Source organism: Anastrepha obliqua, chromosome 5, assembly GCF_027943255.1.
Source record: "Anastrepha obliqua isolate idAnaObli1 chromosome 5, idAnaObli1_1.0, whole genome shotgun sequence".
Taxonomy (NCBI): Eukaryota; Metazoa; Arthropoda; class Insecta; order Diptera; family Tephritidae; genus Anastrepha; species Anastrepha obliqua.
The window spans coordinates 6,847,224-6,908,171 of NC_072896.1; the positions used below are offsets into that span (position 1 = coordinate 6,847,224).

Here is a 60,948-nt window from a genome sequence, read left to right on the forward strand (position 1 = left end):
GAATAAACAAATAAAAGGAAGGGCAATGACTTATTTATGAACAAGAAGTATAGACGAGAGCAATGGAAACAACCAAACTCAAGAAATTATACGCACACACACACAATTTCTTGCCACTTCGATTTCATTAGCTTGTTTTGTAAAATAAACAGAAAGTATCTGTTTTGGCAAAGCGTCACCTATAGTAGACAATTCGCCTTGGCTTTAAAAAATCTGTATATCGATACATCGACCACTTATAAATATTTTGATGCACTAAAACATTCCTAGAAGGCAGAAATATTTAGAAATAAAACTTTGGAGTTTAGGAACATTATTCTTTTGACTGCTATTCACATTGTTTTGTGAAAATACTTAGGTTCCAAAAGAGTGGAATGTGTACCACTGATGCCACAATGAGAGAATGGGAGCGTTGGTGTCGTCTCTGCGCGAAACATGATGGTTGTTACTTAGATATATTTCTGGAGCAATCCCCACAGGCTCTTGATTCGGATGCAAATCTTCATTCGATTATAGAGGAATTCTTCCATATTAAGGTATGGTTTCTTTTTATATTAGTGAGTATTTTTTAATACATTATTATTTGAACAGATAAAGCCTAGAGATGGACTCCCAATATCACTGTGTACTGAATGTTGTTCTGCAATAGCATCTTTGGAAAAATATGCGGAACATATAAAGAAAGTTCAAAAAATGTACAAAGATTTAAAAAACACAGCAGAGTTCGCCGATATAAACCTCAAAGATTTATATCAAAAATACGGTTTATTTAAATGTGAATCAAATCTGCCCCAGTCAACAACATCTGCAATCGAACAAATATTTGTTCCTGTAAACCCAAATACAGTCGTTAAAGTTGAAGAAATGGAAATAACGGAATCAAAGGAAGTAAAACACGAAACTGAAATCGATGTGGATTTCCACGATCCTTTCGCAAACGATAACCAGAATTTTGAGGAGAGCACTCATATAAGTGAAGATAGTGAAAGTAGTAACAATAAAACTGACCCTGACTCTGACTCTGACGAACTTTCAGAACAAAAATTGGGATATAATAAAAATGTTAACGAAGACAAAGAGGGAGGCAGTTATTCTTGTAATATCTGTCAACTGAGTTTTATGCAAAGCAGAAAGTATATGTATCACATGAAAAGTAAGCACGGCACAGAAAATCCTTTCTGGAATTGCTCTCACTGTAGTAGTTCTTTCAAATATAAAAAGGAGCTGGAACGTCATACAAGGAAAATTCACGCACCGAGTGTTTATCCGTGTCCACATTGTGATCGAAAATTTAAAAGAGCCAAAGATGCTGAAAATCACATTAAAGCTGAGCACGAAGGTGCATATTCCCTAGTTTGTGAAGAATGCGGTGAAAGTGTGCGTACAAAACAGAAACTTTTCGAACATATGGCCGTACACACAGGCCGTGGGGCCTATGAATGCGAAGAGTGCGGTAGACATTTTTTACGAAAACAATCCCTAAAGGTAAGTCAGAACATATCAAATGTTGAAATAAATTAATATTTATTAATCAAAGAATTGGATACATTTTAGAGGCACTTAGAAATCCATGGAGATAAACATACTTGTGGAGAATGCCTTTTAGAGTTCAGTACATCCAAAGCCTTAAAGAATCATACGAAAGTGCATTCCGATGAAATGCCATACAAATGCAATTATTGTGGTCGTAGATTTAAGCGTACAAAAAATTTGAAGAATCATCTTATTACGCATACTGGTCTCAAACCCTATTCGTGTGACTTCTGTGATAAAACATTTTCGACTGGATCAAGTTGCCGTTATCACAAAAAACATTTACATCCAAAGGAACTGGCCGAACAAGAAGCAGCGGGCGTAAAATCCTATACAAAAAATATACCCACATTGAATGTGTTAAAAGCGATGTAAGTAAAAAGTAGAACCTTTTAATGTTGATGGGATACTTAAAGTAAAAAATCTATTTCGTTTTTGTTTACAGAACGCAAGTTGCTGGAAAAATTGAAAATGATGATGGTTACATAGGCGATAAGAGAATCAAAGTTCCAAAACTAGATGCTGAGTTACCTGATGATTGAAATGCAAAATAAAATTAACTTAAATAAATAAAACCTAAATTGTCATCTAATTAAAGTATTCGAAAGGTTCATAACTTACAGGGTAATTGCATTTTCTAACAATGTGTTTTTAGATTCACAGTAACTCATGCTTCTTTCTTATATTAGCAATGAATTGTGTACAAAATGTAAATGTAAAGTGCTGACTCTTATTTATTCCACCATCAGCTCAATCACAAATATTCCCGAGGAATTTAATATTTACTATCAGTATATGGGCGTATTCGTTGTACTCAATAAAAGTAACAGGGCCATCAAAAAAAGGTGTCATACCGTCGAAAGGTGTTTGCTGAAATTCCAAAGCCGGATGATACTGTAATGTCACGTTCTGTTTACTGCCGCACTTGCTATAATGTCCTGAGGTACACCAGAAGAGTAACATTTAATTCGAATCGCCACAAGTGCTGCAAAAACCTTAACGATAACCACTGTCATGACCCATGTGACGTTAGTCAATCAGTTGATTATTTTAAAATCCACCACTACCACTACTGACATCATTTCTCCATGGAATTCTGCCTAGTTATTTCACACGCATTCAGTCGCTGTTCAGATCAAAGATGACATAGATAATAAGATGCGAAACTATTTCATTTTGAGAGAGAGCGCGCCCATGAGCCCGTTTCAAAACTTGCCAGCATTCACACATTATGGGATTTTAAACAGCTGATTGGCTGAATGGCGGGCTGCCAGAGAAAACGCGCCCATGGGTATAGATAATCCCATGGCGCGCTCTAACTCAAAATGAAAGAGTTTCGCAACCTATTATCCATGGTTCAGATGACAGTGAAATAACATCTCCGTTTTTTTAAACAAACCGTCATAGCTTATCAATCATGACCTCGGTTCATCATCATCAATCATCAGCCGACTCTTTCAAATTCGCAGAGAGCCGGTTAACGGCCTTATACGTGTTACACCTCTGAAATCTTTTCACCATCGAACAAAATGCTTTTCTTTTATATATATTAACCCTCTAACCGTTTAGACCGTCTGTAGACGGTCAATAATTTTTTGCCAACAACTGCGCCTTAAATATTATTTTAGAATAAAAAACCGTTACTCCGCACTGTTGTGAGTATGCTTTTTATGAAGTGAAGCTAACAATCTCAGTTTTCTCTCTATTTTGAGCGTAAACGCTAGTGGAGTGCCGCAGGTCAGTGTGATAAGTGAAATAAATTATTTTGAAAACTGGTGAAGTTACGATTCGAAAGAAATTGCAATTTTTACTTATGCTGATGCTTTAAAATTTTATGGTAAGCTTAAAGTAATATATATTTTGATAATTTATCATGTTCCTTTGAGTAAGCCGAAGGTTATATGTAATATTCTAGCATTTTCTGATGACCGTCTGTAGACGGTCATAACGGTTAATGCGAAATTTTACATATTCATACCAAATATGATTTTCATTTATATATCGGCTATTTTGTAACGTATTTTTTCAAGTAATGGACAAAATGAGAAAATGTACATAAGTTGTCTACGATGTCGGATGAGAAGATAGAAGCATATATGATGTCAGTTGATGAGCAACTCAACGATGATGGCTTCGATAGTGACGACGATATTTCTGAACCTGACTTTCAACCTGATGATTTCATTGAGGAGAGTACCGATAGGGCAATATTGGAGTGCTTAGATGAAATGGAGGAAGCTAACACAAGTTCTGCATTTTTGAATGTTTTGGATTTGTCTTTGAATGTCAGCTCTGTTGAACAAGGTATATCTGAGAACTCTGTACTTTCCTTTACATTGAATTTCGATTTAATTTTTAAGAGAAACTAGGCCCTACCACCTCGGCAGCAACATCTTTTAAACCATCAAAGCGATCACGATCTCCACTTCCTGTGATTGAAATCGAGTGACCTCTGTCAATTCCACCTAACGAAGGATTTAGCTGCAAAAATGTGGGGGAAATCGATATCAGATCGAAAGAATTTCAAAAAATTTGTTGGAAGAAAAAGTCATTACAACTTCACGTTAACGACATCGCATTTCGAGGCAATACATCTTTGCCAGCAATCATTAATAATTTAGAAACGCCATTCCAATTCTTCAAATACTTTTTTTCTTCAGAAATTGTCGACCTAATTGTTATGGAAACAAATCGTTCTGCACATCAGGAAAATGTCAATACTTCGTTTTCAGCTACAGAAGCAGATATTCACAAATTTGTAGGAATTTTGTTGTATATATGGAGCAAAAACGCATTTGAGCCAATACGAAAAGCAATGTCTTGCAGGCAGTTTGAAAATATAAAGCGTTACTTATCATTTGCTGACAAAGAGCAACGCGCTGAAAGAGGAACTGCTGGTTATGATCCGTTGTATCGTGTCAGACGTATTGCGGAAATGTTTAATGAAAGGTTGGCTCTGTGCCAAAAACAGCACGCCTTTGTGTTGACGAACAAATGTGTGCAACTAAAACTAAGCATCATCTACGTCAATATATGCCGAATAAGCCACACAAGTGGGGTATAAAATTGTTTGTTTTATGCGATACTTCTGGATATGCGTATAGGTTTGAAGTATTTATCGGAGCGGGCGATAACACTTTTTTGCCAGGAGAACCGGACCTCGGTCCCACAGCAAACGTAGTAGTTCGCCTAAGCCAATCGATCCCTGAATTTCAAAATCACATTTTGTATTTTGACAATTTTTATACCTCATTGCCTCTTTTAGTTTATCTGCGTGCAAAAGGAATTTTTTCTTTGGGAACTATTCGCTCTAATCGAATTCCAAACTCAAAGTTTCCAAGTGAGAAAGACGAAGAATATTCAGTTTCGAGCAGGGGATATTCCGTTGAGTATGTTGGTGCAGCATATGGTGTGGACATTTCAACAGTGACATGGAAGGATAACAGAGCAGTTCGACTTGCATCGACATATGTAGGGGTGATGCCGTTTTTGAAGACCCACCCCACAGCAGTCTCAACGAAATTACCACGTTACGATCGTAAAAAAAAAATCGTATATCGAAGTAGACTGCCCACAAATAATAAAAGAGTACAATACCCACATGGGAGGGGTGGATTTGATGGATGGACTGATGGGACGATACCACATCCGACTTAAGACACGCAACCCAATAAATCGAATATTTTACCATTTCCTCGATATGGCCGTAACAAATGCATATATACTCTACCGTCGCGTCAATCCAAGCGATAAAATTAATCTTCCAGACTTCCGCGAGAAAAACGCTTGTGGCCTTTGTTCTTTTTCGCTTCCAAAGAAAGTAGGGAGACCATCAACAACCTCCTGTCAGCCAACTATAAGCCAGGGAAAAAGGTGTGTCAGAGCTATAGATGACATCAGATTTGATAACACTGGACACATTCCCGCTTTGTTTGATAAATCAGGAAAAAGGAGATGCAAATATTGCAAACAGTCCGATACTCAAATATATTCCTCGAAATGTGAGATAAACTTGTGTTTGACGCCTAACAAAAATTGCTTTAAGGAATTCCACTAGAAATAAATTTCATTAATAATCTTTTAATATGATTTGCATTTTAAACCATTGCAATGTAGTATATTTTAACTTTAATTAAATTATTAAAATACATTGCTTACCAGATTTCATATTTGATTTGTTTTGTCTCAAACCGTTTTGACCGTCTATAGACGGTCAAACTTTTTTCCTCTCTAATTTCCTCATTTCGGGAATTTTATTGATCTGCAGTATTACAACATTATTCAGACTGCTAAATTCACCGGAAAATGAAATTCGTATGCATTTTAAATCGTTATATAAAAAAACGGTTAGAGGGTTAAGGTGTGCCTTCATTACGAAAACAATTTAGAAGGCGTCAATTAAAGTTTGTCTTAGTTTTGGTAAAGCTATATGAGTCTATAGTTCTCCATTTTAATTATAATTAAGAAAATAAACACTTCAATTCGCGAAGTTTACAAAATACGTGCAAAAGTTTTAGAACCAGTGAATTATCACAAACGCGCTCAAAATGTTCGAATTAACCTACTTTTCGAAAATTATAGAGCCGCTGATTCGCCGTTTCATAAAACCCATTGGACTTTTCGGCAAGATTGATAATAATATCTTATTTGTCTTGACTTTTTGGTTTTATTTCGGTTAAAATCGCCATGTTACATTTTTAAAGGCTCCTGCAGGTGTACCGAAAGAAACTAGCTTTAAATAATCTGTATATCGATACATCGACCACTTATATTTTATTTCGATGCATTAAGATACATCGATATTTTCATTGATGTTTTCACGGCATTCCTATAAGACAGAATATTTAGAAATAAAATAACGGAGTTTGGGAACATTATTGTTATAACTGCTATTCACATTGTTTTGTGGAAATAATTAGGTTGCCAAAGGGTGTAATGTGTACCACAATGTATGCCACAATGAGAGAATGGGAGCGTTGGTGTCGTCTCTGCGCGAAACATGATGGTTGTTACTTTGATATATTTCTTGAGCAATACCCACAGTCTCTGGGCTCGGATGTAAATCTTCATTCGATTATAGAGGAATTCTTCCATATTAAGGTATGGTTTCTCTTTATATTAGTGAGTATTTTTTAATACATTATTATTTGAACAGATAAAGCCTAGAGATGGACTCCCAATATCACTGTGTACTGAATGTTGTTCTGCAATAGCATCTTTGGAAAAATATGCGGAACATATAAAGAAAGTTCAAAAAATGTACAAAGATTTAAAAAACACAGCAGAGTTCGCCGATATAAACCTCAAAGATTTATATCAAAAATACGGTTTATTTAAATGTGAATCAAATCTGCCCCAGTCAACAACATCTGCAATCGAACAAATATTTGTTCCTGTAAACCCAAATACAGTCGTTAAAGTTGAAGAAATGGAAATAACGGAATCAAAGGATGTAAAACACGAAACTGAAATCGATGTGGATTTCCACGATCCTTTCGCAAACAATAACCAGAATGTGGAGGAGGGCACTCACATAAGCGAAGATAGTGAAATCAGTAACGGTAAAACTGACTCTGACTCTGACGATTTTGTACAACAAAAATTGGAATATATTAAAAATGTCAACGAAGACAAAGAGGGAGGCAGTTATTCTTGTAATATCTGCCAACTGAGTTTTATGCAAAGTAGAAAGTATATGTATCACATGAAAAGTAATCACGGCACAGAAACTCCTTTCTGGAATTGCTTGCACTGTAGTAGTTCTTTCAAATATAAAAGGGAGCTGGAACGTCATACAAGGAAAATTCACGCACCGAGTGTTTATCCGTGTCCACATTGTCATCGAAAATTTAAAAGAGCCAAAGATGCTGAAAATCACATTAAAGCTGAGCACGAAGGTGCATATACCCTAATTTGTGAAGAATGCGGTGAAAGTGTGCGTACAAAACAGAAACTTTTCGAACATATGGCCATACACACAGGCCGTGGGGCCTATGAATGCGAAGTGTGCGGCAGACATTTTTTGCAAAAACAAGCCTTAAAGGTAAGTTTGAACGCATTAAATGTAAAAATAAATTATAATTAAAAAAAAAATTGGTTACAATTTAGAGGCATTCAGAAATCCATGGAGATACACATATTTGTGGAGAATGTCTTTTAGAGTTCAAAACATCCAAAGCACTTAAGAGGCATATGAAAGTGCATTCCGATGAAATGCCATACAAATGCAATTATTGCGGGCGTAGATTTAAGCGTGCAAAAAATTTGAAGTATCATCTTATTACGCATACTGGTCTCAAACCCTATTCGTGCGGCTTCTGTGATAAAACATTTTCAACTGGATCAAGTTGCCGTTATCACAAAAAACATTTACATCCAAAGGAACTGGCCGAACAAGAAGCGGCGGGCGTAAAAACGTATACAAAAAATATACCCACATTGAATGTGTTAAGAGCGATGTAAGTAAAAACTGGGACGAACGATTTAATGTTGATGGTATATTAAAAATAAAAAATCTATTTCGTTTTTTTTTTTCAGAACGCAAGTTGCTGGAAAAATGGAAAAAGGTGATGGTTGTATAGGCGATAAGAGAATCAAAGTTCCAAAACTAGATGCTGAGTTACCTGATGGCTAAAATGCATAATAAAATTAAGTTAGAAGTATAAGTACCCAACTGTAGATTTTATAATAATTTGATAATTAAGTATGTATGGATATAGTTGAAATTTTCACTTACTCAAAGCAACTTAAGATATCGTATAAACAATTAAATAATTTGGAGTCGAAAAGGCGCATAACTTACGAGCTAGTCGTATTTTGAAGTACTGCTTTTTGGACAGTAGGCACGCCTGTTTCTTTTATTAACGATGCAAACATTGTAACTATGTACACAAATTGTGTTATAGAAAGAGGAAATGAAATATAAGTCTTCTATTAAAACACAAAAACATCTTGGTTTGGTGTGTTTGTGTGAACAAATTATGTATTTATATTTTAAAGTGAATAATCAATGTTTCAGATTTGCACAATTCGAGTAAGCTAGATTACTTTGCCGACCAAAATCTCTGGTTTTATGACTTTCTAAAGAAGCAGTGTTAGCTTTGGAACAAAAAAATTGATTGTTACAATGTTTCTCATCCACTTAACTTTTGTTATTTTTGTAGCAGCATAAACATTTCCCATACATGTATGGGGAACGCTGCTGGAGTGACAGTCCGCGGCCGTTGTTGTTGTTGTTGTAGCAGTATCTTCGCCCTGTCAGTGTAGTGTAATTATCCGTCTATAAATCCGGGTAGTTCCGGTAACGTAGAACCGACTGTCGTGGTTGCGTGCTCCTTAATCGATTATGAATTTTGGTAGGACTGGGAGAGACCCAATTTAATCTATGCTATTTAGATATTTTCATAAAAAATATAAATACTGCTTCTTGCGAAAGTTACATTAAGCAGTGTATAAAAAAGTTGTTCAATAAAAAGTGGAGTTTGTATTTACAGAAGTCAAAATCCAATGCTAAGGTCAACGAACTTCAGATCTTTATGACATTATTTGCATGTGAGGTGGTAATCAATCTCCATCGTTTTGATTGCGTGCAGCACAAGCACGACAGTTTGTGACAAACACAACAACAACAGAACCACATGCAACAAGCAAGTACGCATACCGAGTAATCCGCTTAATGTATGTAATTGAATAACAGTTTTCATGTGGATTTGTGATTTGTGAGCAAGAAGAATTTCTTAGGAACCTGTTATCAACAGTAAAGAAAGAAAGTAAGTACATATTAAAGATATACACAGAGAAATATAATATTGTGTATATTGAAGTTTTTCGCAAATTTTTTAAGAAAATTACAAAAGCTCATTATTAGGTCTGTCCATGAAGCAAATAATAATGTAACAATTGTTACAAATTATCACGTTTGTTCATGTATCCAAGAAACTTGCAAGTAGGGGAAAATGAGAGAGCAAAATGGCATTTCATTTTGAGGGGAACTTGGAAGTTTTTACTGGATACATTCTTACTTTTAAGAATTTGCAAATAAGAAAAACAGCTGGTCGCAAAGTAAAAAGAACATGAATTAAAATTTGCGAATGGAGTAAAAAATCTAAATTTAAATAAAAATGGTGATTTAATTGGAGAATATGAGTAAAATATTAAGGGGTTAGGGGTAGTCAGAGGTCCGAAAAAATGATAATTTTCAATAATTTTTTTTTATTCAATTGATTTATTTTACAAAAATAAAAACATAGCATTAATGCATCATGTTTCGACTTGACTTTAGCAAATTAAAAAAATATATATTAATTGTAAAAGTTATCGCTGTTTGTGTGGAGCACGTTTCTCCAGAAGTCACTTGCGGTGATCATCACAAGTCCTTCGAAATTCATCTAAAATCAATCGGACAAGAGAAATTAGTTTTATTAATAAATAGTCTTGTGCCTGGTCGATGCTTTTTTTTCAAAATTAACAATATGGCGGTCTCAGGAAATTTTTTTCAGATTTTCGAGAAAAAAACCGAGAATTAATTGTTTAAAAAAATCGAAATTTATGAAAAAAAAAATCCTTGGATCATGCACGAGTTTTTTATGTTTTTCAAAAGTAGTATACATTTTATTGAAATCTACCAAGCGGTTTTTAAGTTACAGGGATCACCAGTTCAAAAAACATAATTTGGAGAAAAACGCATTTAAAGTTTAGCTATCGATTATGGAGCGTCCGAGCGCCCTTTGTTAATTGTTCAATAATTCGAAAAGTATTTGCCGGATTCACTTAAAATTTTAATACAATATTTTTAAGATATTATACTCTAAGAAAATGTAAAAAAAAAATCAAATTTTTGGGCATCCAGTCAGTATTGCTGCAGTTTCCGAAATACAAATCGAAAGAATACAATTGATAAATGTTCTTCGTCTGACAGAGATGATGAATTGGAACAAATTATCGTGGACAAAATAAAATTATGTAATTTTGCATTTCATTTGCTTTTTTTTTTAATATCATACTTTTTGTGATTTTCCCCCGCCAACAATTTCAGCTGCTCAAAAAACTTTCAAATTTTTACTGGTTTTTTACTTTTTTGATATTTTTCTCTTTGAGAGCCAATTCTCGGAAATTAAATTACTGGATACATTTTACGCGAACAAACCTATTACGTACAAGCAGTTCTTATGTATTTATGATACTTGGATTGAATGCTTCAGATAAATTTCTTTATTAACTCTATGCAAATACGAGAAATAAAATTGGCGCATTTGAATTTATTATATTGTAAAAGCATCATTTAAAAAGTAAACCTCTGCAGAAATGCGTCAGCTGGTCGAAAACCATTTAAAGAAAATACTCTGGACACGAATATTTCTATTGCTGCGTGAATATTGTTAATTTATAAATCAGTAAATCTTTTGCCTTATCAATTGGAACCAATTCTAATTATACAAAAACTAACAAATGACAAAATAAGACACGAAACGTGTCGATGATAGTTAATTAGTATCAAAGCACGATTTTCTATACGCCTGGCAATTATTCAAACATAGAAACCACTTAAGGTGCTGACAGTTTGCTGAGAAGCGAAATGACGAAGAGGGTACAAAAACAAACAAAAAAAGTTCGTGTAGCGTAGTACAAATAACAGAAGTGAAACTTTCAAGGCAGACAGAGAAAGAGGGAGAGAGAAAGAGAGAGAGAGAGAGAGAGAGAAAGAGAGAGAGAGAGAGAGAGAGAGAAAGAGAGAGAGAGAGAGAGAGAGAATATATATCTAAATAAATTCACAACATTTGCAGAGAATACAAATAGACAAAATTTGCAAAAAACGAAGGGTTGACCGGTAAAGGTAAATGTCGGACACAAACCGTGGCAACAACGCGCACTACTTTGAGCGTTTATCGCCCGCACAAACGCAGCGATTCCAGGACCGCAGCAACGGCACAAATTACCGCTAGGCAATACCAATAAATCCGACGCCGGAATGGATAGCCCTTTATAGTACGCACAAGCACTAGCCAAGAAACGGAAACAAGCGCAAAAAAGTAGGCACAAAAAAAAACACCAAAAAAATGAGGACCAAAAAACGCACCAAACAGTAGGCACCAAAAATATATTTCCTACAAGTTTGCACCAACAAACAAGTGCCAAAAAGTAGGCAGTGTTATTTCTCACTAGAAATTAGCAACCACACTAAGAAGTTTCATTTCAAAAAGAGTAATAAAGAGCGAAAGGTAGATCACAAATTGCGCAAGAGCAAGCAAAGGTCGACAACTCTATACCAAGTAGCTGGAAAAAGAGGGTATAGCCATTACAATTCCTAAATAAGGTAACTGTCGTAATTGGAGGGGCATAACGCTTTTAAATGCACTACATAAAATGCGAGCGTTTGTTATAATTGATAGAAAGCACCAGTCCTGAACATTCAACTTCGACAGTAACAAAATGGGTTCAGACCTGCTAGGTCTTCTGTTGACCATATTAACACGTTACGTATAGTAGTAGAATAATCTGCAGAATGGAGATCCCTTTTGAAATGCCCTTCTTTGAGGAATGAATTTTTGAGTAAAAAATCTGTTTCGCACTTTTTGTTTTTTGCAAAATAAAAAAATTTCAACTACTTTTTAGCTATTGTTTGTACATGAAGTCGCTCGTGCAAGAAATGACAATCATTTTGAGCCCAGAATCATTAAAACCGGTTAATTTTAAAAAAAATTCTTATATAAAGAAAAAAATCGATTTTGAGCCGAAAAACAAAAGTGCCGATAAATCTTGAAAAACATTTTTTCGGGCGAACAAAAAATACGTGTCTCATTATTTTGACCAGAGAGCCACATATTTGAGTTACATCGAAATCGAAGAACATGTCCCGAATAGCCCGGTTGCATTGAAATGGAAAGAATCTGGAGATATATTTTTTAATATGATGTGGATTTTTTTTATTATGTACAAACATAGAATTTTTTATTTTGGATTGCATTTGTAAATAGTTAAATTTATTTTGAATAAAGTCACGTTTAATTTAAACTTATAATGCTATATATATTTTTTTTTTTAATTTCAATATCAGTAACAGAAAATCAAAATGCAAAAAACACGAGGAGGACAGTTTACGTCGATGCAAACACGAGGGCAGCGAGTTATTCGATCTAATCACCTTCTAAACAAAATTAAACACACTGCAGCCTCTGAAAACACCGAACTTATGACCGCCTAACACCCCAGTTCTTGATCCTTGGATTACGTATGGAGCCTTTTTGAGCGAGAAATCGGCAATTAATAACGTTATGGTCAATATGAACAAGGAACTTTTTTTTGGCGCATGCATTCTTTTTCGGACTCGGATGATCAGCATTTTATTTGTATACATAGATCTGCGGTTCCAGAGCTTTAGGGATGGTACCTGTGTGGAATGGCGTTCATTCTATGGATTGTCTATCTAATACGCAATTTTCTGGAATGCTTAAATTGCAGGCTTTTGAAAGTAGCAATGCATTCACATTACTCGTATTTATAGCAATTATTTGCCGAGAGTAAATCTGCGTGTGGCCACCGTAGTCGAATAGGTTGGTGCGTGACTACCATTCGGAAGTGTGTAGGTGCGAATCGTGGAGCACGAAACACCTAAGTTATAGAAAAAGTTGTTTCTAACAGCTCGGCAAGTATTGGCAAACCTCCGAGTGTACTTCTGCCATGAAAAAGCTTCTCATAAAAAATGTTTGCCGTTCGGAGTCGGCTTAAAACTGCAAAGGCTGAAGAAAACAAATCATTAAAAAAATTAATAACAATCACGCAGACACATTCCTTTACTATAGAAAATGCCTTATTGTTGGCCTGAATCATCGGCTTTTTTTGTGTACTAAATGATACTTTGATTCAGATTTTCAGAAACGGAAAGTATAGGAAAAAATGAAAAAAAAAAAAAATATATATATGTATAAATTATTTTTGTTTTTTTCTTTTCTTTCAGGATTGTTGCAACAATTAATGATGTGCACTGCAGTTGCAGTGATTAACTTGTTAAAATCAATTAGTATTATAAAGATGAATGACAGGTGGATTCTGATGGTAGTTTCAAGTGAGTAAGTGACAGGCAAAAATGTGAATTTCATTTAATTTAAAAAGGAAAAAAATGTATTAAATACTTGTAATCCTATATATACACATACATATATCAAAAAATGTATGTACAAGGTGGCGCAAAATTAATAATCAGTTTTGTTTTTGAATAATATTTTTGTAAATAAAAGAATTATTTCGAGTGATGGAAATCCTTACTTTGATTTTTACGCGCTCACAGCAGTCTAGTTCACAAATGTGAAATATAGTTGACGTATGACCCCATTTGCAAAAATTATAAACCTTCCGATGGGATAATTAATATTGCGCCGCTCTCACCCCACATGCAGTGAACCCACTGCCCCATATATGTACACCTAAAGCACTACTAATAATGAATTCTAAGAAAAGAAGCTCAATCTAACAGAAACTTAATCCTTTGGTTGGAGTTGATGTCTCCCTATTCCTTGCTGGACCCATTAGCATCGGAGCCTATTAAGAGAGGTAGTCTTTTCCAGTTGCATTGGCTGGTCAACTTCTGAGGGAACGGTGTTGTTATCTCCCGCAAAGTTTGCTAATGCGAAGACAACACATCTCCGAGGCTGATCGACGCGCTATGACGGCCGGGGCCGTTATCGTGCGCTGTAGGCTAACCAGAATCTGGGCCACTGTCAAGTAGTATCGCGTCATTCGCTTCTGTTAACTAGCTCGAGTTTCCTAAGGTAAAGTCCATGCATAATTCCCCCATTGGGGAATAAATGCCATCCCAGTGACTTGCCTGGGTACCCCTTCTAGAGAGAATGCTTCCGCGGTGAGAATGGTTGGAACTGTGCTCATTTACACTGCGTTTAGACTTCCGGCTGTATATACTTATTGTTGACAGCCTTTTGTCCCTGCCTATGTTAGGCTGATCATAGCCTTTTCCTTTTCTGGTGGTTAAAGGACTCCGCTTTTATTTTTTAATTGAATTATTTTGCAGGTACTGAGGTTATACGAACCGTATTAACACCGATAATAATGTTAGCTTTCAAATTTAACGGAGAATATCTCTTGCCAACAAGTGAAATCTAAAGATTCTAGAGGAAGCAAGTCCAACATCCTATAAATACCACGTACAAAGTGCTTTTGATTCCCCTCTCGGCTGCGTACAAGAAAACACACACAAGTAAGTTATTTATGTGCATAGCAAAGTAAAAGGAAAAAAAAAACAGTGATAAAACCACCGGCCGGTAAAGAAAAAAAAAAAAACAAACAAACAAAAAAACGAGTTGTCTCTCTAAGCCCATGAAAAGTGAGACGCTTAAGCTCTCGGTGACTTTCCGTCGGGCCTGTCTCCTGCTGCTAAGATGCGCATCTACTCGGTGTATGCTACACACACACACACAGTCGCAAAGTAATCGCTGCATTTGCAGATGCTAAGTCGTTTTTTGTTGTTGTTTTAGTAGCCTGCATAAATGATCTGATCGTCATTAATTTCTAGTACAACACTATTTCACATTTTTTTGCTACTCTCTTGAGAATTCTTAAAAAAACTTATTTTGTGTTTGTTATTTAAGTTTGTTGCTTTTTATGTGACTGTTACAATTACGCACGCGCTATTCTTGTTTTCAATTCAGCATCCTCAGCAGAGACAACAGCGCCAGCAGGCACCGATCGAAGCCGTTATTGCTGCTGCTCCAGCTGTTTTTCTCTTTTTTTGTTACTCTTGCTGTGTTCTCAAGTTATTCCTACAACAACTGCCTTTGTATTTATTTACATGTTGCCGTTGTCGTTTTTGCTACCATCATTGCTGTTGTTGTCGTTGTCGTTGTCATTATCGATTGACTTCTTTGACTCCAACTACTCTCTTTTTTTTGTCATTCCTTAACCTTAACTTTTTCTCAGCATTTCTTTTTTCTTTGTGTCTTCTTTTTTGCATGTTCCACAACACCAGTTGCCTTTTTTGTTTTTGGCGCTCGCGCACCCAGTCGCTTATTGTATAAATAGCCACCATCGCGTCCAGCTCAGAATCAGTTGGATTCTTACGCGCGCTTACTTTGTTACGCTGCTCGTTTACTGACGCTTCAGTTGCCAACTTTTTGACTTTGACATATTTTTATTCAAATTTCTTAATTGGAAAGAGTTGTATTCTTCCGTCTACATGGACTCTATGGACTACTGCGCGTACTAGCGAGTACGCTGCCTAATTGCCGTCTGCATAAGTGCTGTGAATTTCAATTAATCAGCTGCGCGCTTGCCAGTTTTTGTTGTAGCGCGTTGTTGAAAATACAAATTACACACTTCGCACATTTCGTTTGCTAAGCGGCTTGGCTGTATGAAAATGTGTCAGTAGTAAAGTGTGGCCAATTATAGGTGCAAGCCGTGGCCGGGTAAAATAAGTCTATTCATTTGCTTAGAAATGTGGAAAGTGTGACAAAACTGCGAAGGGAATAATAGAAACAAAAACAAAAACAAAGAAACGTTACAAATAATTGTTGGTGTTGAAGAAAAAACATTTATTTCTTAAATGGTACAAACTTTTTCTAAATCTTGCTTGGTGAATGCAAATAAAGTGTGCTTGGCGTAAAAACAGGAAGAGTTTTCAAAGTGAGTGAAAAAAATATATTTTTATTGCTTTTTTTTAATCTAAATTTGCTCAAAATGCTCCAAGGAAATGCAAATGTTTTAAAATGTACTCCAAATCTTTTTAAATTGCAGAAAAATATTCAAGTTTTTTATTAAATTTTAAATTTCTTAAATATTAAATTATTTTTTTTTTTGAATTCGGATTGGCTTGAAACGCTCCAAGGAAATGCAAATGTTAGAAAATGTACTCCAAATATTTTTAAATTGCAGAAAAATATTCCAGTTTTTTATTAAATTTTAAACTTCTCAATTATTAATTTTTTTTTTTAATCTAAATTTGCTTAAAACGCTCCAAGGAAATACAAATGTTTTAAAATGTACTCCAAATATTTTTAAATTGCAGAAAAATATTCAAGTTTTTTATTAAATTTTAAATTTCTTAAATATTAATTTTTTTTTTTTGAATTCGGATTGGCTTACAACGCTCCAAGCAAATAGAAATGTTAGAAAATGTTCTCCAAATCTTTTTGAATCTATATAAAGGCATAATAGGTACATACACATATTTTATTGTAGTTTATTGGATTATATCATACAATAAGTTCACTTATAAAAAGTTTTTTTTTAATTCTTTTGAAGTTGAATTATTAATCTCAACTTTAATTTTTTTTTGTTTTTGAGTAATGTGAATATATTTACAAATTTTGCTATTGATAAAAATGGAAGTGCAATTTATTTTTGTTTTGAAAATTTCTAAATTCTTGACATAAACATTTTTTTATTCTTTATTTTTCTTTAATTGGAAAATATGCATAAAAAAATCTTGTATATCAAAGTTTCAAACCTTGCACGAAATTCATAAAAATTTAAGAAATGTAAGAAAGTTTGCTCATCAAAATTTTCTATCTTTTAATTAAAATCTCTAGGAAACTTCTGAATACGCAGTTTTAGTTTGTAAGTTTTAAATCGCTTAAAAATCGAATTGATTTATTGTAGTTTAAATTTTTTTGTATGCGTTGTTGAGAATTTTATTTCATATACATACCTACATGCTTACGTTTTTTATATTAAAATCCCTTAAAACGATCATACAAATTTTCAATTAATTTTTGTGTATAATATAATTAATTAAAAAAAATATGTAAGATTTATTGGTCCACTACGAGAGAGATCAAAAGTGCGAGAGATTTATATAATTGGGCCATCCGTAAACACCAATTTTGAATGACGCTGTAGGATTTTGGTCGGTATCTCGTGAATAACTTTGTTTCACGAGGTGTATGGCTGTATGGCAAGTAGCGCGGTCTTGTTGGAACCAAATGTTGTGAAGGCCATGGGCTTCAATTTCGTTTATCATGGCGCGATAGCGTTCCCTATTCACTGCTACATTGGCGCCAGCCTCGTCTTTGAAGAAATATTGGCCGATGATTTCTCCTTCTCAATGGAAGTAAAGGCTGTTCTTGAATGGCGTCGTGTTGCTCTTCAGCCCAAATACGGCAAGTTTGCTTTCTGAGATTCACTAGCAGCCTGAATACATCAAAAACAATTACGTGCTTCCTGAAAAGGTCTGACAAAAGATAGGGGAAATAAGGGATGCAGAGATAGGATTCCTGGCAAGACCAATTGTGATACAAAATACATGAATGCAAACATATGGGTACACTTTTTCTTCTTCTTATTTGGCGCGAAAACCGCTTACGCGATTTTTGCTGATTTTAACAAAGCGCGCCAGTCGTATCTTTCTCGTGTTAACCGGCGTCAGTTGGACACACCAAGTGAAGCCAAGTCCTTCTCCACCTGATCTTTCCAACGCAGGGATGCCTTCCTCTTTCTCTGCTACCACCAGCTGGTACCGCATAGAATACTTTCAGAGTATGTATCCATTCGAACGACATGACCCAGCCAACATAGCCGCTGGATCTTTATTCGCTGCGCTTTGTTTATGCCATCGTAAAGCCCATACAGCTCATCGTTCCATCGCCTGCGATATTCGTCGTCGCCAACGTGAAAAGGTCCAAAAATCTTCCGCAGAATCTTTCTCTCAAATACTCCAAGCAACGCTTCATCGGATGTTGTCATCGTCCAAGCTTCTGCGCCATACGTTAGGACGAGCATGATGAGAGTCTTGTAGAGAGTTGGTTTTGTTCGTCGAGAGAGGACTTTACTGCTCAGTTGCCTACTTAGTCCAAAGTAGCACTTGTTGGCAAGAGAGATTCTACGTTGGATTTCAAGGCTGACATTGTTATCGGTGTTAATGCTGGTTCCTAAATAAACGAAGTCAACTGTGACGTGGGTGCTGGACGCGAGTGCGCCGACTGTTTGTTTGAAGACAAGATGTACTTCATTTTGTCCTCGTTCACCACCAGACCCATTCGCCTTGCCTCTTTATCCAGTTTGGAGAAGGTAGAACTAACAGCGCGGTTGTTAAGGCCGATGATGTCAATATCATCGGCATCATCGGCAGGATGGTTCCATGTGTAGAAGTCCACGCAAGTGGGGAAAGTTACTGATCGCCATTCACTTGGAAGTGGCCAGGACGATTCTTCTGCATATGGTTTAAGCAGCACACAGCGTCCGGGATTAGCCCATCCTCTGGGTAGCTTCCGAACACCCGTTCGCGAGTGAGCTAACGTGAGAAGGCGAAGCATTCCAGGATAGCTGGTTGTGCGCTGGGTTTGGGACCCGCCACTTAAAAATGCCCCCAATGAAAAGACTTACAAAGCCTCGGAAGAGAACTCTCGTTACTGATGACGACCCCTCTCCTAGTTTTGTTAGAATACAAAGGCGACTGCTAACGTTTAGAAAAGGAGTGAGGACGATTTGGAAGAAAGAAAGTAAACTAAATATATTTCCTTACAGGTTCTCCATAAATTCATAACCATTTTTAAGTCTCACATATAATGGGCTTTGAAAATCTCCTCTGTTTACTGGTCTACCCAAATCCATTCATCCGCTCAACAGTTTCGGGACAGCGAAGGCCATACGTAGAAAAAAATTGAGGCGAGCATAATTTATGTACTTAGCAAAGCTGGCGTGATAAATTCTACAAGCACAGTTAAGCTCTGAAAATGTTTCCATTTCTTCAAAAATTGTGCAGAAGTGTACATTGAAGTCTTGATGCCTAGACACTGTGGTTTTTAGAGTAATAAACACACCGATAAACCGCGTTTCTGCGTATCACCCAGCAGCTGGCACTCCTTTAGTACTTAAGTATATTATTTTGACTAAATATATTAAATAAACAGGCTTTTTGCGGACAGCTGCTGCGATCTCAAAATCTGTAAAATAAAAAGGCTGACAGGAAACTCAGAAGAAATTAAGATATTTGGTAGTACTCGTCACTGGATCTTCTATGCTTTCCTGGTGGGTTTTAACGTCAAAAAGTCCAAGCAAATTAATTTACCTGATATCTGAAATTTGATGATATTTAAGCAAAATTATTCTCCAGGTCTATATTTAGAAATATAGTTTTAATATTTTACTTGCCTTTTTAGGGGTTTCTTCTTTGTTAAGCTCATTTTATACTCGTTAAGAATTTATGATTTTTTTTCGGAAAAAGTTTTTTTCCCACTAAGAGGCATCTATGAAAGTCTAGCCGCATCTAATTGGGCACAAAGAAATCAAATTAGTGATAATAAAATATTAATCCCATTAATATTTATGCATGAATTAGGCATATTTTTACTGACTAACTAAAATAATTCTATACACAGCCATTAAAAATAAAAAGCTTTACAACAATAAACCACGAAACCAAAGATCAAAGATATTGTTGCGAAAGTTCAATGTCCCTTTAGAGTGCAGCCACAAGATCAAGAGCAAGAATGCCAACTCGAATGCAAATGTGCGCTGCGAAAGTTCAACCACACCTACAAACGATTCGAAAAACAACTGCACGCACATACACATACACATACATGCATCCATATATAGATAGGACGCAAGCAACCACACGTCACTTTGCCGCTGAAGGTGTTGTGCCGTTTTCGCTTCTGCTCGTAACTTTTTCTGCGCCGCTCTTGAACTTATTCATATATCGATTTTAAGCCAATTGCGGAATTCAAAAATCAATTTAATTCAAGTCAAAAGGCAAACACACATAATTTAGGAACAAATAAAATGTTAATTTGCATAAAAGTCGAAAGAGTTCTGAATGAGCGCATCAAAAGAGCGGAGGGGAAGTGATGCTACGAGTATTTGTTTTGGCCATTCTCCTCCATTCTGTTCGAATATGTTAACCTAATTTTTGTTTGTTCTTTTGGGTGCATGAATTGTAGATTTGTCATAAATATAAGATTTTAATCGATTTAAATACTTATTTTCACGTATTGTTCTGTGTTTTTTTTTACTAAAAGGCAAGTTGCGGTTGTGGTTTAATGAGTATATATGTTTGAAGAAGAAGAATTGCGCACTAAATGGTCAGCCGTGAAGGTGTTAATGTAAACAGAAATCAATAACGGAATTTGTGAAGAAGTAAACAAATGAGAAGTTGAAATTTGTTAGCAAAGTGGCCAGGACTCATTAGTATCAAAATGATGCCAAAATATGTTTATTAAATAGTGTTAAGAAGCGTTACTAAAGATGTTATTGCATGTATGTGTAGGGGTATGGGTAAGCACACTAGCAGGCGATACCTTTGAATGGATTGATATTTTGTTTCGATAATAATATCGGTTGTTTTCTAAGAGCTTGAGAACTTTAAAAAAATATTAACTAAAGAACTTGAACAAATCATAAATATTGTTGGAATGCATTTTTGAAGTGAAAACTTCTTTAGAATCGTTGGGAGTGATTTGAGAAAAAGTGAAACGAAAAAAGCGACACTCTTGGCTACGAATATTACATATACACGTAGCGACGAACTAAATAACTTTTAGGCCAGCGCCGACAGCATGGTGCGATAGCCGAGCGGCTAGCAATGTGAGCTTCCGATCCAAAATCCTTGGTTCGAATCACAAGAAAAACATTTTTTTTATACAGTTATTTTATTTTATTTTATGATATGTTTATGAGGAGCTTTTTTTCATGGCAGAAATACACTCGGTGTTTTGCCATTGCCTGCTGAGGGGTGAGCGCTATTAGAAAAATAGTTTTCCTTAATTTTGGTGTTTTCACCGAGATTCGAACTCACGTTCTCTCTGTGAATTCTGAATAGTAGTCACGCACCAACCCATTCGGCTACGGCGTTTGTTTAATTTTACTGATGCAAAAATGAGGAAAAATATATGAATAAAGTTTGCTTACTGTTTACACATTTTCCAAAGGTGACGGAGAACCAAAAAAAAAGTCGATTTTCAAACAAATACGAGTGCATATGTGTAATTGTGTTAGAGTTTCGGTCACACCCCAGCAAAACCTGCGTGCATATGTGTTTGTAACATTCAAAAAAATTTAATTGTGTTAGAGTTTCGGTCACGCAAGTTTTGCTGGGGACGCTCATAATAGCAACCGCGTGTGTATTTTTATATTCGTAAATATTTTCATTTTTAAATATTTACCGCAATTATGCCGAAAAATAATGCAGAAAAGTGTCGTGAATCAGTCAGAAAAAAAAAATCAATAAATAGCATCACGGAATTCATTCACGAAAATTTAATAAAGTATACACCAGAAGTATCGCGGATACTTAGAAAAGATTACGATAAAGTTCCAATGATTTTAAGTGGCGATTTTAATGTAAATTTTGCATTGGACACAGCGGTTCCTTTAATTGACTTTCTCAATACAACATTCAATTTAAAAATGTGTAACAATCGCACTGAATCGACAACACGATCAAAAACAACCATTGACGCGGTATTTCAAAGATATGTTGACAACATCGAAACCAAAGCATTTGTATCATATTTTAGCTATCATAAGCCACTCGTATCATTTGTTGAAATTGAAAACATTGAGGATGAATAATAATAAAATGAAGAAAATAAAATATGAACTTTATAGCAATATTATAATGAACCTATAATTATCCCGCCCCTAATGCTGCTTTCGTCTCATTCTCTCTCAGTTTGTTTTACGGAAGGTTTCACTTCTATCGCGTCTAACCGTTAGACTGGTGTTTTTTTTTGTTATAATCTGGTAGATAATTTCATGGCATTTATTTTTTGATTATGATATCCGACATACTATATGCCCGGCCACGACTACGAGTTACATGATCAATTCGATCAGTTCAGGTATGTAGTATTTTGTCCAATAAATCTAACCTATGGCGTCAATGGTGGCTTGAATATTGCAGTAAATCGATTGTTGGGAGCTCTGTATGGCAAGTTGGCCATCTTGTTGCAACCAAATGTCGTCGATATTTAGCTGATTAATTTTTGAATTGGCTAATTAAGATGAAAAATTCAGTTAGCATACCTCGATAGCGCTCGCCATTCACCGTAACGGCAGCCTCTTTCTCATTTTGAAAGAAATGAGGACCGATGATGGCGCCAGTGGTTTATGAACTTCGCGTACAGATTTATTTTTTTCCAAGTAAATTTCCACAATTTGGAACCGTTGTTCTGGTGTTACACGATTCATGATGACTTGCCAAACCTTAGTTGATTGGTTGGTTAAAGTTTGTGGTGATTCATCTAGAATCCAACTAGCGCTTCCATTCCATTTTGTTGTCACATCCTCGTTACCAATTTGTTTATTGCTTATTTACAGCGTGAAATGTCAACACAGTTTGGCATTCACAGCTATCAAACCATAGTTATCGATATCGATAGTTCTCATGTAACTAAAAAACACCCTATATATTTAAGTCTTCAGATCTCATGAAAAAGTATCAAACATACTTTCTGTTTTTTATAGTGTCGACGATACAAGTTTCAAAAGTTCCCATTTCTCTGGACACCTCAACATTCTCTCAGTCGACAGGTCTGGCTGACTGGTTAGTTAACTTAAGACAAACCTCATATCTGTCCCTCCTAATAACGTGTTGTCATTTTTGCTAAAAGGCTAAAGACACTACCTCTGAGATTTCCTGCACATTTACTAGTCTTTTAATGCAATGAAATGGCTCCGAATCCTTGAGTAAAGTTGATGAACCTCCTTTAGCCAGGACGTTGGCAACTTCTTTTGCATAGTATAGCACCATAAGGTCCTAAGCATAAAACTTAGGTTAGGTTAGGCTGAAGCAGTTGTCCACTATGGCACTACGACACACTCAGACTAATAGTCTATTATGATGCCGCGTGGGGAACTTGTCCTAAAACCAGTGTTTTATATGATGCCTGATTTCTAAAGCACTGAGATCTTCCAATTAATTAAGAAATTGTCTGGTAGATGGTAAATCTACGTCTGGATAGAGCAGGGCAATGACATAGAAGGTGCGGGATCGTCTGTTCTTCCTCCTCATTTAGACAGCTGCTGCAGAAGCTGCGTCTTTGCACACCCATCCTTTAGGTGTGTCTGCCTATTAGTCTAAGACTCCGCTTATTTTACCTTTTTTCAAAAACAATCCGTCCTCCTCTTCTGGGAAGACTCCCTTCCCATTAAATGGACCAATACTAGTCACCCACGTCTGGGTTCACCATATTTGTAGCCAGTTTCAGGCTATAGGCTCGTCTTCTAATGTCTCTGTGCCGGCATACCATACCAGTGGCGTCTTTTAGCTTAACAGAGATTCTGTGCGTTTAGCATTGAGAGTCGGCCATAATTGCTCGGCGATTTTGTAGGTGGTTTCACTACGCCATCTTTCATTCACTGTTTTTATAATTTTCTCAAAAACAAGTAGCTCATTGGCTGTATACTCAACAGCCATAAGCTTAAAACTTATTGTGAATAAAAGAAACCAATAAAGAACTGTTTCTTGAATGGCTTTCGACCCTCACACAGTGCTGGCAAAATTGCGCGTGCATTTCTCTCATGAAAAGGCTGCTAATCAAAACTATCATTCCATGACTTATAACTGTAGGTTTCTGAATTCATAAGACAACTTCAAATTAGTGGGAAATTTTACCCAAATATTTGTCAAAGATGCACAGAACTTCTTTCAAACTGAAAATATAAGCGCCTGCATAGGGCCGCAAAAAAGTCATTTTTTCCACTGACGACCTCTGCATTCAACTCAAATCTCTTACCGCTGAGCTATTCTTTCATATTTGGGAGCAGTAGGTAGGCGCAGAGGGCTAAATATGCACAAAATGCAGATTGAAGGAGGACTTCGAAGCTGTGAAGTTATGTGCCGGCGCATTGTCCTGAGGGAGGAGAACTTTCCCTCTCATCCAATGCGATAATTTTTGCTTCAAGTTGGTGTTCAAGTTATCTGCATAATATGCGCCGGCCATTGTTTTACTCTTTTCAAGGTAATCGATGTGAGTATCAGCGCTCACAAAAAATGTTCGGCATGACATTGTTGGTCGACAGACGCACATTTTTCTTTTTTTGTGTTTGATTCGCAATGAAGAAGTGTTCCTACTACTCGTATACTTTTGTATTTGGTTTGTTATGATGACTGCTTTCTTCACATTTTTACGTAAATGCTCGTAAGCATTTCCTTCAATTATCTAGCCGTCACAACACAAATAAATACACCTGTCAAAAAGTTAGATTACGCACTCTTGAAAGTTACTTCTTGACTAACGAAATGCTGAATTTAAGGTGGCAACGCAAACTGCTCTGATTTTCAGAGACTAATTGGCTTACTTTGGTATTAGCAATACTTTGGCGGCATTGTAGAATAAAATACGTAGAAAATCGTATAATGAATGAATGAATTTAAAGAGGGCATCACCTCATGATCATTATAGCAAAATCATTATAGCAAACACATTTTGAGATGGGATTATATTCATGCCTTTATATTGTACATACGTACGTACATGCATATGCATATTTCTGAGCTACTTAGCGGCTGGGTGACCCAAATTTCAAGACAAATTGAACCGCTTTCATTTATGTTAAGTAGCTGTCAACATAACAGTGAGTAAACAGAATAAGATAAATAGATTTTTTTTAGCGGCAGGCAAAAAATATTTAAATATTTAAGAATTATGGCCAGTGGAATATGTAGAGCATTTGTGTTAATCACTTTTTTTTTAGAACGATTCGAAATTATGTATGGAAATGTAAGTAGGTGAGGGTGGCGGGATATAAGCCAAAACCTCCGAGTTGTGGGAATAATAATAAGATTTTATATTCTACGATTATAAAAATTAATTTATTTTGTTTGTTATTTGGCATTAATTTTTTACTTTTTTATTACCTGATATATTTACGAGTACTACTTTTATTTTTATACCAGCGTGCATTGGGGTTGCTATAATTTTGCTAATATGTCTTAACGGTTGTTTGTAATATATAGACATACATATGTACCTGGTAGGTAGGTGGGTGAAATGGTTGACGTACCTCTTTGCCACTCCCCAAGTAGCACTTAAGCGCCATTTTGATACCATTATGAGACCTCCAACACGCAAATATCTACAGCCAGCCATAGCTGTTGATGTAATGGAGAAGATCAATGGGACTTAGGTTGGCGCACTACCCCAGGCTGTCGAAAAAGGGAGCACTCAGTGACCGTAATCGTTTAGCTGTCACACCGGGACATTTACAGAGAAGGTGCTCAACAGTCTCCTTCTCTGAAAGGTCCCCACAGCTTCTGCAATGAGGGATAAATGGTAAACCTAGCTTTTTCGCGAGCGTGTTGATCCTCCAATGACCGGTAAACACAGCTACGAGATTGGAAATTTAATGGCGTGAAGTCCTCAGAACTTTCTGAGTCCTCCGGTTATTGTACTAGGGCTACAAAGCTTCCGAATTAGCACATGAAGAAATGGAGCTCCTTCCTTTTTGCGCTTTCCTGAGAAATAAGTTAGGGAGTTCCCCAGGGAAAGCCAATGATCGGGTAGAAGGTTCCTGTGGCCAATTCAGTCTCCTTCCTGGCAAGCTCATCAGCAATTTCATTTCCCGCTATGTTCCTATGTCCTGGAACCCAGATCAAAGAAATCTTACCTGCACACCCAAATGACTTGATCTCCTCCGTACAGGAGTTGAATGGTTTGGATCTACACTATGGTGTCGTCAGAGTCTGGATCGCAAAGATTTCTGCCTGAAAAACACTAGCAGTATTCGACGGTTTTAAGGAATTAGATAAATTGGCTGATTAAGAGCAAACCCCTGCTCCGACTCCCGTTTCCATCTTGGAACCGTCAGTGAAGACAGAGGTGCAAGCTTCGTTGCAGATTCTCCCCTTCGTTCCAACACTGGCTACTAGGAAAGATTGCCCTTTAGATATATGTACATATTAAAATGTTCTAAAGGATAAAGGGACTCGTTTTAGTTAGGCTTTCCGTCCGACCGTCTATGCGGTGGAAAGCTCAAATAAAAGTTCGAGGTGTTCAACATAACAGTTACAGCTCGAGGTTAGCTAGTGCTCCCTTTACAATATCTCTCCATACGTCTTGGTTCATTGCATCGCTTCTTCTAATATTTATGCAGCGTAGGTCTCCTTGGATAACATCAATTCATCTTCTTGTGGGCTTGCCGCGCTTTCTGCTGCCCATACATCAGAATGATGGTCCCCGTCGGAGTTCAGTTGTCTTGAATTCTGAGTATGTATACAAACCATCGTAACCTCTGTACCTTAGCAAAGCGTACAACGTTTTGGCCTCTTATAAGTTCTTCGATTTCGTTTTTATTATTCTTTATTCTATAAGTCCCGTCAGCTTCATTTATTGGACCAAATATTCTTTTCAGGATCTTACGCTCAAAGCGTAGGAGGTGGCTCTTAATGTTGGTGGACAGAGCCCATGCCCAGCCATATATTTCTATTGGTCTTGTTAAGGTCTTATACGAGTAGAATTGCAGCTTACACAACCATGAGAGCAGCTTGTTTTTGAGCAGCTTAATAACTTCTTTCGGCAGCTTTGATTCTATCGTTTACACATATTAGGGGATCTGCTATGCTGCTAAGGTTTACACCTCGGTATTTGAATGTTTCCACTTTTTGAAAAGTATGTGAACCAACTTCCACGTTGCTGTAGCCAGCGGTATTGCTTGGCCGAATTCGGCCTTTTTTTCATATCGACGTTAACTCCCAGACTGGCTTTGATTTATACAGGCAGCTAATTGTAGGCTGCGAAATCGGTTAGTAATATCAGACGTTTTACCGACTTTAAAGCATGCGACGCCTAATTGGCATGAGAGAAGGAATTGATAACGAAAGAAGTACATCTTCACCTTTACTCGTATAAGCTCCCATCAGGATTCTTGCTTCATTTAGATTATTCAACGAAATCTTAACTACTAATCGTGTGCCATTACTTAACTTTGCGCTGATTGATGTTAGGTTGTAGTCCAGTCAAAAGAGACAAAAAAAATAGCCAACTAAGTAATTTTAGGAGTATGCGAGTTTATGGTTTTATTATGTAAAACCCATCAGTGTGAACTTAAATTTGAGTTTTCGGGGTCGGGGGACATGATATAGTCGATTACTAATTTTCTTGAATTGAGTCTTATTTTTCTTAAAATTTTGTCTCACACCATAAGTGTGCTGACTCACCACACCCCTATACTATCTAACCTTTGGGTACCGAGTCACACACAGCCCTAACCCCTAGAAACCACCCCTATCATACCGCGAGCAGACTAACCCACTTAACCGCAAGCAGGCTTACCCACAAGCTCCAAATTTACATACTATTAATCCATATATTTCAGGCCCTCAAACCCAAGAAAATTAATAATCGACTATATCGTCCCCTTAGTATTAAAATAGCCTATACATTTTTTGATGTTTTGAGAAAATGAATTTCAAACTTTTTGTCGAAAGTAGCTCTCACTCAAATCTCGTTATGCCTGTAAATATTTATTATTTTTTGACTGACGTTTTGACCCACTTTGTGGAACTAGAATTTGACAAAATTTTGGCCACATATAAAATCGACGATGGAGAATCCAACAATTCAATAAAAAAATAATAGCATATGAGCACATAGGCTATTGTTATACTAAGGGACGATATCATGTCTATGTTATCTTAATCGATTTTCAGGTGTAGAAAAATTTAGAAACAAGAAAATTTCAAAATGCGATATCTCTGCGAAAAAAAATGATATTTGAGCAAACAAAACGCCATTTGGAAAAAGAAGGCTTGTATTTAAAAATGCCATCCTTTTATTTTGGTGAAAGAAAACATCTGCAAGGCTACATAACCTCAAATATGGGCAAAAATGGTGTTTTTTGCACTTTTAGGTTAGAATATCTCGAAAACCAGAGCAGATAGAGCAATTCTGAGACCAGATTTGGATTCAGCGCATCATATAGTCTGGTTTCTGGGTCTGAATGTTGGTTAAATTTTGTCGGCCTGTGTAATTATGTACGCGCTTCGCTAATGTATTGGTTGCTCCGCTTAGCAGCTCAAAATCATACGACTAAATAAAGATAGCGGAAAAAACTTATAGACAAAAATGTTCACAAAAAAATGCTCTATAAAAAAGCTCTAAAGTATATTTTCCATAAAATCTATAAAAAAGAAGTTATTACGCTTTAAAACAATTCATCCCTTAATTTTTCGCGTAATTTTGTTTATAACTTTTTTATTATTAATTTTACAATAAAAAATTTTGAATGAAAGTTGTAGATAATATTATTGTCTACAAAAAAGTATCTTACAAAATGTTCGTAACTTTCGGAATTCACGAGATAAACGCAAAAAACCAGTTGCACCCTTATTTCCAAGATGGCGGCCGCGGGACACAACCCCCGACCCCGAAAACTCAAACTTAAGTTCACAGTGATGGGGTTTACATAATAAAACCATAAACTTCTTGCGCAAATATTTTGAATGAAAAGTATTTTCGTTAGCAAACTATTAGTAGGCCCTTTGTCACAATTTAAAGCGCTCGGCTTAGATTTTATTGCTTTGCGAATTCTTCTCTTATTCTTCAACTCCCACTAAGGCCAGTGAAGTAGCCCGCGACCACAGAAATTGAAAAGAACCAGAAGAAATTAATCGTTTTTGATTACATTTTATGCTTTAACTTCCCAGGGCTTGCTGGCATAACCATAAGGAGGCTAAAATTTTATGTTCACTTAAAATTTGCCGAAGATGGGCTTCGTATCCCTACATTTGGAATACAAACACACAATCAATGAATTCGCAACATTCATCAAAATCAAACTATATTTCAATTATCTTAATATAAATATAATATAATATAATATTATAAATTGAATTAATAGAAATAAGATACTTATACAGCTACAACTACAACTACAACATTCCACTAACTGCATGTGCCGGATGTGTAAAGTTCCAGCCAGCGCGAACTTTTAACAGCTATTTACTTTTTTTTTTTGTTTTTTTGCAAATATTAAGCTGATTATTCCCACAAATCGTTTATTGATATTGTATTTCTAATTGGGTCACTGTGTGCTTAATTCGTTCTCAACAAGTCTTTGCATTCCACGCTTGTGTTTGAACTTTCATCAAGCTGCCCGGCTAATCCCTAGTTTGTCGCGAGATCTCATATGAGTGGTGTGTTTACTTTTATTTCTTTTTTAAATTTATTCAATTTCGTTTTCAAAAAAAAAAAAAACAAAAAAGCTACAGCGAACTCATTGAGACACTCTATCAAACACTAAAGCCAGCGGCACCTCTGCAATAATATAAAATGTGTTCTTCCTCTTCTTTTTCTTCTTCTAAGCGTGTAAATCTTTGGATAAAAACGAGAAATAAAAAGTAGAAATTTTGTACAATCACAGAAGTTGGCGAATTAATATACACATTTGCGCGCATAAGGAAGAAATATGTTTATGTGTATGCACAAATTAATTTGATAGAATTAATGCGACTTAATGGAACTTAATTGGAGTTTCTAAAATTTGTTTGTTTTTTTCGTGCATTATCAGATCTCTTTTTACGATGGAATTTATAATGTTATTATTAAAAATTGATAGCAGTTTTGAAATAAAATACGAGGTATGTTAGAAAAGTATCCGACTTTGTTTTTTATTTCTAACACCTGACAAATTTGAATTACGCGCGCTTGCATAAGCAGACCTGTAACCTTCCTGCACTTGTGTGAATTTTTTCCCGCCTGTCGCTAGTGTCAGTTGCTGTCAAGCAGTGTGACATGGTAACATGGTATTTAGTGCGCTCGCTTTTGTTTGAATACGTCTTGGTGACGTGGAATGCTTCCACTGTGACGACTGCATTTTGGTTTCCGGGTCGTACCCGTACACTCAGGACTCATTAATTTGAATTGTTTTTGAATAATTTTGTTCATGAAGTCAGGATCACTGTTTATGGAGTCCAGCATGTCCTGTGAGACTTCAACACGAAGTTCCTTTTGCTCCGTCATCAGCAGCTTCGGCACAAATTTAGCCGCCATTCTCTTCATGGCCAAATCTTCGGTCACAATGGAGTGAGCCGAAAAAGTGCTGATATCTACCTCTTCTGCAATTTCTCGGATAGTCACACGACGGTCCCGCATCACCACAGCGTTCACTTTGGCAATGATATGCCCATTTCGGCATGTTGATGGCCGACCAGAGCGTGGCTCGCTCTCCGCCGATGTGCGACCGTTTTTAAACCGATTGAATCACTCCTTAATCTGTGTGATGCCCATAGCATCGTCACCGATACTTTTCTAACAGACCTCGTACTTTTGCTTAAAAATATATGAACTTCCAAAATTTTATTTTTTTTTTAAATATTTTACTTTATTAAAGGTTGGCAAAAAAGTCTTGCGGTATTTTTATTGAATTTTCAATTGTTCATAAAATTGGTTACAATAATGCGATTTAAGTCAAATATGCGCCGTTTTGTTCGATGACGAGTTCCCAACGAGATGCTAACTTCATAATGCGCCTCTTATAGAAGCTCGCTTCCCTATTGTCAAAAAACTCGGAGAGCCAATTTTCACAGGACTCTCTTGTGGACAACTTCCGACTACCAAGCTCGTTCGCCATGGACAGAAATAGGTGGTAACCACTTGGTGCGAGATCCGGACTATACGGTGGATGCCAAGGAACCTCCCATCCGAGCTCCCGGAGCTTCTGGCGCGTCACCAAAGATGTGTGTGGCCTGGCGTTGTCCTGATGGAAGACAATGCGGCCTCTGTTGATCAAAGATGGTCTCTTCTGCATGAGTGCTGCATTTAAGCGGCCCAGTTGTTGGCAGTACAGGTCCGAATTGAGCGTTTGGCCATAAGGGAGCAGCTCATAGTGGATAATTCCCTGCCAATCCCACCAACACACAGAAGAACCTTCCTGGCCGTCAATCCAGGCTTGGCCACCGTCTGGGCAGCTTCACCGCTTTTCGACCACGACTGTTTGCGCTTCACGTTGTCGTAAGTGACCCACTTTTCATCGCCAGTCACCGTCCGCTTCAAAAACGGGTCGATTTTGTTGCGATTCAGAAGCGATTCGCATGCATCCATACGGGCAAAAATGTTTTCTTGCGTCAAGTCGTGTGCCACCCATACATCGAGCTTCTTTTTGAATCCAAGCTTCTTCAAATGGTTTATAACGGTTTGATGACTCATGCCCAGCTCTTGGCCGATGCTACGGCTGCTACTATGCCGGTCTCTTTCGATCAATTCAGCGTTTTTATCGCAATTTTTGACGACAACCCTTCCGGACCGTGGCGCATCTTCGATCACCTCTGCACCAGAACGAAAACGTTGAAACCATCGTTGTGCGGTGGAAATGGAAACTGTATCGGGTCCATAAACTGCACAAATTTTATTGGCAGCATGAGATGCATTTTTGCCTTTACCGTAGTAGTACTGTAAAATATGCCGTATTTTCTCTTTATTTTGCTCCATGTTTGCGACGCTATAACTCACGAACGACTAAAAGCAAACAACAATTAATCAAAAAGCTCTAGCGTAAACCGATGCGACGAATACAACTAGAACTACGCGCTTGCAAAGACAAGCTTGCGGAAATACCGCAAAACTTTTTTGCCAACCATATTTTGAAATTTTTTTAAGCAAAATTTGGAAAATTTATTTATTTTTATACATTGCTATTAAAAATTTATGAAACTTTTTAAATAAAATATGTTTTGTATGTTTACAGTATGTTTTAAAAGTTACACAACTTTCGAAAAAATTAAAAATTTCAATTATTATTAAAATTTTGTGCAACTTACACGTTTTTAAACGAAATATTTTTTGACTATTTTCTTAGACTAATCTCAAAACTTTTTAAAGCTTAAACATTTTTTTATTAATTTTTTCACTATTATTTGCATTTGAGAAAAACTTTTTGAGCAAAAAAAATTCCGATTTTTTTATTTTTATTCATTGTTTTAAAACTTTATACAACTCTTTAAAAAAATATTTTTTTTGTTTGTTTTTCATGTTATTAGTAAAACTTTATGTAACTTACAAGATTTTAAAGAAAATATTTTTTGATTATGGTTTTATATCAAACTTGAAATTTAATTTTTGAATTTAAAATTTTTTTTTATTTTAGTTTTTTACACTTAAAAAATAAATTTGCAACTCCTTTTTAAACAAAATTTCGGAAATTTTATCTATTCTTTTTAAAAATTTATATATGTGGTGGCCAATTGACACTCCTAACCCTGCTGTAGGCCGGTTTCGAAAAATTTATGTAACTTAAAAAAAAATATTTTTTGTTTTTTTTTACTACTATTGTTTATTTTTCTTTGTTATTAAATTTTTATACGACTTACCAGTTTTTAAATAAAATATTTTTAAATTATTTGTTTACATTCATGTTCAAAAAGTATGGGCTTTACAATTTTGTAATTAAATTTTTATATTAATATATTATTTAAAACTACATCAACTTTTTAAGCAAAACTTTGGAAAATTTATTTATTTTTATTCATTGTTTTTTTAAATTTATTCAACTATTAACAGAAAGATTTTAAAATGTTTTTATTTTTTCATTAATATTAAAATTTGATTCAACTTACGCAAATAATTTTTAAATAAAATATGTTTGGATTATTTTCTAAAATTAATTTGAAATATATGAACTTAAACTATTTTTTTATTTTTCATATCTCTTATTATTATTTAAAACTGCGACAGCTTTCTTAGCACAATTTTGGAAAATTTATTTATTTTTATGCACCGTTATTAAACATTTATACAACTTAAAAAATATATGCTTTGTTTCTTTTTTTACATTAAGCAACTTAAAAAAAATTGGATTTCTTATGTGAAACATTATTAACAACTTAAAAGTGTTTTAAAAAAATATATTTTTTATTTTTGTTTCAATTAAACTTAAAAATTTTTAAGCTTAAAAATCAAATTTTAAAATTTTTCAGTATTATTCAATTTGTTATTTTTTAAATTTTATTCAACAAAAATCAGTACTTTTTATATGTCCAATTTTTTTTTTAATTTTTTACGTTACTATTAAAAATTGAAACACGTTTTCAGACAACATTTTTAAAAATTTAATTATTTTTATTATTTAATATAGGGGGCTTGGGAGTATGAAAAATATGGAGTTAAAGCAAAAAATTTTTATTTTAAAATTTAAAATTTGCGTTTAAATTCAATTAATTTAAAATATTACAAAATACATAATTTTGGGCACATCACCGGTTCCTGCCTTTATATGTATAAGAGGCAGGTATTTCAATAGCAATTCTTTAATCAAAAGAAAAAAGAATTGTGCAAGTAGTTCTATAGCAATATGCCTTCGAATTTTTTAAATTGGAAGTATTTAATTTATTGTAAAATAAAAGTATTAAAGATTATATAAAAAATATGGGTATTACTTGTGGATAGATGAAGCATATACAGATATGTTCACTTTATATATTTTCTCTTAAACAAACTATGCCAAAGTGTTGGTGTATTTTTGTTGTATAATTTTTGGACCAACATCAAGCCGCGCGCCACAAATAGGAGGAGGAGTGCGGCCAAACACCTAACAGAAGTGTATGCGCCAATTATTTTTTTTGTTTTTGTATACGCATTTGATCATTTTGCTTAAACTCATATCATTTGCATACTTGATATTTACACATTTACTTCTTTCACTAATTAGTTGAATAGAGTTTTTCATGCACCATTTTGCATGCTAACATTTTCTCTTTTTTACGAGACTAACTAATATTCTTTACGCCGCATTTAAAATATTGCCAAAATTTAATTGCTTGATTTACATGCGAAATTTTATATTCACAATTTTGGATTATTTATGATCAAATTTGATTGGCCGAATCTATTACAGACCATAACTTAGTTTGACGTAAGTGAGCTATTTAATGAGCTTTAACTATCTCCATACTGCTCATAAAAAGCTGAATTGGTGCCAGATACAAAGAAAACACATAAATTAAAAAAATATTTTTTAATAAAAAGTTAGTATCCATATATTCAAATTAGTTCAAAAGTAAGTACATAAAATTGAGAGAAATTTAATTTTTACTACTTTGTTCTCAAAGCGGAGCTTCAAAGGGTAAATTTCTTTGGCATCGATACATTGATATGCTAAGCAAAAGACTTAAGCAACGAACCCGAAACGGTTTAAGGAGCTATTATTATTATTATTGGTTAGAGGGGATATACAATATAATCTTAACTTATTTAGCAATAGGAGCAATAATTTGAATATTTGTGATGCTTACTTTATTAACGATAGAAAAATAAAATTTTTTTTTAGTGCTAGTTTTTTCTTTTTTTTTGAGGTAAATCCAACTCTTGAACGGTTTTGAAGACAATTTGTTGCTAGATAAAATACAGCGGCTGTAGTAAGCATTCCTTGTCATACAAATTATGTCTCTAATCAAGTACAACATGCTTTATGGGATACTCACTTCATTATGTTATTTGCCACTTGCCCTAGTTTAACATCATCAACGTTCATTGTACCTCTGTTGAAGACAATTCATTGCACATTGAAACCATTGGACTCTTCTTTATATCTGACTTAGATAAAATACTGGCTGGCACTCTAAAAAATTGCGCTGATTTTTTGTCTTTGCCATTAAAAAAATACTTTTAATGCACCTCTAAGGCAGAGGATCGTTCCGCCAATTGGGCGAGAGTGGTTAATTTCTGTTTGCATAAATGCAGAATTTATTGAAAACTACCGTTTTGTCAAGGGTATTTGAGTCTTCTTTCATGAATGAAACTACTTACTCCATTTCATCAGTTATCACCATGACTAACATAATTTTTGTACCGCTAAACCACCAATTCTAGCCACTTGGAGTTTACAACTCCTGTAGCCAATTAATTGAAAAACAATGCGCGGTGTGATGTTGTCTATACAGAAATGAATAAAAACTTTGTAACAATCCCCACTTTGTGCTTTTCATTGAGATTATCAAGTTTCCTCACAACTTTATGCAGTCGATTTCCTCTCATTTGTCAAGCGGAAAACCAAATAAAGTTTTTAGAAATTAAACCTAATTTGCATTCGGTGGACCTTAGGGTAGCTAGAGTATCGGTCTACTGTTCCTTTTTTCAAGGTTGGAATCACAAGGTGAAATGGTGTGACTCTAATAGCATATCATTCAGCCTGAGAAAATGAAATTTTAATTTAAAATTAAGTACAGTAGAAAACTGTTTTTTTCTTTCTTTCGTTTTCGTTTTCTTTTCCATTTTTGATTCATTTATGCACCAACATTCAAGGGTTGAGACTCCATTCCTCTAGACTTTCCGGTTTGATAATTTTACAGGGTGACAAAAAATACAATATGGTTAATGGTTAATGGTTGTAAAGGGTTAAGGAGTAGCCCTTTAGCACTGCGACCATGTTGATCTATTGTGCACCCTATGCTGTCTATTGACTGTGAAGTATGCTTATGAATTGTACCAGCTCCTTCTGAGGGAGTGATTGAAGGTCTTCATCTGTAAGCATGAACTTGTTTAAAAACCTTTTCCTTCTATGCGTCAACCCCGGACATTCGATAATGAGATGTTCCATAGACTCCTCATCTTCGCAGCAGAATCTGCAGGTGCTGGTGTTAGTTATGCCTAATTTATGTAAGTGTTTGTTGCAGGTGAAGTGACCCGTGAGGGCGCCTGTGAGAGTGCGAATGCTCTTTTTGTTTAACGTGAGGGCCATGTTGGCTCTTTTAGCGTTGAAACTTAGGAACTTTTTGGAGTGTCTAAGACCCTCTACATTGTTCCAATGCTGATTTAATAGAGTTTTGGCCCAGTATTTTATTTTTTGTTTTAGGTTGTTTTTGTTGAATCCGAACATAGGGCTAGGTCCGATGAAGTTTTCATCTGCCCCTTTTTTGGCTTGAGCGTCTGCCTTTTCGTTGCCGTCGTATCCCTCATGTCCCGGTACCCAAATTAATGAAACATTATTTTTGGATGCCAGATTATTGAGTGCCTTGTGGCATTCTAAGAGGGTTTTAGAGTTGTATGTATAGCTATCTAGAGCTTTTAGGACTGATTGGCTGTCCGAGAGTATTTTAATCCTTACTCTCTTGTGGTTCCTGCGTTGCATGATGTTTACTGCTTCCATTATTGCGTATAGTTCCGCTTGGAATATAGTGGTGTCCCTGGTGAGAGTGTATGATTTGTGGATTCTGGGTCCCACTACACCTGCTCCTACACCGTAAGGTGTTTTTGATCCATCAGTGTACCATTTTTGTGAATCATCATTCATCCATTTCGGGTTTGTTTTCCACTCTATCCTCTCTGGAAAGGTAACTGAGTATCCTTTTGTGAAACAGAGGGTTGGGTCAATGTGGTCTGAAACTTGAGCCATGCTTATGGTGTTTTTGATTTTGTTTAGGATATTTAGGTGACCGGTGAGGTTGCCCAATTTGAAATTTACTTTCATGTGTAGCATGAGTGCTTGCGTAGCTGCTTCCTCTTGGATTGCTATATGAAGTGGTGGGAGATTAAGGAGTGCTTCCATGCCAGCTGTTGGGGTAGTTTTCATAGCCCCTGTGATGCATAGGCAAGCAAGCCTTTGTACTTTTCCCAGTTTGGTTATCGCTGTTTGTTGGATAGATTTGCCCCACCATACTAGTGCCCCATACAGTATGATTGGTCTAACCATTTGGGTGTATATCCAGAGGGCCATACTAGGGCTGAGGCCCCAGGATCTCCCTAGTAATTGTTTGGTTGTCCACAAGGATTTCGTGGCTTTTTTTGTTATGTTATTTATATGTGATTCCCAAGTGAGTTTTTTATCTAAGGTTAAACCTAGATATTTGACCTCTTCCTTTAGTTCTATCACTGTTTCATTTAGTTTCAATGCAGGAAACTTTATCTTTCTTTTTCTTGTGAAGGGGATTATTGTGGTTTTGTTAGGGTTGATCGACAGCCCCTCCTTTTTACACCATTCCCATGTTGCATTCAAGGCATTTTGCATTAAGTCCGTTAGTGTCCTTTCATGGTTGCCTTTTATTATAACAGATATATCATCTGCATAACCAATGGTTATGAATCCCTTGTTGTTTAGGTGCTGCACCAAGTCATCAACTAGTAGGGACCATAGCAGTGGAGAGAGAACTCCTCCTTGCGGACATCCCTTTACTGTTGTGACAAAAAATACAATATACAAACTTCTCTGTGCAATTAGATGAATGTAAAATTTTGGTAATGCAGGCAACCGTCCTGGAAGAGGAAGAAAACGAACTATTAACACTTCCAACAACCGAAAAATCATCAAAAAAGAGTTCAACGAAATTCTATGGTCTCGATGAGGAAAATTGCTCGTGGGACAGGCATCAATCGTGAATCAGTTCGCCTTATAGCAAAAAAAGAACTTGGATTTAAGCCTTATAAGCTTCAAAAATGCCAGTTGCTTACGGATGAAAACAAGAAAATAAGACTCGAAAGATGTCGCGCGCTCCAACGTCGGGCCGCAGGTACGGGCTGGGAAAAAATCGTCTTTACGGATGAGAAGCTGTTTACCGTTGAACAAGCTCACAATCATCAAAACGACAGAAATTGGACTACATTATTGACCATCGTCAAAAGCCGCCCACAGAGCAAAAACAACACAAGAGTGGTGCAAAGCCAATTTCCCCCCTTTCATTACTTCCCAAGAATGGCCACCCTACTCACCGGATTTGAATCTACTAGATTACAGCGTATGGTCGATTTTGGAAGCAAGGGCCTGTGAAAAACGCCACAAAACTTTGGAGTCCCAAAATTTTTTGAAACGTTCGAACTTGTGTATTCGTGAATGTAATGTTACTCCATGATTCAATTATACAAGGTTAAGTAAAGTTTGACAACTGCTTTCGGATGCTACTTAATCCATTGATGCAATTTGGAAGCAAGGGAAAAAAGGGCATAAGTTTATCCCCTTTCTGAAAATGTAGTAAAAAATTAAAAAAGGTCGTTGTAAGCCATAGAATAATTTTATGTTATTTTATAAGTGGTACTTAATTATTTATATTTTTAACTTAACTATTCCCATGGATTTGTGTCATATATATATGTATTTTGACCATTACACTGAAGTAATAAATAAAACAACTTGAGGAACGAGGAAAAACCACTTTTATTTGCTAGTATAGGTACATATATTGTGAGTGCTGCTAAGGGATAAAATACCCTTTTATACTTAATGATACACTGTTGGTCTGAAATATATCTATTAGGGAGTACCACCTGGCACTCCAATGCTAGGATACACTCGTTGCATGTGAATGCTACATTTATCATAGCGAATATTTTTTTATTGTATCACAGCAATGTTCCAAACAGTACATATTTTCCCATGATCCCTAAAGTCTCTGAAGCATTAATACAGCGAGTAATGTTCTTAGGGCTGAACTCGATAGGGCCACCTTCATGAAGATTGTCTTACCGAAGCATAATTGTTCAAAGGAATGGATCGTGTGATTATATCAACAATAGCCCCAAATGCCCCCTAGCTTAAGTTCCACTTCAGCTTTTAGGATCTAGAGAGCAACTGTTAAAACAGTTCGTCAATAGTAAAAAGAAATTTGAAGTTTGGTCTATGTGGGACGTCAATGAACATTTTAGACTGCCGAAGATTTTCAAATGAATGAATTTCTTCACCAAAGTACTTCTTCTAAATATTTCTTTATTTTTTCCGTTCTTTCATGGCACCCACATAATTGGAATATTGTAGTGGTTGTACTCGCCAGCTCGTTCAGTCTGTATATGTCCTCGCACTTTATTTTGAAGTTTTCCCATATATCCGAGGTGACCTTGATAACTGCTTGTCTATCCGACTATTTCAGAAGCACGACCACCATCGACCCAAATAATTAAAAACGTTATTAATTTGAAAATTAATTCAATTTTATCGTAATATGATACTTACTCAATGAAAAGCACAACTGTAGGATCGCAGCAACGAGCTCTAATCATACCTGTGTATATAAATTTTAAGCAGCTATTAACAAAAAATCAGATTGATAATCTGCAACAAAAGACTTACCTAAATGTGGCTATATGGTAGCTATTTATCGCAATGAAAAGCACAATTGTAATGTAATTTTCACAGAACTTTCAATAGAATTGAAAGATGCGAAAGTCTAAGCAAAATGGAATAGGCAAAACAGTATTGCCTGCTAACTTTTTCAGCAAAAATTTTAATTTCTACGCTTTTGAGTACTTTTTCTTTAGAATTTGCTCTGAAATAAAAAGTAGCTTTTCCAAGAGGACAACACGGATTTATTAAGTAGCTTCAAGATGGCTAACACAGGGTGAAAATTAGGCTACTTACATCACCTTTAATTATTGCTTCATGATGTTACTGAAACATTGTCTATTAAAATTTCACAATTTGTTTTGAGCTACTATCAACGATACATTTTTTTCATTAAAAAATCTTGCATGCACTTATTTTTTGTCACCCTGTACTAGGAATTTCTTACCACAGCAGATTTCGTTAAGCTTGTATAAAATGTGCCGTATACCCTTTTCAACGCAGAACATGTTGCCACTCGGTAGGCAATGGCAAACCTCCAAGTATATTTTTGCCATGAAAAAACTTTTCATAAAAAAACCATCTGCCAATCGGGCATAAAACGTAAAACAGAAATTCATTATTTTCTCGGCAGCTCTGTTCCAGTGCTACCAACCTACATTTACAATATTTATACCAGTTCCTTCATCTATTCGTTACGTGCTAACGCTAGGCGAATCGAAGACGCCTAATATTAACATTAAACATTATTAAAAACACCCACAAATAGTCAAAATGTTTTTATCTAAACTAACTTTAGAAGCAATCTATGCACATATACAGACGGCCAGAAATAAATTTACTATTTTTAAGAAAAGAAAGTGTGTGATTTTCTCTACAAACGCGCTCGTTGTATGCAAAGACAAAAATTCAAAAAGTATTTACCTTTTTTTCTTTATATTTCCAAAAAATGATCAAAAAATCAATCGAATGCAGCGTTACTTACTTACACAAATACAACGAAAGTATTTAAATCACCCACAAATACAAATAAAATAAACTTCTCGGAATTTAAGCGTGTGCATCACACACACATACAACACACACATACATATGTACGTACAACAACTGATGTCTGCGGTCAAGCCGCCAGTCACTATTGCCATCAAAAACCGCCAACAGACTTTTAAATAATAGCGAAGCTGCAATGCATACCAATGAGCTCTCAGTCACCAGCCCCACGGCGTACAATCACTTCCACCCAGAAATTAGTGGGATTCTACATTCAGTTGTGACTGTGATAGCGACGGACGAGCGCGTGTCTGTTTTCTTTTGTTTTTCTCTAATTACCAGTAAGCACTCAATCAGTCATTTTTTTCAATTTAGTAGCATCGTTGCCATTGTCGCCATGGTTTAATTGGAACGTTACAATTTGTTTTTAAGGAAACTTCGCACGTTTGCATTTAACATTTTATTCATTTGTTACAATTTAATGTTATTGTTGTGTGGCCGAGCCGGAAGGTGGTTAAATGGCAAATCTTTTCCAATCACGTTCACACGCGTGGGTGTAATGATCGGGTTACAATGCGATTTACGGGCACATGAAACGGTTGAAGTGAAAAAAATTGAACTGAGAGTGAAGTGTTGTTGCAAAAGAAAGAGTTGTAAGGGTTGTTGATTTTAACCAAATTCTGATTTGCAATGGTTCTCAAGGGTATAGCCGCAATTTACGATGCTTTGGAACCGGAAAGTGACTACATCCTTTTTGTTGATATTTTTTGTTCACTTGAAATTTGTAGTGTGCGTTATGTTGTTGTAGAGACTTGTAGTTTTATGTCCGCTGCAAGTGACAAATAATTTTTTGACAAGCCTTTTCATGGCAGGAGTGCACTGGTAAGTTTATACCCTATGATCAGAAAGTACAGGGAATGTTTAAATAAAACAAAACAGAGTTAAGGTAGGTAGGTAGGTAGGTATGATGGCAAGAGTACCCCAGGTACACTACAAGTAGCACTTACGTGCCGTTTTGATACCATAAAGTGGACCACTACCTGTGAAAGGATTAAGGGAGGAAATAAGACCGTCTACAGCCATCCAGTGCTGTTGATGTAGCGGAGGAGAGAAAAGGGATCTAGGCTGGAGAATTTCATCAAGTCATCCCCAAAGGGGACCTTGAGGAATCTCAAGCGCCTAGCCGCCAAAGCCGGACATCTGCAGAGAAAGTGTTCCACAGTCTCTTTCTCTGTAGGATCCCCACAGCTTCTGCAATGGGGGTTGTACGGAATTCCAAGCTTCTCCGCGTGAGTGCCGATCACCCAGTTGCCAGTGATCACCGCAATGAGTTTGGAAATTGAATGGCGGGGGGTTCCCATCACCTTAAGCGTTCTGTTTATATCGTATTGAGGCCATAGTGCTTTTGAAATGGCACACGATGAGACAGACCTCCATCTGTCTTGCGCTTTTCTTAGGAAGAAGTTGTGTAGTTTCCCTTTAACGACGGCCAAGGGGATACCGATGTCTGAGAAGAGGGCAGCTGGATTCGGTTCTGCCGCCCCCTTCCTGGCAAGCTCATCGGCAATTTCATTTCCCTCTATATTCCTGTGCCCAGGAATCCAGATGAGGGAAATGTTTCTTGCACGTTCGAGGCGTTTAAGTTCCTCCATGCAGGAGTTCTCGAGAAGAGAGCTGCAATACGGCGACGACAGTGCCTTGATTGCAGCTTGGCTATCGGAAAAAATTTTAATGTCTCCCTCCCAACAGCGATCCCGAAGCATTTTGCATGCCTGCAGGATCGCGAAGACTTCTGCTTGAAAGACGCTGCTTGTCTCCGGCAGTTTATAGGAGACCGAAATGCTGGCTGATTTGGAGTAGACCCCCGCTCCCACTCCAGAATCCATTTTGGATCCGTCAGTGAAAACAGAGGCATCTATATCCGCAACAACTCTCCCCTCTTTCCAATCTTGCCTGCTCGGAAAGATAGCCCTAGCACAACCCTCAAAGCACAGTTTGCGGATGGAGAGGTCGGTGCGAATATCAGAGAAGGAAGGGGAGATCTGCTTCAAGATGCTGCTATGCCCTACAGGGAGTTGTCTCCAAAGGCCAAACTCCTTCAGTCTAATAGAGTTAAACTTCAGGCAAATTTATTTTATCTCCTTCAAAATATGACTCCTCTGAAGCAACACACATGGGCCAACGTTTAACCCAGTCCTCCATGCACCTCTGTAGGCCGACGTAGGGATGGCCTTCAGCTCCTTCGGTCCAATCTCTTTAATCTCCTCTATGGACTGAAATCTCCTTCCACGGAGTGGTAATTTCAATTTTTGAAACAAAAAGAAACCGCACTGGGCCATTTCAGGTGAATACGGTGCTTGCACGATGGTATTTACATGGTGTTTGGTCAAATAATCCAGCACAATTTGGGCTCGGTGCGATAGCGCCTTATCATCATCCAAAATCCAAAAATGGTTTGCCCACATTTCCGGCCGTTTGCAACGCCGATCCGATGGCGCTAAAAAGTGACAGATGTGTGTCTTACAGTCCTACCAACATAAAAAAAAAAATGGACCGGTTCCCACGTGCGTGGTTGGCTTAAATTAAACATTCCCGGTGCTTTTTGTTCATAGGGTATATATAAATATATTGGCGCGTATACTCTTTAGTGGGTGCTTGGCCGAGCTCCTCCTCCTACTTGTTGTGTGCGTATTGATGTTTGTCCACAAAAGGCTTCTGAACTGTAGATGGGTTTTTATGAGGAGCTTGAGGTTTACAGAAAATTTAGATAGAAATACTTTTTCTATAAAAATACAATATTTCGTCTTTTCCGTGGGCTTCAGAGACTAGCCAAACGCTAGCCACAAGTAAAACCATTCAGATAAGACGGCTCCATGATAGAGTAAAAATTTTAGGAATGTCTAATTAAATCCTATGAAACCGACGGATAGTTTCTTACGAAGACTTCCCAAATTCAAAGAATGAAATGCGGTATTCAGGTAACTCCGCAACTCTACTTAAAAAAAGGAGGATTTGCAGAAGTCAGCAGTCAAACTTCATGTCGTCTATTGTACTATTCTGTCTTCCTTCTCGTTTGTTAGGTTAGGTTAGGATGGACTTGGCTGATCCAGTAGATCGCACATAGACCAAAAATTGAACCAGAGTGGTACCAAGTGTTCGTATGGAGAGTTTAAGAGCTTTATATTTTGTCTTTAATTCACAGTTTTGATAATTTAAGTAGGCTGCTAATTTTTTGAGCTGCCACGCTTTCTAAGGTTGAAAATGATGCAGAACTTAAGCAGTTTATTCGAGTTTTGCTAAGTGCAGGGCCGTGGCCGAGTAATTGCTCCAGAGTTCCTCTCGCGTTGACTTCCTTACTTATTGTTCATGTATCGTTCTGCACTTGCTTCAGTTTGGCCACGTACGATGGAGTGAGACAGTGTCCGGGCAGTATCCCCAGTACGAGTTTACACTTTTTCCTGGTAAGAGATGAAATATAGTTTGAGACCTGACACTGTGCCTGCGTAGCATTAATGTCGCTATCCTGCATGAGCTGCTTCTTTCCCACCTCGAGCTCGCTTCTTGAATCGTTGCTGCATCTATATCCAGTCGTTGTTTGCAGAGAGGTGGCTGTATACCGGCTGTGCTAGTTAGAGGAAGATTTGCGCCTGCTTTGGCTAGTATATCCATTTTTTGGTGTCTTCAATTGCCTTTTGTCCTGGAACCCAGTAGGTTCCGGCTTTATTTTAAATAAATAAATTGAAGCGAACTGTCGTATGTTAAGGCAGATGGGAAATGGGATCACATTCAGTTGTTTGAACTGAGAAATATGGCTAGTTCGCAAACCCAAGGGTAGCTCTATTGGTTCAATCATAGTGTCGCCTTTGAAATTGAAGGCACCATTCTTAGCTCCCCTACAGTTCTCTATTATTTTTGGTCGTGGATGATGCTTCGTTGGCCGAAATATTAAGGGGTTAGGGGTAGTCAGAATTTTCAAAATATTGGATTTTTTTTAATTTTCTTAAAATATAATATTTTAAAAATATTATGTTAAAATTTGAAGTAAATCCGGCAAATACTTTTCGAATTATTCAACAATTAACAAAGGGCGCTCGGACGCTCCAGAGCGGCGTTCGAGAGCAAGTAGCTTAACTTTAAATGCGTTTTTCTCCAAACTATGTTTTTTGAACTGGTGATCACTGTAACTTAAAAACCGCTTGGTAGATTTCAATAAAATTTATACTGCTTTTGTAAAACATAAAAAACTCGTGTATGATCGAAGGATTTTTTTTTCACAAATTTCGATTTTTTTAAACAATTAATTCTCGGTTTTTTTTCGAAAATCAGAAAAATATTTCCTGAGACCGTCATATTATTAATTTTGAAAAAAAAAGCTGCGATTATCTATTAATAAAACTAATTTCTCTTGTCCGATTGATTTTAGAGGAATCTCGAAGGACTTGTGATGATCACCGCAGTAGACTTCTGGAGAAACGGGCTCCACACAAACAGCGATAATTTTTACAATTATAATTTTTTTTTTTTTTTGAAATTTTGCTAAAATCAATTCGAGACATGTTTTTATTTTTTTTTAAATAAAGCAACTGACTAGCAATTATTGAAAACCATCATTTTTTTGGGCCTTTGGCTGCCCCTAACCTCTTAAGTATTGTATAATTTTTAAATATTTTGTTGTTGTTTCTTAAAATTTTCGTGGCTCAAATTCGATGCAATATTGAATGTGTAACAAGCAACCAATGCCCAAGAATGTTTCTATCTCGCGATATGGCACATAATTACTGGTCATCCCACGTAGCGTTGCAGAGGTCAAAAATATAGACAAAGCAACCCTTGTATTATCGATACGGCTAAACCATATGTCAATCTTATGTAACTCAACGGCCAGGACGGTTCAAGACTATCGGTATTTTTTTACGCGGGATCGATACGAATTTGCCTACCAGATCATGAGATTTGCTACAATTGATTTTCCTTCTTTGGGATTTTTAAATGGAAAGGTCTATGTGAAAAACCAGCGTCACCACAGCTAGTAGTAGCCACGTGTGGACCCAACAGACACTGGAATTTTTTCTAATATTTTATATTCCACCGCAAAGATTTCTTTTCATGCTCGTTTCATATTTTTAAATAATACCTAAATGAGATAAACTTCGCGGCAACAGGATAACTTATGAAGACTTTGATTAGTTCTGACTATTTTTCTTCTTTTTTTTTAATATTCTTTGTTTTTGTATAAAAATATACAAAAATCATTTAAATTCAATTTTATAATTTTATATAAAAATTTGAAAAATTCTACAAATTTTACACCCCAATTCCATGGTTTTTAATTATGATTTCTAGAAAGAGTTTTGGTATGCAATTTTATAGCTTGGTGAATTTGAGTACAATAAAGTGAAAGTTTGTTAGGTAGGTAGGTCAAATGGTTGAAGTGCACCTGGCACTCCTCAAGTAGCACTAAAGCGCCATTTTGATACCATTATGAGACCTCCAACACGCAAATATCTACAGCCAGCCTGTTCACGTAATGGAGAAGATCAATGGGACTTAGGTTGGTGAACTGCCCCAGGCGGTCGAAAAAGGGAGCACTCAGTGACCGTAATCGTCTAGCTGTCAAGCCCGGACATTTACAGAGAAGGTGCTCAACAGTCTCCTTTTTCGTGTGCGTGTCGATCCTCCAATGACCGGTAAACACAGCTACGAGATTGGAAATTTAATGGCGTGGAGTCCCCAGAACTTTCTGAGTCCTCCGGTTATTGTACTGGGGCTACAAAGTTTCCGAATTAGCACATGAAGAAATGGAGCTCCTTTCTTTCCGCGCTTTCCTGAGAAATAAGTTAGGCAGTTCCCCAGGGAAAGCCAATGATCGGGTAGGAGGTACCTGAGGCCAATTCAGTCTCCTTCCTGGCAAGCTCATCACCGATTTCATTTCCCTCTATGTTCCTATGGCCTGGAACCCAGATCAGAGAAATCTTACCTGCACACCCAAAAGATTTGATCTCCTCCGTACAGGAGTTGTCTGGTTTGGATATACACTATGGTGTCGTCAGAGTCTTAAACTCGGTTTGACTATCGGAAAAAATGTTAATATCTCCCTCCCACGTTCTCTATGCAGTTTGCATGTCTGGAGGATCGCAAAGACTTCTGCCTGAAAAACACTAGCAGTATTCGGCAGTTTAAAGGCGATAGATAAATTTTCTGATTTAGAGAAAACCTCCGCTCCGACTGCCGTTTCCATCTTGGAACCGTCAGTGAAGACAGAGGTGCACGCTTCGGTGCAGAAAGATTGCTCTAGCACGATCCTTAAACTCTAGTTTGCGGATAGAGAGATCTGTTTGAAGTTCGGATAAATACGGTGTTAACTGCCCGAAAATGCTACCATGTCCCTTGAGGGATTGTCTCCAGAAGCCAATCTCCTTTAACCTAATTGCACTTTGAACTGCGATGGAAATGACGGAAAAGTCGATGGGAAGTTAGTGCAAAAGGATATTCAGGGCAGCACTGGGACAAGTTTTACATATGATCCCAATGCATGCAGTCCTTTGCACCCTCCCCAGTTTAGTGATATTATAGCTATAGAAATATAGAAGAGCTTCCCACCAAACCAGGCATCCATACGTTAAAATTGGCAAAACCACTGCGTTGTAGATCCATAGACCTGTGACTTTGGTACAAGTTTGAAGTTGGTGAAAAATTCTGTTGATTTTTCATACTTTTTTTACTTGACGGTTTTCGTATTTTCTCCAAATTAGAAAATCGTGGGTAATCGCAACTTTAGTAGTGCCTACTTCCATTCACAGGCCATTTAACAAGAATTGAGAAGTTCTCTGTTCACTTTCTGGCGAATTTTGTGTAAAAATCCTTGTAAGATCAAATTAATTCAAGCAGTTAAACCACTTGGTCAAGAAGCTCAGCAACAATATCAAAGGTGAAATTCCGAACGTCCCTGCCGATATGTGTAAAAAACTGGTGCAAAGCTGGCTACAAAGAATTGAAAGCTGAGCGCAATCGAATTTCTTACTTATATTAAAATGTAAACATACATATTTCATTTATTTATTCCGGCAAATTTTAGTTTGCGCAATTGTCGGAAAATTCCTGGCCCCTCGAAAATATTTTATTTACATAAAAGTATATTCTTTCGTGGTTATTTTCTTAAAACAGGAACATTCTGGAAATTAGCATGTAAATGAAACTTTATTGTCAAAATTTTTTCAAGTACTAAACAAAAAACTTAAGAAACAAGCCGTAGCTCAACTTCTCCAATAATCACAAGTGCCTTTGTGTGTGCACAGAAAATTTCATAACGGTAAAATGAGTGTATGCACTACAGAGTACGAACAAAAACATAAAATGCAAACACACATACCTAAAATAAAAATAAAAATTAAATGCAATTTACATACACACAGACATACGCAATTATTTCATTTGTGACCATCAATCAATCAATACTCAGCAGGAATAACAGCTGGTGTACATAATAAATCATACTATACTCATACGCGAATACGTAGTGGAGGAGACACACACACACATTCGGACTTTACAATGACCTTATTATATACGCACAAGTATTTGTATTGGAGCCAATTGAAAATATGTCTGAAGTGTGACTAAAATTGATTTTACAACGAAATATACTTCCCGATTTGTCAGCGCCTGACAGTGAGAATCATTTTTTATTTTTATTATTAATGAGTTATTTATTCTTTTTTTCATTCTTTGTTTTCTTTTACTCATCGTGTGCGTATGGGTTTTTGCATTTGCATGCAGGACACGCACGGCCGCGGCTTCCCTTATACGTATGTGCGTCAGGAGAGGAGCACATTGTGTTGGAGGCTTTTTGCATTTTGTTTTCTTACAACTTATTGTTTGCTTTTAATACTAATCATCTTTTTGTTGTATTATTAATTGTATTATTTGCTGGAATTGAAATTATTTCGTAAGTCTGCGAGTTATGTTAAATTTTCTTATAACTTTCATTTGTTTATCAGCGATTGAGCTGGAAACTTTATTCTTCTACTGCCTTTCGCATGCCTTGGCAGTGAGAGTGACTTTCTTACGAATCGAAATTATTCACAAAGTGGCAGATAATTTATTGTGATACATATATTTTTTATGCTCAACCAATAAAACGCTAAGTACGTGTTGTGTATGCAATAAGCGATTCGTCTTTGCCGCCTTCATTGTGCAGACTTGACAGACAAATTACTAACATTTGTGAGGTGATTAATACTAATTAATTTTCATTTATTTTTCTCTGCTTTCGATTACAGACAAAAACGCAAAGAATTAATCATAAAAACGGTAGCCATTTATAAGCAAAAACAAAAAAGAGGAAAGAAGGCGTGCGCAATCGAAGTATTTCAAGTATTCGCAAGTGAATCGTTTTCGGAAGATTAGCGTGCAGAGAAGAACGAAAGTGATACAAGAAAAGTGCTGCTGCTAAGGACAGAAAATGGGCGTTGTGAGCGGTGGTGTGGCAGCATGTCTGCTGGTAAGTTTTGATGATTAATATTGTGATCAGAAATAAGCTTCGCTTTTGCTTGAAACCTCGAGTTAGCAAACATAGGAACAGGTGAGACAGAAATGAAAAAAAAAATGTCTGTAAAAACTTGCTAGAAAAGATTGAAAGTGAATTAGTAGAAGATAGCTAGACTCGGCTTTCGCGCCTTGCTTTCCACACCTACTTAGAGGCTGAGTCACAATCTCTCTAAAAATAATGGTCAAATGTAACTAACTAAAATAAGCAAATTTATTCTCCACAGTCGACTTTCACAATTCTCAAATATTATGAAGATTAGGTTAGGTAGTGCTGGCTGATCTGTAGAAAGATATCACTAAGACCTCTAGGGTCCATAGTGTTGCCAGTGCTATGCATTTGGAGTCGAAGATATTATTTTATCATGCAAGGATGAAAAATGTGTTGACCCTGGCACATTTGTTGAGTCCTACACGGAGCAGGGCATTGGTACAGTGAGTGTTCCAAAGTACCCCTAGCATTCGTCTCGTTGCATGCGTTAAACGCATTGCTCTGGATTAATCACATTTTGGCTGTGTGATGTGGGGTGAGACAGTGTTCCGTCAGTACGCCAACCAATATTTTGCAGTCTTTCCTAGACAGTGATAAAATAAAGTTTGTAGTTTTCTTATTCCAAGTCTTTAGCAAAATTTTGGCAGTGTTCTACTAGGTTGTGTTTCTAGAGCTAGTTCCCCATTTAGCTCCGGTTGCGGAAAGAAGAGTGATGGGCCATTATGGAGCAAAATGAATAGCAGAAAGGTCTAGAATCCACATACCAATCGTAATATCGTAAATATCTTTACAGATGGATCCAAAATGATGGAAGGAGTTGGAGCGCCTCTCTTTTGTCCGCAATTCTATCTCCAAAAGTCTTTCAGACCCCCTTAATACATATATAATTGGTACCTATACCCTTTTTGGGTGTTTAGCCGAGCTCCTCCTTCTATTTGCGGCGTGCGTCTTGATGTTGTTCCACAAATGAAGGGACATACAGTTTCAAACCAACTCCGAACATGGCAGAAATACACTCGGAGGTTTGCCATTGCCTGCCAAGGGGCGACCGCTATTAGAAAAAAACTTTTTCTTAATTCTGGTGTTTCACCGAGATTCGAAGCTACGTTCTCTCTGATTTCCGAATGGTAGTCACGCACCAAGCCATTCGGCTACGGCTATGCCAAATTGATGAGTGGCCTCAGCTGACATATCATTGGGGACTCAGTAACAGAATTCTACCCGCTTATTTCACACTTATTCACACACTCGTCCGATCAGCTGTTCTTCAGACGACAACGAAATAACATGAGCGAAGGCTGAGTTGATTTTTTTCGTATATAACCAAAATAATCTCAGTTTTTTCGTAAACAAACCGCTGTCATGATCCCTATTACGTCAGCCAATCAGCTGATTCTTTTAAATTCGCTGTGAGCCGGTTAACGGTCTGATTCTGGACACACATCTAAAAATCTTTTCGTCCTGGCCCAATACTAAGGCTGCGGGGAGAGTTATAGGTGAGTGACAAGGATGCTAGAAACATGAAAGTGTGCGTGACGTTACATTGCTGTAGTTGCAAGAGAAAGAGAGAGAGAGAGATGAAAATACCATCAAAAATGCACGAAGAAGAAGAAATTATATAAATAACACAGGGATAAATTGCACAAGTGCGATGCCACACACACATCGATTCTGTCGACTTCGCTGAGAACAAAGTAGCGGTACCACGATCAGCGCCACCTTATTATTCTCTCCATCGTGGGTGTTCTTTTTTTTTTTTGTTTTTTTTATGGAGGTGGCAAAGAGCATTGAAAGCCGAAAAGTGTGAGACTTGTCTTTCGACTCACCCACTAAAAACCTATCCCAGCTCCGTTTCTCTCCCGCGGGACGACCGTTAGATAATAATAATCACGGGAGGGGGAGCGGCCTATTGCCTCTTGATGAAAATCCGCGCTATTGTTCAGCGCGTCACGGTTTGATAATTACTTACCATTAAGTATTAATTCCCGGGAGGGAGAGCGGCCTATTGCCTCTACCTGAAAATCTGCGCTGCTGCTCAGCGTGACGCAGTTGGTAATTTCTAATGCCGTTAAGTATTACTAAGTATTACTTCACGGGAGGGGGAGTGACCTATTGCTTCTACATAAAAATATGCGCTATTGTTCAGCGCGACGCAGTTTGGTAATGACTATTCTTGCCATGTTACTGACAGCGGACCAATGTTCTTCTGAGCATGCTTGACTAGGTGACTAACCATTATTGGCTTCCCAACCCTATCACGCAAATCTTCTCTTTCTAGTTCAAAACGAGGGCAAACAAAGAAAACATGCTCTGCATCTTCAATTTGACTATGCAGATAAGCCTTAAAGCACCCATGCCCATTAAGTACTTGGGGTAGGTAGAAATCTATCTGTCCATGCTTTCGATTTATCCATCTGGTGATATTCGGAATCAATCGATATGTCCATCGTCCGTTCGTGGAGTTCCTCCATTCCTCCTGCCAAGTACGGATGCTTCGCTCCCGTTCAGCCCATCGGTTAGTCAGCTGTGCTGGATCCGCTCGATGTTTTTTTATTTCGGCGAATTCGAGTGCAGTCAGCTTAACTGGTAGCATACCCGCGAGTATAAGTCATACAGCATCCTCCGATACTGTGCGGTGCGTGACATGCTGACTGCTGTTAGGCTTGCCTGGTGTTGGCCTGCACATCGGTCTGCTCATTCTCTTCAATTTATTAATGCAGATAGGTGAGACACATAAAGTGATTTAGTCATCGCTGCTATTATTGCCTTGAAGGAAGTTCAAGTGACCTACCCGCACTGACCCTCATTGTCAAAGCTATAGAGGTGCTACAAAGGCTATTGTAAACAAATCAGTTATACATAAAGACCAAAGCCGTTTTATCATACTAAATTATTGGCACCTTTTATGTCCTGCTCACCTAAACTCACCAGTATAAGCCCTTAAGCAAAGTTTAGGCAGATTCTGTAAAGTATTTTTCAAGCTCAGCCACGTCAAATGTTAGCCCAGACCAACTGGTATTTCTTTTAAGACCACAAACTAACACTCTTATAAGTTTTCACTGATAATAATGCCATTTATAAGAAGCTTCTGAATACGCCGAGGTCTGAATATTCAGAAGATTATTAGTGTACGAAGGCTTTTAGGAAAATATAAACCCTTTTTAATATTCAAAAAGCTCAGCGATAATGGATTTCCGTAAATTTCTACAGCCTCACGGAATGAAAGTGGCTTCACTAAGGGCTTTCAACAGAACAGTAAGAGGTACTCTTTTTAGTTATTTTAAGTTTTTCCCCTTTTGAAATTTTGTCTTGCTTCGTAAATTCTATAGAGCTCTTTTAGCTCATAAACCTTCCCTTGTTTTTCCAAAATAAGTATTTTAATAATATTTTTATTCATTCTCTACAGTTACTCTGCTCCTTGAAAGGCCACACATTGGCACACATCCGCATCGATGCCCCTGAAGTGCATGCCATAGAACCTGCACCCCATTCTCCAAGCAGTTTTGTGCGCTCGGCTGTGGAAAGCGTTCCTGCCGAGGATCAGGCGGTGTTGTCGCTCAGTCGTTTTAGTATGCGCCCCTCATTCGGTGATATATTTTTGCCACTGCGTAGTGCAGTTGAAAGCGTGCCTTCTGTGAATTTACGTAAACTCAGCGAATTGAGCGACTCCTTTGGAGTGCGCTCTTTCGTACGCGACTCAGTCGAAGCTTTGCCAACGGATTATGAAAGCGATGATGACGAAGATTCGGAGTTGGTAACGAATGAAGATTTGGTACGGAGCACCATCGCTACTAATGCTGAGCCAGATAAATTTCTGGACACAATCGCACCTGAAGTGGAGACTGCTGTGGAAACATTTCCAGCACCTGACCCCTGGACTGTGTCGGACAAATATGCCGCCTTTGCCTCACCTGCATTGGACAATAAATATTTGCCTCAACCATACCGCGCTGACTCACCCTATCAACAGCTATTAAAGCCCATGGAAGTGGAACACTTCGATCAACTCGATGATGTGGAGCTGCTGCGGGATCAGTTCGGTTATGGCGCGCTGACACATAGTCAAAATGGTGATATCGGTGAATATTATGGTGCGCCGGCACATTTGAAATCTGCGCCACCGGCGCGTAAAAATTACAACAATTCACCAAAAGTGCTATGCCACATTACAAATTGGGCATTCTATCGCAAAGCGGATGGTAAATTCGTGCCGGAGAATCTGGATGCCAGTCTATGCACAACTCTCATTTACTCCTTCGCATCATTGGATCCGGATCATTTAACTATCAAAGAGTTTGATCCATGGGTAGATATTGAGAACCAGTACTATAACCGTGCTGTGGAAACGGGTGTACCCGTTATGATCGCCTTGGGTGGTTGGACTGATTCTACGGGCGACAAATATTCCCGACTTGCAAGTGATGAGATAAAACGTAAAGTGTTCGCATCAAATTTGGTGGGTTTCCTAAAACGAAACGGCTTTTCTGGTTTGCATTTGGACTGGAATTATCCAAAATGTTGGCAGAGCGACTGCTCTAAAGGCCCGGCAAGTGACAAGCCCAATTTGACCAAACTGCTGCGTGAAATACGCAATGAGTTTGATCGCGTCGACAAGAAGCTACAACTTGGCGTTGCATTATCTGGCTACAAAGAGATTATAACTGAGGCATATGAGCTCGCGGAGCTGTCGAAGATCGTCGATTACATGACCGTCATGACGTACGATTATCATGGCGCTTGGGAAGGGCGCACCGGTCATGTCAGTCCTCTATATGGACGTAAAGGTGATCGCTACCCGCAATACAACACTGACTACACTATGCAACTTTTGGTAAAATCCGGTGCTAAGCGTGAAAAACTTATTATGGGAATTCCATTTTACGGACAATCGTTCACGCTGAATCGTGCCAGCACTACTTTAGTTGGGGAGGGTGTGGACACCACGACGACAGGCGAACCCGGAGAATTCACCAAACAGCCCGGAATGCTGGCCTACTATGAAATCTGCCACCGCATACGCAAAGACAAATGGCTAACGGGCCGTGACGCCGAGCGCAAATCGGGACCGTATGCAATGCTGCGCAACCAGTGGGTCGGGTATGAAGATCCTGCCTCGGTAGAGGCAAAGGCGCGATATGCGGCGAATAACGATTTTGGTGGGGTTGCTGCGTGGACTGTTGATTTGGATGATTTCCAGAATCGTTGCTGCAGCGAAGCATTCCCATTGCTGAAAGCAATTAATCGCGCACTCGGATTACTTAATACCGAACCACCAACTCGTGGAAATTGTGAGCGCCCGGCTGCACCTGTGACGCCTGTACCACCAGTCATGACGACGGTTAGTAGCGATGGATCTATTGGTAGCTCAATTACACAGCAACATGATCACCCTTCATCAACCGCGCCAACTACGTGGTGGCCAACAAGCAGCTCCACTTCGACAACACCCTGGTGGACACCAACTTCCACTACACCAATTCCTACGACGACCAGAAAAACCACCACGACCACAAAAGCCACCACTACAACAACCACCAGACGACCGACAACTCACTCAACAACCACGCGTCGACCAAATCGTCCGGAGCACACCACAATACCGTCACCAGCAGTCGTGCGTCCAGTTGTGCAAGCCTCCAACTGTCAAGTAGGCCAATTTTACGCAGATCGTTCCAACTGCAATGCCTACTATCAGTGCATCACAGCGGGTGAGCTGCAACAGCAATTTTGTCCTGGTGGCCTGCATTGGAATAATAAGAGCAAAAATTGTGACTGGCCTGATTCTGCGCAATGTTCTGTGAAAAACAAGCCCGTTGCAACAACGAACTATGCCACTACACGACCCACCAAGTCACCTGGCACAACCGAACGCCCACCAACAAGGAGTACAACACGCGTGTCCAACCGCACCACACAACGCACCACTACTGCGGCAACTACAGCTTTGTCTTCAACTTCGCGCAAACCATCGAAAAAACCTTCCAGTAAACCATCGCGTAAACCAAGCGGACAAAAACCACAAAGACCCAACAAACCCCAACGTCCGAGTGCCAGGTGTAACGAAGGCGAATATTACACGCACAAGAAATGTGATCAGTACTATATTTGTGTAAATGGCGCGTTGGTACCGAATTCTTGCGGTGGCAATCTTCACTGGGATGCCCTTCGCCAGACTTGTGATTGGCCCGAAAACGTGCACTGCGTCACTACCAAACAATATTTGCGCATTGTGAAGTCACAAGCACTACGCTCGGGCAATCCATTGGCGCTGCGCAACTCCAACCCCAGTGACCCCTGCGATGGTGAAGAGCGTGTTGCTTATCCTGGAGACTGCTCGAAGTTCCTCTTCTGTCTATGGAATCGTCTACAAGGCAGCGACTGTCCTCCTGGTCTACACTTTAATGAAGCAATAAGTAACTGTGATTGGCCAGTCTCCGCAAAGTGCACGCAAGACGGTAGCGCTCAAGGCTCAAGTGAAGTCGAGAGTCTGGAACCGAGTGAAAATGAGATCTCAGGAGCAAGTTCGGTAGCGCACCAAAAACCAAAACCCACTATGCGGCCAGCACCCAGCACTACTACGACTACAACACGTGCACCTCGTCCCACTTATCCAACAGATAAACCCATGTTGGCCCCGCTCGACGGCTACTACAAGGTTGTGTGTTACTTCACTAACTGGGCTTGGTACCGCAAAGGCGTGGGACGTTACACACCTGACGATATCAATATAGACTTATGTACTCACATTGTTTATGGATTTGCCGTGCTTGACTACTCCAACTTGGTGCTACGTACGCACGACTCGTGGGCGGACATTGACAATAACTTCTACACGCGTGTCAGTGGTTTGCGTAGTAAGGGTGTGAAAGTGAGTCTTGCCTTGGGCGGTTGGAACGATTCGCAAGGTGACAAATATAGTAGACTTGTAAGGAATCCCTCCGCCAGAGCACGCTTTGTTAAGCATGCTGTCGAGTTTCTAGAGAAGTACGGATTTGAAGGTCTTGATTTGGATTGGGAATATCCGGTGTGCTGGCAGACGGATTGCAACAAGGGTGTGCCGGATGAAAAAGAAGCATTTACTGCTTTGGTGCGTGAGCTTTCAGAGGAGTTCAAGCCACGTGGTCTACTACTGTCAACTGCGGTCTCGCCCAGCAAGAAGATCATCGATGCCGGCTACGATGTGCCACAGCTGTCTGAATATTTTGATTGGATTGCTGTGATGACTTATGACTTCCATGGTCAATGGGATAAAAAGACTGGCCATGTCGCACCACTTTTCTACCATCCGGAAGATGAAATTGATTATTTCAATGCTGTAAGTGATAAATGGATTTGTAACGAAAGCCGGAATCTTCTAATATTTATGTATTAATCTCCCCTACAGAATTTCTCGCTGAACTACTGGATTGAGAAGGGTGCGCCGTCGCGCAAAATTGTCATGGGTATGCCACTGTATGGGCAGTCATTTACGCTTGAAAATGCAAATATTAATGGCCTCAATGCCAAGGCACCTGGCCCTGGTAAAGCAGGCGAATTTACGCGTGCTGCAGGTTTCCTGGCCTATTACGAAGTACGTAGCTGCCTATACTTAAGAGCCGAGTTATTATCAATTAATATATTTTCGCTTTATTTCTTAATGTAGATTTGTGATCGCATCAAGAATGACGGCTGGGAAGTCATACAAGATGAGCAAGGACGCATGGGGCCATATGCTCGCAAGGGCACACAATGGGTGTCTTTTGATGACCCGGCTATGATACGTAAGAAGTCGCAATTAGTGCGTGCCATGGATTTGGGCGGTGGTATGGTGTGGGCTTTGGACTTGGATGATTTCCGCAATCGTTGTGGAGATGGCGTACACCCGCTGCTTACACAAATTCATGATGTGCTGAAGGATCCACCGAAGGAGTATGAGGAAATGCGTAAGTTAACTGATAGCTGATAGTAACGTGGAATGTGCATGAGTCTCAATAATTTGTTTTATTTTACTAAAAAACTGCAGCTGGCCTTATTGCCAATGAACCAGTAATACCTTCAACAGAAACAGAGTCGGGAGAAGAGTTAAACACCATAGAAGCTTCCGTCGTACCTGAAGATATAGAGACAGGGTTTGCCGAAGAAAATGTTGTCGATCCGAATGGTGACGTTGAAGAAGTGATCTCCTCGGCAGAGCAAAGCCAAGAAGAAGCTACAGGCACTGGCACCATAATTGGCACCGGTACGAGTACCGGCACTTCCGCGGAGATTGAGACCGAAACGAATAACTTTAAGGTTGTCTGCTATTTCACCAATTGGGCTTGGTATCGTCAAAATGGTGGAAAATTCCTGCCCGAAGACATTGATCCCGATCTGTGCACACACATTGTCTACGGTTTTGCTGTACTCAACCGGGAGTCACTCACAATTCAACCGCATGACTCTTGGGCTGACATGGACAACAAGTTCTACGAACGTGTGGTGGCCTTCCGAAAGAAGGGCATCAAGGTGACCGTGGCGATTGGTGGTTGGAATGATTCAGCCGGTGACAAGTATGCTCGTTTGGTGCGCAACGCTGCTGCAAGAGCACGTTTTATAAGCCACGTTACTGAATTTATTCAAAAGTATGGATTTGATGGTCTGGATCTGGACTGGGAATACCCCGTTTGTTGGCAAGTGGACTGCAAGAAAGGCACATCTGACGAAAAGGATGCATTCACTGCTTTAGTGCGTGAACTCTCACAGGCATTCAAGCCGAAAGGACTGTTATTGTCGTCGGCTGTGTCGCCCAATAAGAAGGTTATTGATGCCGGTTATGATGTGCCGTCTCTCTCCCGCTACTTCGACTGGATTGCCGTTATGACATATGACTTCCACGGGCAATGGGACAAAAAAACTGGTCACGTTGCGCCAATGTACGATCATCCCGCCGGCACAGAAACGTTTAACGCCAATTTCTCCATAAATTATTGGTTACAAAATGGTGCCGAACGTCAGAAGATCATCATGGGTATGCCAATGTACGGACAGTCCTTCTCGCTAGCACAAGCATCAGACCATGACTTGAATGCGCCAACGTATGGAGGCGGTGAAGCCGGCGAAGCAACACGCGCACGCGGTTTCCTAGCTTACTACGAGATCTGCTCGTACATTCGTAAGCGCGGCTGGAGTGTGGTACGCGATCCACGAGGACGCATGGGACCGTACGCCTTCCAACGCGATCAGTGGGTCTCCTTCGACGATGTTTCGATGATCCGGCATAAGAGTGAATACGTACGAGCAATGGGATTGGGTGGCGCTATGATTTGGGCGCTGGATTTGGATGACTTTAAAAACACATGCGGCTGCGAGACTTACCCTCTGCTGAAAACGATTAACCGTGTCCTGCGAAACTATCCAGGTGTAGCACCAAAGTGCGTGCTAGAACGGAGGGACTATACCATGAGTGAGTGCTTTACCAAACAAGTGATAGTTGTGTACAATATTTCCAATTATCTTTTGCTTACACAATTTTCTTACAGTTGCTAGTGATAGTGGTCCGTCGCAGGCGTACTCTGTGAAACCGAAACCGGGCGAAACTCCCCGCCCCACCTACTCCAGTCAGCTCATCGAAAGTTCGCCACAAATTCCAGCAGGTGCATTAGAAGACTTTGGTGAAGTGGAGAAGCAGCCGTGCAACGGAAGGAACTTTGTGCCGCACGAGCACGATTGCAACAAATACTATGTTTGTCAGTTTGACAAGCTGATTGAGCAGAGGTACCACATCGCCATGAAATGTACCCACTTTTTGCTTTAATACTTTTCATATCACTTTTCAGCTGTCCCGCTGGTCTACATTGGAACGAGTTTTACTGTGATTGGCCGCAAAACTCTAAATGCTCTATGCGCCAAGAGGCAACCACTCAGCGTCCAATTCCTCAGCGCCCCAAGCCCATAGCTACAACTACACGACGCCCACAGTCCTCGCAAACGACAAGTCGTCCCAAACCAATAGCTACCACACCATCTCCCCGACCAACAAAGCCAACTAAAAAGCCCTCGATGATTCCGAATAAGAAGCCAACCCCACGCCCAAAGCCACCCACTTTGCCACCAATTACTGGAAGTGGTGATTATAAAGTTGTTTGCTACTTCACCAACTGGGCCTGGTATCGTCCAGGTGAGGGCAAATATGTGCCCGAGGATATTGATGAAAACCTCTGCACGCATGTCGTTTATGGTTTCGCTGTACTCAATACAAACTCGCTAACAATCCGCACACACGACTCCTGGGCTGATATTGATAATCATTTTTATGAGCGCGTAGTTGCCTACAAAAATAAGGGCATTCGTGTCACCATTGCTATTGGCGGTTGGAATGATTCGCTGGGTAGCAAATATGCGCGTTTGGTTTTAGATCCCGAGGCTCGTGCGCGCTTCATACAGAGCATACTTGATTTCGTCGAAAAGTATGGTTTTGAAGGTTTGGACTTGGATTGGGAGTATCCAGTGTGCTGGCAAGTAGATTGTTCGAAGGGTTCGCCGGCAGAGAAAACAGGATTTGCTGCACTCGTGCGCGAATTCTCCGCAGCTTTCAAACCGCGTGGCCTGTTGCTTTCCGCTGCCGTCTCGCCTAGCAAAATGGTTATAGATGCTGGCTATGATGTACCACAATTGGCGCGCTACTTCGATTGGATTGCTGTTATGACTTATGACTTCCATGGTAATTGGGACAAGCAGACTGGTCATGTGGCTCCGTTATACTATGTCGATGGCGATACAAATGAATATTTCAATGGCAACTTCAGCATTAACTACTGGTTACAGAAGGGTACACCGCGTGAGAAGCTCATCATGGGCATGCCACTTTATGGACAATCCTTTACGCTGGCCGATGTCAAGCAACGCGGCCTCAATGCTAAGTCTACCGGACCTGGACAGGCGGGAGCATTCACACGTGCAGCAGGTTTTCTCGCCTACTACGAAATATGCGAGAAAGTCAACAGTGGCGGTTGGTCAGTGGAACGAGATGCGCAAGGACGTATTGGTCCCTACGCGTACAATGGCAATCAGTGGGTTTCGTATGACGATGTTTCGGACATACGACGTAAAGCACAATTTGTCAAAAGTTTGGGTCTCGGTGGTGGTATGGTTTGGGCTTTGGATTTGGATGATTTCCGTGGACGTTGCGGCTGTGGTAAGCATCCGCTCCTGCGTACACTCACGCAAGAGCTACGCGGCATACCGGGCCAGAGAGCGCACGATTGCACGTAAATCAATTGGGGAGTGGTGGCAGGTGTCTACAGATTTAGGGTTACCACAAATACTTAATATACTCATAACAATAGTAATTTTCTTGTGCCAATAATTTATGTTAAAGCTCTCGATTAACAAATGTGAACAATTACAATATAAAATAGAAGTAGAAACATGACTTCGACTTATTTGAAATCTGTTTTCAAGATTTCGAATTTAAGTCGAATATGTTTGAGGCGAGATGAGATCTTAAATACAATTAAATTAGTTTAGTTTTTATTTTCACAATAGATTTAACGCCTTAATTAAAATACATTAGTATTTTTCTAAATTTCGAAATGCAAATATACGAAAGTACTTATAAGCCTAACACTCTTTATAAGATATTCAAAATAAATTAATAAAACCAACGATTTTGTATACGATGAAAATAAAAGTAATGCATTTTCCTCTGAATACCCTACCAACCTTAGTTGTAAAAAAGGAGATCTCCAAAGATATACACAAATTATAGTTTCACTTGATCAATATTTCTGTTTGGTTTGATTTCGTAAGAGGATAGATGGACGGACAATCACGCCATATCTAACACTCCTAAGCAAGAGTCCCATCTTCTTTGGTGTGGAAAGAGAACCGAAGCTGCTTTCGACAAATAACGTAAGGGGGCGTCCATAAATTACGTGAGGTGAGATGTCGTGAGATTTTATTCAACCCCATTCCCCAACCCCCAATCTCACGTGAGATTTTTCAAAATGTGG

General features: G+C 38.2%; 2 protein-coding genes across 2 annotated transcripts; both read left to right on the forward strand.

The window, feature by feature from the left end:
- The first annotated feature begins 254 nt into the window (after positions 1-254).
- On the forward strand, positions 255-8,201 carry LOC129247332 (uncharacterized). Its single transcript, XM_054886425.1, has 9 exons — positions 255-536; positions 592-1,485; positions 1,555-1,904; positions 1,979-2,072; positions 3,594-3,837; positions 6,389-6,633; positions 6,689-7,576; positions 7,642-7,991; positions 8,071-8,201. Exons 1-9 carry the CDS (start codon positions 375-377, stop codon positions 8,165-8,167), a joined length of 3,324 nt encoding a protein of 1,107 aa, XP_054742400.1. The 5' UTR covers positions 255-374; the 3' UTR covers positions 8,168-8,201.
- A 7,429-nt stretch (positions 8,202-15,630) lies between these two features.
- Positions 15,631-60,588, forward strand: LOC129249490 (probable chitinase 10). The gene is made up of 8 exons (XM_054889340.1): positions 15,631-16,161; positions 48,723-48,943; positions 52,386-56,294; positions 56,364-56,549; positions 56,622-56,901; positions 56,982-58,400; positions 58,477-58,711; positions 58,774-60,588. Exons 2-8 carry the CDS (start codon positions 48,905-48,907, stop codon positions 60,206-60,208), a joined length of 7,503 nt encoding a protein of 2,500 aa, XP_054745315.1. The 5' UTR covers positions 15,631-16,161; positions 48,723-48,904; the 3' UTR covers positions 60,209-60,588.
- The last annotated feature ends 360 nt before the right edge of the window (positions 60,589-60,948 follow it).

Excerpts from the sequence above, each read along its gene's own strand:
- LOC129247332 (XM_054886425.1), top strand. The coding sequence starts at position 375 with ATGTGTACCACTGATGCCACAATGAGAGAATGGGAGCGTTGGTGTCGT. Across the intron at positions 1,486-1,554 it reads TACGAAAACAATCCCTAAAG|AGGCACTTAGAAATCCATGG; the intron begins GTAAGTCAGAAC and ends GATACATTTTAG. Across the intron at positions 3,838-6,388 it reads TGTCAGCTCTGTTGAACAAG|ATAACGGAGTTTGGGAACAT; the intron begins GTATATCTGAGA and ends TTTAGAAATAAA.
- LOC129249490 (XM_054889340.1), top strand. The coding sequence starts at position 48,905 with ATGGGCGTTGTGAGCGGTGGTGTGGCAGCATGTCTGCTG. Across the intron at positions 48,944-52,385 it reads GTGTGGCAGCATGTCTGCTG|TTACTCTGCTCCTTGAAAGG; the intron begins GTAAGTTTTGAT and ends CATTCTCTACAG. Across the intron at positions 58,401-58,476 it reads ACGGAGGGACTATACCATGA|TTGCTAGTGATAGTGGTCCG; the intron begins GTGAGTGCTTTA and ends ATTTTCTTACAG.